This window comes from Dermacentor silvarum, chromosome 8, assembly GCF_013339745.2.
Source record: "Dermacentor silvarum isolate Dsil-2018 chromosome 8, BIME_Dsil_1.4, whole genome shotgun sequence".
Taxonomy (NCBI): Eukaryota; Metazoa; Arthropoda; class Arachnida; order Ixodida; family Ixodidae; genus Dermacentor; species Dermacentor silvarum.
In genome coordinates, this window is record NC_051161.1 from 144,731,550 (window position 1) to 144,803,638 (window position 72,089).

General features: G+C 46.1%; 1 protein-coding gene across 1 annotated transcript; it reads right to left on the reverse strand.

Annotated features, from left to right (window-relative positions):
* Positions 1-29,804: 29,804 nt before the first annotated feature.
* Positions 29,805-38,411, reverse strand: LOC119462867 (thiol S-methyltransferase METTL7B). The gene is made up of 3 exons (XM_037724071.2): positions 37,707-38,411; positions 33,064-33,213; positions 29,805-30,038 (listed from the first exon to the last, which is right to left on the reverse strand). Exons 1-3 carry the CDS (start codon positions 38,145-38,147, stop codon positions 29,805-29,807), a joined length of 825 nt encoding a protein of 274 aa, XP_037579999.2. The 5' UTR covers positions 38,148-38,411.
* Positions 38,412-72,089: the final 33,678 nt, after the last annotated feature.

The following is a 72,089-nucleotide window of genomic DNA, read 5'->3' on the forward strand; positions in this document are numbered from 1 at the left end:
GACCGCATGCGCCAGCACACATTTCGGTGATAAAACCTGCATGCTTTGCCGCTTACTTCTTAGCACAGGTGATGGTCATCCTCTCGCCACTGCGAAAACCGTTTTCTTGGTTTAAGCAAGCTGTTCTTTATCTGCGTAGAAATGCCCCCTGTCTCGAGAACGCACATTGACTTTTCTAAACAGTTCTGCTATAAGTTATTTTGTAGGCGGTGCGCCATGATAGTAAAAGAAATTGTTTATCTGCCAGCGAAGAGTTAAGAGACGCTTTTCCTGCTATGCACTAGACATGCTGCCTTCCATGGCCATTATGTGTTCGGGTGAATAATATTTAGTAAATATTGCGTTTACACGAAGCAGATACTGTGAATCGCACATTTGAATTGATGATATATGCAAAATAAAAAATGTATTGGGCAGCTCACACACATTCTCATAAAAAGTACGGTTCGTGATCTTGTAAAAACTCCATCAACAATTTCTCTACCTAGCCAAGTTACACAGTGGCACGTCAAGCTGAAAGTGACGAACCGTACAAGAATTTAGCTGTTTCCGAGCCACTTAGAGCTCCAGAAGGACTTGGTGTTGAGCAAGTTGGTGTTTGCTTGCCAAACGACATATTGCAGCGCAAAGGCACAATTACAAAGAAGATGCACATATCCGATACATACAGACGAGATACACGGCGCCTGTGACGTGTATCTTTGTAACTTCTGTGTAATTGTGCCTTCGCGCAACAGTATGTCGTTCACTTAGAGCTGAAGTCGCAATAATGAAGCTGGTCAAAATGCAGATTTGAAAACTTAAAAGCAGTCAGCAGGTAGCAAAAATGTTCCTCGGCTGACTTTGTTCGTTAATCTACTCCAGCACATGAAAAATAGTCCTGTCTGATAATCTAACTCACACTTCCTCGGTGACATCAAAGAGCTAAAGTTTCGTATTGGTTACCCTTACCGACGACAAGGTACGGAGTGCGAAAAAAGACAAAGGCGCCTCTATATGACAAAATTTAAAACATGAAACAGAGCTATATCTTGTCAGTGGAAATGCCGCAAGATGCATAAATAGCATGCTTGAAAAGGTTGTGGCAGTTTGACTAGGTGAGGCAGCAAAGTGATCTTTCAGGCTCCTTCGGGCATTTAATGAAGAAGTCACTGTTGTCTTTCGCACAGTGGGGCTTCTGATTTGAAATATTCCTATTGCGATACGTTTCTGTGTTTGAATGAAGAGTACAAACGCTTTTTTCGCTCCTATTAATCTTTGGGATAACTTCACAAAAGGTGTGCTGCTGGCTTTCAAATAGAAGTACCAAACTGCAAACTTAGACCATACATGTACATTTAACTGTCACTCAAGAAAATTGTTGGTCTAATGTATCTCGCCTAGTTTATGGAAAAACAATTTCAAATTTGCTTAGGTATGTTTTTTGCACTATGAAGAACACATAAGCAATTAAATATTCCAGACCAAATATTTTGTATCTTACAAGTTTAAGGGTTAATATAAAGTCAACTGCTTCATTGCATTCATTTGTACAGAACGTTACAGAACGTACAAAAAAAGTTCGGCACATACACTTAAGACTGGTTACGTGTGAGAATACGAAAGCAATATAGTTCCTTTCATTCATTCACAAAACTTTATTAAAGTCCTGAAGCCCGGTCTTCTGTTAAATGTTTTTTTTTCACACGTTCCGTATCCACGCAAGCTCCCGCCCGCGTTCTAACGGCACCTCGGTGAGGCCAAATGAAAACGTGCCAAGCTTCTCAACGCACTCGCCTTCCCGCGTAGAGTTAATAACTCGAAGGACCGCTCAGCGGCGTTCAAATGAACAATAATACATTTCCTTTCATATAGTCATTTTATGCACTCATTACGTGGCGCCACCTCCTACCCATTGGCTGCGCCGTCATGTGCCTAACGACGCACGCACTAGGCCACACTTTCAATCAGCTTGATGACTTCGACGTGACGTGCACAATGACATACGCACTAGACGCACCTTTAGTCAGCCACAAGCATGAAGCCAACATGGCGTCGGGGAAGCGTGTTCGTCGCGTACCCCGGAGGCCCGGGTTCGACACCCACTCAGATCAAAATTTGCCTCACTTTCTTTGCAAAAGCTATAATTAACTTTGTTTACAGGAACCTCCCTGGGAAATTTGACGTCAATTCGAGCATTTTTTCTAACGAGTTTTTACTCTTTGCTGTCGCCCATTTTTGGTACCATCATTCGTTCACGACGCCGACTACTACGCCGGATTTTCGTGTAATGGGGCATATAATGCTTTCGCATTAAAAAAATCGCTGGTAGAACCATCAAGTCACCTTTCTTAAATTATTTTGTGTCCCCGTCTCTTGATCTTTTGTCATTTCTTTTATTTTTATTGATCTAACCTGCTGTTATCACCTCAATTTGAAGTAGTACCTTTTTGTAGAAGGCATAATGTGCTTTCTTTTACTGCAAATGGGGTATTGCAATGAAGTACATTTCTGCTGTGTAAGCATGAGACTGCAAAACATTTCGCTGCTGTTAACCTGCAGCACAGTGTAATTGGTTTTTGTTTATTACTGGACACTTCTGTTTTCTCGGTACCGTCTTACACTGTTTGCATAACGGTCATTTAATGTTCTTATATTGTTATTTGTAACAGTTATTTATTTGTTTAGTTTTTCTTAATTTTCTCCCTCCGTGTTCTGTTTACAATTCATGTCACTACCATAACTACTTGCCGCACTAATACTCTTATCTATGCGCGAATAATAGGCGACCCCCGGACAAATTAATTTTGGGAGCTCCCACCTGAGGCGCCCTATTATATTGTCACGGAGCGGCATATTTTCAAAAGGTTTTGACGCTGATTAGCGACACGCCGAATTACGGGCGTCAAAAACGTGGGGTCCTCATTGTGCAGCGTATAATTTCGAGACATCGACACGCCGAATTACGGGCGTCAAAAGCGTCGTGGCCTAATGGGGTGGCATCTCGATTCGAGACGCGACACGCCGATTACGGACCCAGAAGTGTGCGTGTACGTCCGCGTGGTAGTGCCGGGCTCGACCTTGGCCCTTGACCTTGGCAGTGAGGGGAATCTACCGTATTTCGTCCATGGTGAAAGGGGCGCGGCCAAGACCTTTGGGAGGAGTCGTGAATTAATTAGGTGAACTCTGCATACCGACAGTTCCCCTACATCGAGAACTATGGAAAGGAGAGGGTAAATTATTTAAGCGCAGGTTTTGGGCCCTGCTGATTAGTCTAGAAGCTGAACTTATGCGCTGCTGACAAGCCATCGGGGGGGCTAGTGCAGTCCAGTATGGCCTGGGCCACCTGGCCACGTCGGAACTCCGAGGAACTAGTTGACGTACGAGACGACAAACCAACGTCTGTCACGAAGCTCACGGTAGTTCGCCTGAAGTTAGCTCAACCTGCTTGAGAGAAGACGTCAAATCTCGACTCCCGGGAAACCCAGCCCAGCAATTCGCATCCACCTCAACAAGATCGGCCCGCCAGCATTCTTCTGGAAAGCTCCGCTCGTCGAATTCATGGTTTATGGACTTGCTGCTGCTGCCCGGCCACGCGTATGACATTGTTTGTTTTCTTTTGAACTTTGCTTTAGTGAAATACTGTTAAGTGTATTCTTGTGTATTTGAGCCTCGAACTGTTTCATTTTTATATCTACTGTTAATTGCTCGTATTTCTTTGTCTTCATCATTGTGTTATACTACGTTCAGGTGTGTGTAGTCTGTGTGCTGTTTTTTTATTATATTCTTTTATTAATTTGTGTATATTTATCAGCCGATAAATATCTTGTTTTTTTGTTTACTCCTGACTCTGACTCTTTTCACTGTGTTCGCTCGAGTACGGAACGACCAACCGGCTTGTCTACCCCGTCGATCGACTTCGCGCCGACGACGAATCGGGGACAGCTGTGACATATATGTATGCTCATTTCGCACGTGCGATAAACAACAATAAACAAGATTATTCTTTGCTGGGTTCCGATAGTATATTCCCCCATACAAAGCATTTTGAGTTCGATTTTGATTGTTCTTTTAGTTCGCACTACCATGGATACCTATACATGCAGTATAAAGAAATCAGGAAAAAGAGTGCATTGTGACACAGCTTGATCACCCCTGCCTTTGACGCAACATTGACATTGTGTTCAGCCAATAACATTCTTTTGCCCTAAGCCACAGATCAACAAAGTAAACACAACACGCTTAGAGGTACTCAAAAATCACGCACTTCGCTTAGCAGTCACTCAGATTCAAACTCACCGGCAATCGGACTCATCGGGGATAACTCAGACAAAGGCTCACCAATACCATTTCAAGCCTGGATCATTCGAATTGAGATTAACCAAAAATCATACCTATTCAGGGTCACTTGCACTCACACTGACGATAAGCAGGCTGAATAGACTCGTACTCATACGAGCTAGAATCATACTCGGGCAGGCTCACTTAATTGGACTCATGGGGTCACGGACTCATTCACTCTGACTCACTAAGATTCATGGAGTTACTCGCACTTGCGTAACCATGGGCTGATACTCAGTAATATTCACGGTATCGCGCTTTCAGGACTCACAGATTTAAACGTCACCCGGAGCTCGATTTAGTTTCAGCTCTGAATAGAGTTGTGTCGCAATCATCGGTTATATATCGATGCGCTGCGCGCGACAGACATGTTGTGCAAAGGTGCAGGTGGATAGAGAGAGAACAAGTGGAGATCGTGCTTTCTGTTATGTATTGTAAAAATCACATAACGTCTCGCTATGCTGCTCTGACGATACGCTCAGCGGCCTTGTTGTTGTTGTTTTTTTTTTTTGCTCGCATGGCATCGTTGACTCCTGTTCCGTTAAGAGTAATTCGGGCAGTAGACTAGGCATCATCATCCTCATTATCAACCTATATTTATGTCCACTGCAGGACGAAGGCCTCTCCCTGCGATCTCCAATTACACCTCTCTTGCGCCTGCAAATTTCTTAACTTCATCACCCCGCCTAGTTTTCTGCCGTCCTCGACTGTGCTTCCTTTCTCTGGTATCCATTATGTAACTCTGATGGTCCACCGGTTATCCATTCTACGCATTACATGGCCTGCCCAGCTCCATTTTATTGTGATAGCAATTATATGGACACTCCAAGCGCATTTTTGCCGTCGCCGTCGCCATCATCGTCGCCGTGAGGTTCCGTTAAAAGTCCAACGGCGATGATCCAACGACAACGGACCACGTCTATGTCATCGATCAGGTAATCAAGAAATCTGCGGAGTACAATCAAGGTCTCTATATGGTTTTCACAGATTACGAAAAGGCATATGATTCAGTAGAGATACCAGCAGTCATATACTCTAAGAAAAAAAGGACAAAATGGGGTATCGCGGTTAGCCCTTTTGGGGAGTAACTGACCTGCCACAACCATCCGTCCTTGTGGGGAGTAACTGCGAGGGGATGAACTATTACTCCCCATGCGATTACTCCATGAAGGACTAACAGTTGCTCTTTTCGTATGCTCGTCAAGGGAGTAACGGTCATTTTTTCCGATGCTCCACAAGGATGGAATTAATGAAATTAGCCATTTATACGCTGATGAAAAAAAGAACAATTGAGGAGATAAAAAAAGCGTTCGACAGTAGCATTCGAACTAATGCCCTCGCGCTCACAAGCCAGGTACCCTACCCACTACAGCACGGCAGCTTGCTGGACTGAATAGGATACTGAGACAAGGTTAAGCATCGAAACGCAGGTGCGGCAATGCAAGAGACTGCATTTTGTGTATGCTATGCGGAGTAAGTCTAACGCTGTGTGTACTTGCAACCATGCAACTGCAAAAAGAAAGTTTCCCGATTACGCGATGGGATGTTACAGCGACGTACGTACGTGTAGCGAGCGCATACGGGGCACGCAAGACGACAGAGAAGGCGAACTTATCTGGCGATTAGCGCGCCCCGTTTGAGCTACACATCGATTCACTTAAGTTTGCAATCTCCTTGGAACAGAAGGAACTTAGGCACTATTGACCCAGAACATGTGGCAGTCCATCAATGACTTGCGCATTCGATGTGCATCGTTCACTTATGGCTTGCACGTGACTTCCATGGTTCTTGCCCGCATTCCCCATTTTAATTTTCACGCAATTTCCTCACGAATAGACAAAGTGCTGCTTTGCATGGAGTTCAATAGATAGTGCACGAACTTCAAATTATTCACGATTCTAGACAACACCGTTTTCGGCTCACCACTCCACGACACGGACGAAAACCGCGAAGTGAATGGGGAGTAACTGTTGCCGTTCGTCCTGCCGTTCCTTCCTTTTCGACCAGGGACTAAACACTTACTCCCCAAAATTTGCACACGACACGAACATTCCTGCAGTTAGTCCTTTGAGGGACGAAATCGCCGCTTTTAGGACTAACAGCCCAGTTACTCCCGTTTTCTTCGGCATTTTTCTTAGTGTGTAGAGGCATTGCGTTATAAAGTAGTACAGGAGGCATACGTAACTATCTTGGCAAATATCTACAAGGATTACACAGCTACCTTGGTTCTCACAAGAAAAATAGAAAGTTACCTATCAAGAAAGGGGTCAGGCAAGGAGACACAATCTCTCCAGTGCTATTCACAACATGCGTAGAAGTATTCAAGCTCGTAGACTGGGAAGGCTTAGGGAGTGAGGATCAATGGCGAATATCTCAGCAACCTTTGGTTTGCAGATGACATTGTCCTATCCGGTAACAATGGGGACGAATTACAACAAATGATTGAGGACCTTAACCGAAAAAGTGTCAGAGTGGTGTTGAAAATGAAAATGCAGAAGACAAAGGTAATGCTCAACGGCCTGGCAAGGGAACAAGAATTCAGGATCGCAATCATATACGTAGGAATAACTAAGTACCCCTTGAATTTTTTCTTCATTTAAGATATTCGGGTATTTTGACGCACCATGCGTTGTAGACGAGAATGGGAACAGAAACTACGTACATGCTAATGACTACTGACGCCTCGCCAAAAACGCTCACATTTTCGAAACGCGCAAGCTGAGCTGTGTTGTGAAAACGTTGTTGGAGTGGTTACGCGGAATAAACATTTGTGTTAAACCTAGTAAAAATATTCGTTCGTCGGGTGAGGTGGCGCAAATAAAAGTTTGTTGCTGTGACTAGGAAAGCCGTAAAACATGCACGCCAGCAGAAAGGCTGAGCAGAAGAAAAGTGCACCTGAGAAATGAAAATGGAAAACTGATCAAGGCATACAAGTGCATGTCGTCACCATATAAATGAGCGGCAACAGTGGTGCTGAATGGCATGAGAGATCTGCTTTGACTCTAAGTCACGGGTGTAAGCATGCTTGGCGCCTCTGAGACGAGCACAACGCCAGTGGACTCGTGGAAAATATTCTTGAGGCAGAGTGCCAGTTCTTTCGCCATTTTCCGAGACCTTGAACCGGCGCGAGGCTCTGTCACACGTGAAGCTGCGTAAGTGAGATCGCACAACGCTGAGAACTTACTATACACGTTCATATAAGCCGTTCAGAAGTGTACCCAGTGTCTGCACCCGCTTATATTACCGTAAGCGCCGAAGTGGGCAACATATGAAATGTTCACCTCCTCTATTGCTGCAGAGCCCAAATATCTAGTTGCAGTGTCTGTAATATAGTGCCGGTTCGCGCTGCTTCGTAAATGGAAGATAATTTATGTCGCGGTTGGTTCGCTTGTCGTGCAGCTGCACATACCTGACGGAGAGGGAAATTTCAGAGCGTTTGCTTCTGTAAAGGTAAAGTGGCTCGGAAAATGTTCGTACATCTCAAGCGCAAATGTTGTATTTAATTACCTCATACGTAAAAATAAACAAAGAAATTTGAACATTTGGTAAGCCAATTATTTGGTAAGCTCCGCGATATAACGCGAGAGCTGAATCACTCATTCCTCACGTGGTTCCTCGCATTCTTTTTTTTAGTTATTCAAAGAAGCCTAAAATAGTGATATATACATGTCTGTATAAGTGGTGCGCGATCGTCGTGTATTCAATTCTGCGTGGGAGTGCACGGCCACTGTTTGTGTTGCTGGCATTGCCTATATTACATGCAGTCACCCTTCACACACACGCTCATAAGAACAGTGGTTCATGTTAACACACTTCTGGCTTTTATTTGCTGACTTGTAAGAAGTGCGGCGTCTGGCTTTAAGTTATTTACCTATTCCTATCGGAGCAGCTACGCCCCCGACATCCAGCAGCACAGCCGGCTGAAAACGAGGCAATCATCGCCTGGCGCGGCCACGCGAGAAACGTAATGGTTACATATGGTGACATCCTCATGCATTACCGTAAAGCAAGAATGAAGTACCCACCTCCTGACAAGTCACTCAATAACCACCAGTCGACAACACGGCGAATATTACAGACACGCACATTTCCCACACTCTGGCGGTACACTCAGTTCTAACCAGACGTTTACACACCAGAATGGAAAGTGTGCGGGGCGGCCCGCGCTGACCTCGACCACATTATCTGGGCATGTCCCGCGGCGACACGCGCCATTAGACACAGCACTAACCCTAAATCCAAAATCACCACGCCCGAGCAGTGGGAGGCTGTGCTGCCCAGCGCATGCCCGGAGGACTCTAGGGAGTCCGGCTGGCTGACGACGCCGCCAAGACTCAAGGTCTGGCCGCCGCCTGAGTGGGGGGGGGGGGGGGGGGGGGCTCCGATGGAGCTAGTCTCCCGGCACCCCGCCTCCCTTGACCCCAGCAAGGACTTTCAATAAGGTTTTGTCTCTCTCTCTAAACGCACTTTGTATTCTTATCGCGGAAGTAGATGATCATCGCAAAATATTCGTATCGCTTCGAACGGACGTGCACGAACGTTTGAAAATGTGCTAAATTAATTATTTGAGATGCAATAAATATAAGGGCACTTGAAATGCCGTTTGGCTATGCCGAAATCACTACCTTTCAACTTGACATCCCTAAAGCTACTAACACAGCTTTGTAAAGAAGGACTGAAATGAGTGAAGATGGTGTCTCGAACGAACTTCCGCTGATGCACCTTCGCATCCGCCGCTTCTGAGAAGGGCGACGAAGCACGAAATAAGACGTGAGCATGCATCGGATGGAGGCGTCACCGCTTTGTGTAAGATGGTTAGTATTAACACAACAGATGAGCTTTGTTTGCAGAAACTCAACGCAAGTGGGTCGAGTCAGTAGTCGAGCTGACCACGCTCGAACCAGCTGCGTTTGCATGCGTGTTGCCAAGTGGGTTGGGCGAGTTAACCCACCCCTCGCAGGTGGGTTGACTGAATTTTCCTCACTCACTCGGCCCGATCTGCTCGCGCTTATATGAACCCGACTACCTACCTTTGGCTCGACTAGCAGATTCGAACTAACTTTATCCGTTCATGTAAATGCAGCTCATAGAGAACAAGTGTCGTTCTCGTCACGGGGAAGTACCCCCCGGGGAGTCTCTAGATTTGTAGATGTATAGGCAGACAACACGAACGTAATCAAAGCAAAAAAAAGGTCACTGTGGCCTTGCATTATCAGAGCGCTAAGACCGGAAACGAAGCTACTGCTGACCAGACACCAAGGCACGAACAAGACCATGACCTGGACAGCGAGCAATTACTCGGAACAGCGTGCGCCGCAAGGTGAGAGAAAAATACCACGCGAATTCCGCGCAATGTGAGAATCTGTTTAAGCGAGGCCTCTTTCAATTCTCGTACTTATTGACGTTAAATATGTGCTGAATTTGACGTTGAATTTTCATGTACAGCATGTGGTGCAATACGACAGCGAGAAACTGCTATTTAACATTCTCTTAGGTGCAGCCTTGCACTTGCTGTGCTTAAGGAACGCAATAACAACTCAGACGTGTGTCCTTGCGGCACCATTGACCCCATCGCTCGTAGTCCGACACTTCACAGCATCACCGACTAAAATGGTGCATCGCATGGTGACAGAATTATTGACGCAACGGACGGGAGCTTGCCTAGTGTGACGTTGACGCGGAGGTGCGGGTATAGAATGGCGAGCTAGGGCACGTGAAGCCGGAAGTATGACACACACTGCTTAATGTTTACCTTCCTGGTGCCGCTGCGTAGTGCCATTTTGTGTTGGAGTTCACAAAACTAGCGCGGAATGCGGTGCCACCCAGAGAGCTCTAAGGAGCGAACAATAATAGGCGATGTTTGTATGAATGCACATCTCGCTTTACGCAAGTTAGCGCAGTGCGCTTTTTCTTTCTTGTTTATGGGGGGACCAGACGCTCCCTTTCCCTCTTCCTCTCCTCCACCGCCGCTTCACTCGCGCTCCCCTTCTCTCCCCTGAATGCGCATCATTGAGTGATTAGTGCTCTGCAGCCGCTTACTTTTGCCTTAATGTTTTTTCTGCCACGTGTGTGTTCAGAGCAAATGTATTTTTGTGATTTCAATAAACTTCAGTTCACAGTTAGCGCTGTGTTTCTCCTACATAATTTATTATTAAGTCCCATTTTCGCGCTGCTCGCCTCAAGAATGGATTACCTCCTCGTCCAACAGACCATCCTTCTCTCAGTCCCCATCTCCCGCACTCCTCCCAAGTAGATTCGATACGCCCTGAACTCGCACGCCCTTGCGTGTTAGACAGCAGCGGCAGTAGCAGCGGAAATTTCGAACGAAGAAACAAAGAAAGCTTTGCTTTAAAAAAGACAAAACACCATAGCAACGATCGCGAGTTGCTACAACATTGCCGATACCAGAGGTTCCGTAGTTCGTCTTATTTGGCCACGGGTCACACTTCGCGCAATTCTTACACTGCCCGCCGGGACTGTATACAATTGAACCCTTCTGTCGTGCCCCGGGCAGCAGCAGCTACGGCCGTAGGAAGCTGCCAGACAATATCCGTCGGTAAGCGGCCGAGGCTCCTGGAAAAGGCTCTCTTAAGATTTCCTGCCAACATCATGCCCAGGCTCCGGAAAGATGTCGCAATCACGGAAAGTTCACCCTGAGGGCTCTGTTATACTCCGACGTAACGTCGACGCGCGCACACGCTGGGCGCAGCGACGCTACGCTAGCAAAACGCGAGCGCTCTATAGTCTGACGCGTGGCGCGACCGACGCAACTAGCGTCCGTCGGCGCGGCCCGGCGGCAGCCGGCGCGAAATGCAGCATGCTGCATTTCGCGCTGACGACGTTACCCAGACTGCACCGCGTCCGTGTTTGAAGCGTACGCTGTTTATTCGTTTGTCAGCGATCACTCTTTTAACTGCGAAGCATTTCTTGGTGAACATTTGCTACTTTGACAGTATCTATCTATCTATCTATCTATCTATCTATCTATCTATCTATCTATCTATCTATCTATCTATCTATCTATCTATCTATCTATCTATCTATCTATCTATCTATCTATCTAGCCGCCTACGTCTTTGTGCTCTCATGGTCGTTTCGTTAACTTGGTATGTACTAAAATTGGCATACTATGACAAGAGTATGTGACGAACATAACTGACATGTCATGACATGAAGGTCATGACATGCGTGTCGTGTAGGTCACGAAACAGCCACCTACGTCTTGGTGCTCTCATGCATGGTCGTTTCGTTAACTTCGTTAACAAAATTGGCATAGTACGGCAGGAGTGTATGACGAACATAAGCGATAGGTCATGTAGGTCATGACAATGACGCAGCGAGAAATATTAACACTCAAAAACCACTGAAATGGGTTCAGACGTGGGTACGAAGTGAAGAAAACTGTAAAGGATGCTGTTAGAAGTCATAGTCATGAGCATGACTCAGCAAAAAATGACAATGACTCAGCGAAACAAGATTAACACTCAAAAGCCACTGAAATGCGTTGGGACGTGGGCACTAACTCAAGGAAACACTAAAAGATGATGGTAGAAATGATAGTTATGAGCATGACTCAGAATAAATGAAAATGACTCTGCAAAAAAAGATAAACAATCAGAAGCACTGAAATAGGTTCTGACGTGGGTACGAAGTGAAGGAAACAGTACAGGATGTGGTAGAAGTAATAGTCATGACCATGACTCAGCAAAAATGGTAATGACTCGGCAAAAAAAAGATTAACACTCAAAAGCCACTGAAATGGATTCTGGCGTGGGTACTAAGTGATGGAAATAGTAAAGAATGATGGTAGAAGTCGTAGTCATGAGCATTATTCAGCAAAAATGACAATGACACAGCGAAAAAAGATTAACACTCAAAAACAACTGGAATGGGTTCGGACGTGGGAACTAAGCGAAGGAAAACTAAAGGATTGTGGCAGAAGTCATAGACATGATCAGGACTCAGAAGAAATGAGAATGACTCAGCGAAAAAATATTAACATTCAAAAACCAATGGAATGAGTTCGGATGTGGTACTAAGTGAACAAAAAGGCTAAAGGCTGGTGGTCGAAGTCATTGTCATGAGAATGACTAAGGCTTTCGCCTTAAGGTCTCTTAGGTATAGCCAAAGGACTCCTGAGGGCTCATGACATGAATGTCATGACATGAATGTCATGTCATGCGTGTCATGTAGGTCGTGAAAGAGCCACCTACGTCTTGGTGCTCTCATTGTCGTTTCGCTAACTTGGTAGGCTCCCCGCACACTGCTTCGCACAACATCGATTCCCAGAGGGTGTGGGATCTGCCGGCTTTTTTTCGTTCCTCACAGCCCTCTGCCCTCGCAGTAACAAAGTAGCCAATACAGGTGGCCGAGCATGTTCCCTTCAAGCGTCCATGCAAATGCACGTAGGGAGCCTTTGAAAGCTTACGTAACAATGTTTACTGGTAATGTTGCACTGCTCTTAATGTCAACTAGAATATCATCTATATCCGTTAGCTCTCTGATCCACACCGCGCTTTTCCTGTCTCCTAAGGTTAGGCCTAACATGTTTCGATCCATCGCTCTTCTTGCGGTCTTTCATTTGTTCTCGAGATTCTTTGTCAACCTCCAAGTTTCGGCCCCATATGTTAGCATCGGTAGAATGCAATGATTGTACAATTTTCTTTTCAACGACAGTGGTAAGCGCCCAGTCAGGATTTGGCAATGCCTGCCGTATACACTGGAACCCAATCTTATTAGCATTGTCATATGTTGGGCGTGTTGGTAAACTGAAAGCATTTTTAGCGCCAGCGGACAAGGACAGGAGGGAACCGTATGGGATAAATAGGCAGCTGTTTCATGGAAATAAAGTTGCGGAAGTTAGCCCATTGTATTGTCGTCTCGCTCATATCCTTGTCCGCTGGCGCTAAATATGCTTCCAATTTTATTCGTCTGTAAATTTCCTTGTCATAATCAGGATCCCCTGTGAGTTATTGACCTAGATAAACGAACTGCATTACAGATTCTAGAAGCTGACTGGTCATACATAGTTCTTCCCTTGCCCGGCTATTGAACATTATATTTGTCTTCCGCATATTAATCTTCATCTCCACTCTTATATTTTCTCAGTTAAGGTCCTTAGTCAGTTGTTGTAATTCGTCTCCATTGTTGCTGAATAGCACAATGTCATCTGGAAACCGAAGGTTGCTGAGATATTCGCCGTTTATCCTCACTCCTAAGCCTTCCCAGTCGAAGAGCTTGAATACTTCTTCCAAGTATGCAGTGGAGAGATTGTGTCGCCTTGCCTGACCCCTTTCTTGATAGGTAACTTTCTACTTTTCTTGGAGAGAACCAAGGTAGCTGTGGAATATTTGTATATATTTGCCAAGATATTAACGTATGCCTCCTTTACTCCTTGATTACGCAATGCCTCTATGACTACTATATAATGATTAGAAAAAGGAGCTGGACAAGCCATGTCATGCGTAGGATGGATTACTGATGGACTATTAGAGTTACAGAATGGGTGCCAAAGGAAGGCAAGTGCCGTCGGGGATGGCAGAAAGCTAGGTGGGGTGATGAATTTAGGAAGTGCGCAGGCACAGGTTGGAATCAGGTAGCGCAAGACAGGGATAATTGGAGATCGCAGGGAGAGGCGGGCGTCCTGCAGTGAACACAAATAAAGGCTGATGATGATGATGATGAATATTGCGTTGCGCACGTAACGCCCGATGTGTGTAGAAAAGTCCAAGTGTATGGAGTAGTTAGGCGCCCTTCTACCAAAAACATTGGAAATATGCGTTGTAGCTAATGCATTTATTAAACTGTGTACCTCGCAAACAATAGGACGTGTGAAAGCAAAATTGGTTGTGACTAAGGTTTGCGTCTTGGTGAACATTGTGGGGGAATATTATTGTTGCAGGTGGCTTGCGGCCGATGTAAGAACTTGTCAAACTTGTGCTATGTTCTCCATAGCATAAAAAGTTATGTTCTCCATGCTTACTAATTGAATAGGACCATTGATGTTTGCGTACTCCTGAGTGTTTCCAATTGAACTTATACAGCAACAATTAAAGGGCATGAGCAGGAATTTTTTTTTCAAAGGAAAAAAAAAAAGATTCGACAATTTTTACATCACCGTCAAAGAAATCTTCACTGAAAGAGCCAATCCTCTTCTTTTCTTTGTTGTTACTTAGCTCTAGGATAATTTTATAAGTGTTATGGAATCCTTTCTTTGTTGCCCTTCATTATTCTACAGATATGCGGGTCTGCATGAGTTGGAAACATGCTGCAAATGATGTACATGACCGCACTGAAGAGAAGAAAAATGGGGTTCAAGAACAAAGTTGTCCACATTTTTTACGAATCTACCCTAGGCTTTAGCCTAGCTAGTTGGTCTGCATATGTTTATATGTCCCAAGCAGTGTGTGCTACAGATCGGTAGGGCAGGCTCTGCGCATTCTTTTAGCCCGCTACTCCGGTGGCCGCATGGTGCATAAAGCTGAATACTAAGCAGAGCGGATAACCTCATTTTTTCACCTTACCGACACGGTGGCAGTTACAGGCAGATTTTACGGCGATAGCTGTAAGGGCCCCGTGTCGCAGAAAACCCATTGTTGGTGCAGGCGCCCTAGCCGGTGTTAGCATCCCGTGAGCAAAAATTGCCGTGCGGGATACGCCAAGGTGACCAGCAGTTGGTTCATCGTGAAGCTCATGCAGGACCGTTGAACGCAGATGTTTAGGCACAATTAGCAATAATTTGTACGGCACTAAATTTCTTCTTCTATCAATAAAATTGCTCAGACTTTGTCTTACATTTTACAGCAAAGCTGTTTCTGCAGACCCGATGCCGTCGTCAGTTCGCTAAAGATCACGTGACCTAGCGGGAGAGGAGAGGAAAAGAAGAGCTCAACCCTGTGAAAATGCTGTGAGAGAGTGCCGTTGAAAAGGAGAACGGGAAGTGTGGTTGAGGTAAGTCGCGCCGCCCAATACTCGCGTTGGAGGGTGATGATAAAGATGATTTAATGGCCTCCCCTTTGAAACGGGGCGGTGATAAATAGTCACCTCGCCTGCGTGAATTAATCCGGCCGGCTATGCATGTTTTTTATCTAGCATTTTTGTATACATTTCATTATTCTTTTTTTTCCTCAATATTTACCTTGTAACTCTACCTATGATTAAGAGATTTCATTTCAGTTTCATTTCGTTTTTGTTTGGGCCCATTTACAAGCAAATGAAGGGGGCCAAGGTAAAAGCTGCTTATTGGCACCTTGAGTGGTCCCTGGCCCCCTTCTAGATATTGGCAGACCGGTGACAAAGAACACTTTCAGAAATAAAAAAACAACAACAATGGCTTACATCGTTAAAAGGAGTAATTACACTTTGACACTGTGAATACATGTGGTTTCACTGTATCATGGGGATTTAAATCATAGTTTTCGCAAGACAGATTAGCTCCTACTGTGTCAAGGTATGGATGTCAATGCCCGCTACTAGATAAGAATTTAGTAGCCGTGGTAAGGTGTTTGCGACCATTTGATGGCCGTAATTTGTTCTCGAAAAAGGGATCAGCCATTTTTCATGGCCACACTTAGCCAACAATTGCAAAAGCTGTCATTGTACACCTGTCTATTCTGATACCATGATTTTGTTTACTCATAGAAACAAACTAACACGTGAAATAACCGATGCCTTGCATATCAAAAAGCGTGCTCATATGTGCGTAAGTGAGCCATCTATAGACCTAACAGACAAAGAATTTGCCTTTTTGAGCGCCACCTGAGTTAAGATACGTGGAAGCTATATATATATATATATATATATATATATATATATATACCAAATATCTTATTTTTATTCCGCATGCTCTTGCATATGCTCACTTTAGTCCGCCTGGGTATATGTATATATATATATATATATATATATATATGTGTTTGTGTGTGTGTGTGTGTGTTTAACTTCCATCCAAAAATAACCTGAGTGGCGAGTCAGCGTCTGTGTGTTACCTTTGCCTTGTGTCCTCCTTTCTTGTGCGTGCACTGCAGTTTCAAGAAGACTAGCTATCAACTCGCCCAACTTTCAGTACTTTTGCTCTTCCTCCATTCTGTGTCCACGCTTTTAAGATACAGATACTTGTGCACTTTAGCCGCCCACTTATTTTCATCTATGTTTCTGAGTCATTCTTCAAAACTAATTTTGCACTCAACGTGCTTCGCTGACTTCAAAAGAGGCCCAACCCATGTCACCTTGCACTGCCTCATTTGTGGTTTTACCGTAGGCCCCAAAGCCAACCGGCCTACTGATCTTTGGTAAACTTCCAACCCCAACAAGATGTCCGATTTTAAGCATAGAATGGCATTTATGAACGTTAGCGCTGGCACCATTACTCCTTTCTAGAGCACTGCACGGGCTCGGGCTTACCCGAAAGCCCGGGCCGGGTAGAGCAGTTTTTTCACGGGCTCGGGCCGGGCTCGGGCACGGCGTGTGCTTTTTGACCCGGGCCCGGGCCGAGCTCGGCTTTATTGACGCGGGCCCGGGCCGGGCTCGGGCTTTCTGCGAGTTATTCTCGGGCTTCTCAACTCTGAAAAACATGTATTTTTCGGTCTCGGGCCGGGTTCGGGCCGGTTTCGAGTCGGGCTCGGGCCGGGCTCGGGCTTAAGGTAAAGGGGTGGCGGACCGGGCCGGGCGGGTAACGTAGATTATTTCCGGGCCCGGGCCGGGCCCGGCTCTCACCATAAAAGTTTTGATCGGGCTCGGGCGGGCCGCCCAATGTAAAAACGAGCCCGGGCCGGGCCCGGGCCGCAAAAATCGGCCCGTGCAGTGCTCTACTCCTTTCCCCATTCCAAGTACCACCTCATACTTATTGTGACCCCGCAGTGCTCTGTTTAATTATTGCTGCATTCCGCTTCCCCTTTATTTTCAGATTATTTTGGTGGGTGCTTGATTAAGGCGTTCCTCCCTTTATGTATACGCTGAGGTACTCTAATTTCTTGAGTATGGGTATGACCAGTTGTTAAATTTACACCACCTAATTACTCGTCTGTTCATTAAAGATTATAATTCCTGATTTCTCTGTGCTAATCTTGGGGCCTAGATTTGTCGCTGCGTCGCCTCAGATATTCGAAAGTATCTGTACATTTATTTTAATGTCCGCTAGTAGCACAATGTCGTCTGCGTACATCTGTCCAGGGACATTCTGTTTTACCATTTGTCCATTACGCATGTAGGATAAATCAAACCCTAATTCGCTGTTTTCCAGTCATATTTCTATACCCTTAACGTAAAGCGTGAACAACAATGGAGACAGAGAACATCCTTGCTTCAATCCTTGGTGAATTCCCACCATTTCATTACCTTTTCGACCTTCCCATACAAATTCTACTTCGTTGTCTCTATATATCTGCCTCAGCAGCTCCACGAAATCGGCATCTATGCCTTCGTGTTTAAGAATATCCCATAACAGTTCTCTGTTTAAGTTGTCATAGGCTCTTTTAATATCTAGAAATGATATCGATAAAGGCCTATTCTGAGCTACTCATTTTTATATGCACTGAGTTAGTACAAACAGGTTATTCTCTAAGCGTCTGCGTGGCCTGAATCAATTCTGTAGTTCCCCAGTACCTCATTTTTTTCCCACCCACTTCGACAGTTCCAATTTTATGGCTTGCATTGCCATTCTATATATCACCGACGTTACTGTAACTGGCCTGTACGAGCTTGTCTTATCCCTATCTCCTTTCCCTTTGTAGATGAGGTTCACCTTGCTTTCGCACCATCCAACTGGAATTTCCTTCGTTCTGATCACTTGCTCTATGGCATTAGTCCGCAGTGCCTTGCTTTTCGAACCCAGGTTTTTGATTAGCTGTATTGGGAGTTCATCGGGTCGTGCTGCCGTGTTATTCGGGAAATTTTCTGCTACCTTTTTCAAATAAAAGCTTTCTACGCTAAATTTTGATCTCTCAGGCTTCTATGTTGTTGCTGGATCTGTTGTCTGAACTATTATTTCTTTCGTGCCAAAGTTATCCCTAATAACGTCTGTGATGTACCGCAGCGCATCGTCTCCTTCGTATATGTTACCGTCTTTATCCATTATAGCCGGTTGCAGTTTTTAGTTCGAGCTCCGAGTGCTTTTATACGGTTCCAGATTCTTTTTGGGGCGCCTTTGTTTTTTTTTAATGTTATGCACCCAACGTTCACTTGCGCATTTAATTTCCTCCTGCACGAGCTCACTCACTACCCTTTTCTTTTGTCGGTATTTGTTCCATCTAAGGAGCACCTCTTCTTCTTGTAATACCAACTTTTTGGCTCCTCGGTGATCCCTAGGTGCCTGCTTACGCTCTTCTACAGCTTGGTTTATTTCCTTGTTCCCCACTTACGTGGTTTCCTATTTCCAATCCAACAATATTTTTTCGTGTCTGCCTTATTTCGTGCTGCATAACGTCTAACAGTTCCTCATATTCCCAGCCTGCTGTTGGAAAAGCCTCAATTTTCTTGTCTATGTTTCTTGCGATATCTGTCATTTGCTCTTCATTCATGTTTAGAAATTTTAATGCTATTGGTTCTTGTTTTGCGTTAGTATCTCTGCCTAACTTTAATGTTAAACGTCTATGATCGCTACCCAGGCCTTTTTTTAATTTTCATGTAATATTATATGGTCTAGTTGTTCGTAGACCATTTCTGAGCATTTCTGAGACTAAGTCGCAGTCGATAAATGACTGCCTATTTCCGCATTGCCACGTTACCTGATCATGACACTTATTCTCCCTGTTGACGACTATAAGGTTCTGTTCATCACACAGATACTGCACTAGAGAACCGTGGTAATTACTATATTCGTCTAAATCGTCCATGTGCGCGTTCATATCTCCCACTAATATCACCTGGCCCGGTTTCTTTAACTCATTAATATCGCTGCTAATGCAATCAACCAATTCCTTATTTTTTTTTCTGCTATCGCTACCTGTCCATAGGTAAGCTACTCCCAGCCACGTCTTTTTACCTTGCCATGTACCGCTAATCCATAAATGCTCTTTACATGTCTCCTTTACCCTTCGCCACTTCAGACCTCGCCTAATTAGTACGCCTACGCCCCCGCCCTTCCTTGACCCAATCACTCTTTGCACTCTCCCCATACAAAATTGTCAATAGCAGGCGGCTGCTCCAAATCTGCTAGATGCGTTTTTCTTCGTCATTCAGCTGCGATCACTTCGTCATTCAGGGGTAGAGCGTGAGGCGCGCCAATCAATGGCGGTGTCCAAAAAAAAAAGTCGCAGTTTTGCCCGAATGGCGAAGCATCGATTGCGATAGCAAATTAGTAGACAAGATATGCGAAGTAAGGATAGAAGATTTATCGGGCGTATAAAGTTGTAAATATTCGCTTACTAACTAAATAAACAAGCACGGCGTCAACACGCGCACACGTAAACATGAACACATCTCGCTCGATGACCCCGGAAACTCGTCAAAACGCTGAAGTGAGAAAGCGCGCCAGCGGAAGCGAGCAAATTGACCTTCGCGCTGGCTTTCGCTTCAACGCGAACTAAAAGTCGAAAGCACAGCGCATACGAAGCTACCGGCACTAGGCGCATGCACTTTGTACCTATCGCAGATCGCTTTCAAGATAGGAACCCACGCGGCAGCTCCGTGAGAAGCAGCCGCGAAAGCAAACCGCCCCCCCCCCCCCCCCCCCGTCACCGTCGCCTACTCCCCGTGCCTCGCGCGCGCGAGATTAGGCTGCGCTTGCCAGCTAACCCTCGCATGCTTTGACTTCCACACAAGCGTACTGCGCGCGGCGACAGTTTTAACGCCGTTGGACTTTATAAGGAATCCGGCGACGGCGACGGAAAATGCGATTGGAGTGCCCATATAATTGATATCGCAATAAAACTTGTGGGGTCTCACACATGCTCTTGGGACAAAGGAACGACAACACAGTAGTGCAAACAAACACAAGGGCATTTATTGCGCCTTTCATACACTGATTCACGCTAGCCGAAATACTATGCATAGAACATTGACATATGGGCCTGCGGTAAATCAAGGAAGTCCGACTCACCGCGACCGGATAGCGAGCGAACATGTTCGCCCCATGCTATGACACCATCGCCTAGTCATTCACGTGTACGGTCACGCCAACGGTGGCGCGTTCGAACGATCCGTGTTCGTCCATACCGGTGTCCTGCTCTTAGCCTCGCGAGACGGTCCCGCAAAGCGGGCCGGCGCACGCGTGAACCGTTCGTGCGTGTTGGTCGCCGATCCCAAGCCAAAGAGGAAGCGCCTTTGACCTTTTTCTCCCAAGTCACCCCGCCGTTCGGTGGCGTTAGCATCGCGACACTCGCGCCATCTCTCGCAAATCGCTGCAATCACCACGACCGCTGCCAGCGCTTAGCCACGCGGTGAAGCCGGATTACAGGAGACGCGTGAGAGTCGCGCATCCCCACAAACTAGGTCAATGGAGTAGTGGGGTGTGAGAGGCACTGGAATTAGCGTTGGTTGTATATACGGAGGACTCTTGTCCTGCATGAGAAACATGTTGATAGAACTCTTGTCAAGGACTCTTGCCTGGGAACGTCGTAGAAAAAAAATGTGTGTGGAACGCGCTTGTATCGCCGTCGCCTGTGGACACCGACGCGTCCCGTCCAGCGTAGAGGCCGCGAATGCACAGCTTCGCTGTTCGACCATCTTCACGAAGTGGAAGGGGTGGCGATATTTTAGGAAGTTATTCCTCTGAATTTTAAGAATGATTTAAGAATGACAGCCCACAAACTAATGTCAGGAAACAAAACACCGACAGCGCATGCCTTTAAGGTTAAATCTTCTCAGGCTGAGATATTAAAAGTGCGAACCAATAACAGAAGGTCGGCCCACGCAGGAGGCCATGTTTCTACCAGAAAGCTCGTCTTCATGTATGGCGTTCGCCGCCAGCGTTTCCCGGTAAACATTACGGTTACATAAGCTGCAGTTGCCGGGAAGCGTGAGAAGCAGTCAGGGATCTTTGAATACTATCGCCTTCCACTTTTAAAGGCGAAGCTTGAGCGTCCTCCATTTTTTCCCACTCTTCGTCTTCTCCTGGTACTTATACATGGTATGTCAGGACTATGAATTTTTAGATTAACAAAGTGATTTGTTACACTAATAGTATTGTAGCACATAGGTTTCGCAGCCACCCAGAGGTACGTGCAATTATGCACTGAAATGAGCACTACTTCCGTACTCCATATACGCGGTGGGGGACGCAAACCATTTGTAAGTACGAATTCAGCGCTTTGTATTCTGCTAGCTGCATCTTCTTGTGCAAAGTGTTTCAATAACATTTCAAAAGCAGTGATAGTAGATGTTCATGACTTGCTTACGCTGAAGAAAGAGCCAGAATATTGCTTTCATCAGGCCGGTTATAGAGCACTTACCACAAGGACCTCAAAAGGACACATTAAACACAAACGACCCATTCCAAAAACATTTTCTTCCATGCCCAAGCTTAACTGAAGTAGCTTTCGCCGACTGCGTCACAAACCACGCGCACATCTCTAATCAATAACAACAGCACAAGTAAACATCATAAAAACTTGTTTAATCAGAGATACCGAACAAATTGTAATGTTTTGTGAAGCTTGCATAAGCAAACCTCACCTTAACCCTGCCTGATAAAGAACTGAAATTCCTACGCATGCAGCTATGTTAGTGGTGCATCTGAGTAGTTTGTTTGCTCTATTAGGCTGCTGTGCTTTTCTTGTGCATTTTCCTGTGTATGTTAGTATTAAATATGGATGTGCACGTGTGAGACTGTCAGAAAAGGCTTTTTAAATTCAGGCATGTTAAGGAAATAAAGTGTGCTGTCGGAAGTAGCGCCGCATGTGTCTAAAGTGTGTTCCGTCTTCGCGGCTTTTGTGCTCTAACGCGCCTTGGCATGATGAACCATTAGGGCTACATCGCAGCCCTGTTTTTAAAGAGTTCGTCTCCGTCAGTCACACCATTCCCTTGAAATGAATGTCTATGGAACTAGTGGACCGGCGCTGGATTTGTTTAGTACTTGTCTCTGTAGCAGTCTTCACCGAGCTAATGTCAATGGATTTTTCGGTGATCCCGGACACGCTGTCGTTGGATGTTGCCCAGGAATTCATTGTAGGCCCAGTCATGTGTTAACCTTATTAGCGCAGTTTTATATACTTTCCACATCAATGAAATAATTTACGCAGACTGTGTGAACGTCGTCATTGACTCATAAAATATTGCTAAAGCTTGACAAAAATATTCTCTCACTGCGGCTGGTGTCTACAAAGGCTCCATGGGATCATTACGAAATCGAGACATCTTATGTTTAGGACCAATAACAAGACTGTGAATGGCACTGCACTCATTAAAGAAGGTGGAATGAAATTGAAGTTGCAGTAATTGGCGGACATTTATAGTGGTCTGGTCATAGTCGGTATGTACGTAAAAAAATTATTGCTCAGGAGGTATAACGGCCAAGTTATCCATTGTGGTGGCAGCGTGGCTGTGGCGGTCGGCTGCTAAGAACAAAGTCGCAGGTTCGGCTGCCAGCCGCGGCAGCCAAATTTCGACGGAAGCAGAATGCAAGAACGCTCCTGCATCGGTGCTTTTATCGCGCATGTTAAACAGCGCAAGGGGGTAGACATTCTTTCGGAGCCTTGAACTCTGGCGCACCTCACAGCCCGCTTATCATTTGGGGACGTTAAATCCTACAACTTGTTCATTAAGGCGGCGGTCCCACTCCGGCGCCACGAGCCCCCCGTTTTCAGTACTTTTGGAGCAACCGTGGCGGCTCTTCTACTTAAGATATGAAGTTGTCGTATAAACCATAAAAAGCTTAGTTCTTGTAGATTCCAACTATATATAATATAAAGAAATTGATTGGTGTGATTTAGAAATATATGTTCAAGAACAAGCATGAGATACATGGTTTTTGCGAACTGTGTCTCAGTTGTGACCATATTTAGAAGAAACTACCGCACTTACTGCATTGCGGCTTGCTCTGTAGCTTTAGGACATATTTATCTAGTTCCTAGACGTAGCAAATTAATTTTTAGTTTTTACTTTTTGGATAATTTGCTTTTGAAAATTGCCAAATATTGCAATCTTCTGTTGTAAACAGCCCGGCAACTACATGCTCAAGGAAGCTAAATTTTGGGTAAAGTAGAGTTCAAGGAATTTCCATTTAGGACACAAAATTTCATTCATGTAACTTTATTAGTTTTAAAGCGCAGCTTCGCAGCTTTATTACCTTCCCGCAAAACTGGGCAAAAATAAAACCAAAATTCTAAATATTGCTTACTTTCGGCCGCATGATCAGGAAAACTAATAAAGTTACACGAATGAAATTTTGCCTCCTAAATGTAAATACTTTGATCTCTATTTCACCTAAAACTTAGCTTCCTTGAGCATGTAGTTGTCGGGCTGTTTACAACAGAAGATTGCAATATTTAGCAATTTTCAAAAGCAAATTATCCAAAAAGTAAAAATGAAAAATTAATTTGCTACTGTCTACGGAACTAGATAAATATGTCCTAAAGCTACAGAGCAAGCCGCAATGCAGTAAGTGCGGTAGTTTCTTCTAAATATGGTCATAACTGAGACACAGTTCGCAATAACCATGTATCTCATGCTTGTTCTTGAACATTTATTTCTAAATCACACCAATAAATTTCTTTATATTATATATAGTTGGAATCTACAAGAACTAAGCTTTTTATGGTTTATACGACAACTTCATATCTTAAGTAGAAGAGCCGCCACGGTTGCTCCAAAAGTACTGAAAACGGGGGGGCTCGTGCCGCCGGAGTGGGACCGCCGCCTTAACGAGTTGAGACGTTGCACGACTAGCATAGTGAAATGGAGGGTATACCACATTATACGTTCATTGTTGTCGCATGCCGTGTATATATATATATATATATATATATATATTGTGAGCAAAATATTAATCCTTCATCTTCTTCACCTGTACATAATCATCATCACTGTGCGCGTCGTCTTCGTTCAGCGCGTGGCTCAGCCGAATAAAGGCGACGAGACAACTGTGCTGCTGCCTTACAAAGTGGTGGAGATTGCTTTCGATCCCCTAGACCTCTACGCCGTCGAGTTCCACTGGAGCTTCGTTCGGGTCGCCGTTTGCTCCGCCTGTCCACTACCATGACCCAAGTACCGCAACCCGGAGCCTCCGGCATCACCCCCGCTGCCCCCCAAGCAGCCTCCTCCGTATGGACCGTTACCGCCCCGCAGCGTGACCCCACTATATTCTCTGGTCTCCCGCGCGACGACGTCGAGGACTGGCTGGAGAACTATGACCGGGTGAGTGAGTACAACCACTGGGACGACACTCAGAAACTTCGCCACGTCGCCTTCTACCTGTCCCATGTCGCGAAGACGTGGTTCTTTAACCACGAGAGGGCCTTGCCCGATTGGACCACCTTCCAGCACCAAGTCCGGAAGATTTTCGGAACGCCATCCATCCGTTCTGAAGTTTCAAAGCGGCAGCTCGATGCGCGCATGCAACAACCAGGGGAGACGTACACTTCGTACATTGAAGACGTCCTTTCCCTTTGCCGCCGCGTCGACTCGGCAATGAGCGAGACCGATCGCGTTCGACACATTTTAAAAGGCATTGGACACGTTGCGTTTAACGCACTAGCAGTTAAAAACCCCGCCACCGTAGACGACGTCATCGCGACCTGCCAGCATCTGGATACCCTGCAAGCCATCCGGTTACAACCAGACGTCTGTGACACGCGACCTTCTTCGGATGCCGATTTGCGCACGTTGATTCGGGCTCTGATCCGCGAAGAGCTTCAAGCACAAGGCCTGTCGTGCTCTGCTGCTCCTCCAGCTCACTCTACGTCCACTGGGCTACGAGACATCATCAAGGACGAGCTGTCTTCCTTGGTTTCCGCTGTACGCCCTGACCCTCCAACACCACCAAATCCGCCACTCACGTACGCCCAAGTTGCTGCCATGAAGCCTTCCGTCGCTCAGCGTGCCCTTCCGGTTCCTCAGAACGACATCGCAGCCTTTACACCACGTGCACCTGTACCTGCATTTTACGCCCCCTGGCGCTCCTCCCGCCCAATATGTTATTATTGTGGCATTCGAGGCCACATCTCGCGGTTTTGTCGAAAGCGCCAGCAGGACGAACGCCGCGGCTACGATGCATACGAGAGGGATCTGGTCTCCTTTCCGAGCCAATACCAGCGCCGCCCTTCAACACGTTCCTTCTCCCCACCCGCTCCATCCGACGCTCCTCGAAACTACCGTCCAGGACGCCGCCGCTCTCCTTCCCCTCTCCGACGCTCAACATCGCCTCTCCAGCCAGTCACCCATACCGACTACCACTCGGAAAACTAGATGGTGCAGTTTTTGGAGGGGAAGCTGCATCGCTCGGACAAACAACACCTCCTGAGAGCCCGGCCAATTTGTTATTAGTGTATGCTGAAGGTGTGCCTGTTCGAGCATTAGTTGATACGGGAGCCGCTATTTCTATTATTCATGCCGATTTGTGCTCTCGTCTACGCAAGGTCACTACACCTTACCATGGCACTCCTTTACGTAGCGCGAATAACCTTACGATACTGCCATCGGCACAGTGTACCGTTCGAGTTTTTATTGATGGGATTCGCTACCATATTCCGTTCGCAGTGCTGCCTTCCTGCGCTTATATGCTCATTCTTGGTTGGGACTTTCTTTCTGCCGCTGCCGCTTTCATCTCTTGCCGACAGCGCCTTGTCCACATGCGCGCGACCGATGACACCGACAAGGGGCCTCAGTCGCGCCACCGTCTGCGAACCGTAGCCGATTGTGTGGTCCCACCTGGCCACGAGCAACTTCTTGTGATTGCTTCCGACGTAATTGACAATGGCGATGTTCTAGTCACCCCATCAGCCCGTTGCCTCTCCAAAGGAATTGCACTAGCGTCGAGTCTCGTTCGATTCATCAACGGCACGGCCCTTCTCACAGTATTCAACGTCACAAATGAGCCGATTTTGCTTCCCAAAGGTGCTGTCGTGGTTTGCGGTGTGGACACACAGCCTGTCTCGGTGATGGCTTCGAGTACTGGTACTGCAGTACTCGAATCCTTCATTATTAATATTCATCAATATTAATCCTTCAATATTAATCCTTCATCTTCTTCACCATATATATATATATATATATATATATATATATATATATATATATATGCAACGAACCACACAAGGGCGGTGCGGTGCATTAGTAGGAAAAGAGGAAGACGAAGAATGCAGGCAGTGTTCAGGCGACTATATTTTTCTCCGTCCGCAACTTCCTGCTCGCGTCACACAAGTCCACAGGATGAAGACCTGGCAGCCACCGCATCTGGCTCACACCATCATGCAAGTATTCAACACCCCGCCGTGAACCCCAATCGCAGAGATCCACCACCTACACCGACCAGCATCATGACCGCATCCCCGCAAGCCCTGGATATATACCCAAGTACACCGGATCAGTGGACGACGGCCCCGTGGAAGATTGGTTCCGCCTCTTGGAGTTCCACGCATCCGCTGCATAATGGTCGGAACGGGAGATGGTCGCCAACTCTAATGATTACGTCACCGGTGAGGAATTTCACTTTTACCTCACGCACATCTTCAAAAACAATGAATCGTGGAAGAAAATCAAAGAAGAGATGATCAGTCGATTTAACGTATACCCTACAGCTGGACAAATCGCAACTGGGTCGCCGTAGTCACCCGCAGTCTCCACGTAGCAATCGTCATCAGTGCCAACCAAAGCCACCCACGACTCGATCATAGACATGTTTCTCATGCAGTGACCCTCCCGACGAGACAAAACAAAATGGCACGCCTACCAAGATTTCACCATTCACAATGGCCATAGTAAACCCTCCGTTCGCTGAGCGATATCCAAGTCGTTTCACTTCAAGACCAAACCTTCCACCAGGTTTCAGTGCCATGTAGGAATCGCGGATATATGCGTCTTCATCATGCTATCATACTCCTGCCATCGCGAATGCATCGTATGCGTTCCCTGCGTCTTATACGTGCGACCCGCTGCCTGGTTTCATGTCACGCCAGTCTTCTATGACGCTTATTCTGCAGCCCGTGCTTCACAGAATTGCTTCGTTCGCGCATGGTACCTCGAATTTTCCTGAGTGGGACCTATCACTGGAAGCGCGTGATGAAGTCACGTCTACAGCAACATCATCAATGATAGAGCCTTCAGATTCCCAAGCTGCATTAATTCAGACTATATTACCGTTCACACTAGTCAAGCAAAGAGCGGTTCTATTACTTCCAGCGGTGACATGAAGCAGACTGCCTTCCCGCCAAGAGTATAGAAGGAAACTACCACGAGCGTGTGCTCTTTTCACAAGAAAGACAATTCACTTTCGGCAGCAGCATATAAGCCACGCTCGTTAGGAGACCAAGCGACTTCGCAACACATAATCTTTCTTGTGCGCACAACACCACAAGAAGCCGTTGCCTCTGCAGAAGCGTCACAGGCACCTAGCGTCGCACCCTGCCGTATAACAGTAGCGCCCACTCATTACGGCGTCTCAGCAGCCTCAGAAGAACCTTCTGTGGTGCCTTGCACAATGCTTTTGCCACCAGTCAAGTCTCCCACAAGCGAGCACTGTACCAGCTACCGACAGGTTACCACGTCAATTTGCAAAACAAATCAAAGGCTAATTTTGATGGAAACACTATCTCAGCAACTCCCGCCGCAATGTGAGAAACATCATCAACTCCATCAACAACGTCCTCAACCACGACGACGACGTCGACACAAACGACGACAAAGAGCGTCGCCGGAAGAAGAAATTCATCATCAGAAAAGACATGAACCCACAAGGCGAACTCGACGAATGCTATGTTTTAAGAGAGAAACGTCGCCAGACACACACTCAGCACCACCTATCAGGACTGCTCCCACCCCAAGGATTCCTGTGAAAACGCTGTGCACATTGACGGAAGAAACACGGGCACTTTCCCGGCATACCACACCAATAGAGACGTCGCCGCAACGACGCAGTCCACCAAACGTTCGAGCAGGAGACACCGTGTGTCTGCAAGTCACACCGACATCTGAGTTCTCACGGCTGCCATGTGTCCAAATCTTTCTTCATCGGCGCATGCATATGTCGTCCGGAATGCAACAGCCAGCCTCGGCCACCTGAGCCCTTCTGGACGTCACCGGACTGCAATACTGACATTGTTCATGTGAGGAGATTAAGACGGTATCATCGGCCCCTGTACCTACGACTCTCTCGGGGGGAGGGGGAAGTGTCTAACGAACCACACAAGGACGGTGCGGTGCATTAGTGGGAAAAGAGGAAGATGAAGAATAAATGCAGTGTTCGGGCGACCATGTTTGTCTGCGGCCAACAATACCTTGATTCTGTCTAGATGCGTGGAATTTGCATATTTTTAATCCAGGCGCACAACAGTGGGGACATCCTGTGTGTGTGTGTATAAATATATATATATATATATATATATATATATATATACATATATACATATATATGAGAAGAAAGGGAACCGAGGGGCCCGATTATTATTCATCATAACATAAGAAGCCAAAAAACAATGGCACCAACGACAACATAGGGGAAATTACTTGTACTTACTAATTGAATTAAAGAAATGATAATTTAATGATATTGAAAATGAATGAAAAAACAACTGTCCGCAGGTGGAGAACGATCCCACGTCTTCGCCTTACGCGTGCAATGCTCTTACCATTGAGCTATCAGGGAGCCGTTTTCCCATCCACTTTGGTAAGAAGTGGATGGGATGAGCCACGCTGGTAAGAGCATCGCACGCGTAATGCGATGACGTAGGACCGTTCCCCACCTACGGAAAGTTATTTTTTAATTCATTTAAAATACCATTAAATTATCAGTGCTTTAATTCAATTAGTAAGTACAAGTAATTTCTCCTATGTTGTCCTTCGTGTCATTGTTTGTTGGGGTCTTCTGATATGACTATATATATATATATATATATATATATATATATATATATATATATATAAACACTTGGTGGTCCGAAATCGTACACGTGAAATAAACTAGGAATGTTTGGGGAAGCAAGATACAGCTTGAGCAAAATGCCTATAACCTTTGATACGCGTATCTTCTATCTGGCACAGCACGCAGATACCTTCCTATGCAAAAGCTCACATCTTAAAATGTCTCAGACGATATAGTCTGATTAAGGAATTCTAGCGCTGGATGAAAAAAATGATATCATGCTTCGCTTTTGGGTCTTGTTTGCATATGGTTCCTGTATTTGGTCTTGCATCAGTGTTCTATGCTACAGTTTAGCCAGGTATAATTTTGATAACGTGGCAGGGGACATCACTACATGCCCTTTCACCACGATTAACCTGACTTATATGTTACAGAGAAGAGCACACTTTAATGAGGCACTGGAGTGCATATTGCCTCATTTTCTTGGTTAATTATCAATGAACAAAAATATCCATAATATTTTAACACCCATATATTACGCTATTGCGGTGCCATAGATGGTGCGGCTGAGCACCACCGGTATGTCCAAGTCAATGTTATGAATGATCATGTTAGAGAATCCAGCTCTTGTGAGCAAAGTCTCGCTATCCCGATTCAGGTGGCAGCCACCAGCAAGATTCTTGGTGTACGGAGTCATGACGTCTTGAAGAAACCTAGAGAAGGATCCCTTCTTGTGACCGATGTGCTCGGCGAAGAGAAGACAGCCACCCTAGAAACAAAGGAAACAAGAAAAAAAAACAGTATACTACGGCAGCTAAAAGGTGCAGACTACAAATATTACAGCCACGCTTCTAGCCTCTAGCTGGTCGGGATTTCTCGCGGTATCGTCCTGACAGAAATAAATAAATAAATAAATAAATAAATAAATAAATAAATAAATAAATAAATAAATAAATAAATACGTTGAGGGATTGAAGCGAAAAGTGCCTACATTCTTTGGTATCACAGATGCAACATACAGCACAGAATTCGTTTCAATAAGAAACAAGCGCCAAACAAGCATCCACACCAAAGAATTGATGATAAGGCACTCATGCTAACAATTCGAAGCACGTAGCGCTCCCCGTATACGTTTCCCGGTATTAAATTATTGTTGCGCAAGCTGCCGCGGCGACGGCCGCTTTTGCATTTACCCCGTCAGAAATAATCTGCAGCACAAGTACATAAAAGCTTGGTTGAGAAGTGCAAACCGACATATATTTGCGCGGAATGCAACATATCAGGTGCGTAGCGAAGGGGCGGGGAGGGGGGGGGGTCACGATGGGCTCTTGCCGTCCTTCCCTCACTCCCCCCTCCCCCCCCCCCCCCATATTTCTGCGGATCAGGATACGTGACACAGAGCGACTTACGCTAACACTCCACCTGCCCTGCCAACCACCTCCCCTCCGCCTCCCCTGAAATAAGTTACTGGTATACTGCAAGGTATACTTACCCATTACGGGCAAAAGTGGCCGTTCTTTCGTATTTCATAAAGCCGAGCAAAGTGCGCCACATCCAAGTTTTTGAGCCAAGCTTACGTTCATTATTGAGGTGACAAAAACTTCGCCTATTCGAGCAAAAGACAATTGTCTGCACCTACACTCATCGTAGGTAGCTGGTGCACATGTTGCCCACGGTAATGGGCATTCTGTATCATGTGAAATTAGTACTTGAGAAAGCTCAATATATATATATATATATATATATATATATATATATATATGCTTTTTCTGGACCCACACTGACGCAAAACAAAAAGTAACCCCAGTTTGCGTTTCAATTAGTAGTGAGAGTGCAGCGTTCTCCCGTCAGCGTGTCACTTACGCAGTGAGCAGTTACATACATTACCATCGTCATCATCAGCCTATATTTATGTCTACTGCAAGACGAACGCCTCTGCCTGTGATCGCCAATTACCTCTGTCTTGCGCTAGCTGACAGGGGCCTGTGATATCCAATTATCCCTGTCTTGCGCTAGCTGACAGGGGTCCAAATTTCCTAACTTCATCACCCCACCTAGTTTTCTGCCGTCCTCGACTGAGCTGCCCTTCTCTTGGTATCCACTCTGTAACTCTACTGATCCACCGGTTATCCATCCTACGCATTACAAGGCCTGCCCAGCTCCATTTCTTCTGCTTAATGTCAACTAGGATATCGGATATCCCCGTTTGTTCTCTGATCCACACCGCTCTCTTCCTGTCTCTTAACGTTAGGCCTAACATTTTTCGTTCCATCGCTCTTTGTGCTGGCCTTAACTTGTTCTCGAGCTTTTTGTTAACGTCCAAGTTTCTGCCCCATATGTTAGCACCGGTAGAATGCAATGATTGTACAATTTTCTTTTCAACGACAGTGGTAATCTCCCAGTCAGGATTTGGTAATGCCTGCCGTATGTACTCCAGCCCAATTTTATTCTTCTATAAATATCTCTCTCATGATCAGGGTCCCCTGTGAGTAATTGACCTAGATAAACGCACTCCTTTACAGACTCTAGAGGCTCTAAAGGCTAATTCCTGTTCCCTTGCCAGGCTATTGAACATTATCTTTGTCTTCTGCATATTAATCTTCAACCACACCCTTACACCTTCCCGGTTAAAGTGTTCAATCATTTGCTGTAATTCGTCCCCATTGTTGCTGAATAGGACAATGTCCTTTGTAAACCGACGGTTGCTGAGGTATTCGCCGTTGATCCTCACCCCGAAGCCTTCCCAGTCTAAGAGCTTGAATACTTCTAAGCATGCAGTGAATAACATTAAAGAGATTGTGTCTCCTTGCCTGACCCCTTTTTTGATAGGTATCTTTCTACTTTTCATGTGGAGAACCAGGGTTGCTGTGCAATCCTTGTAGATATTGGCCAAGATATTCAGGTATGCCTCCTGTACTCCTTGATTAGGCAATGGCTTTATGACTGCTGATATCTCTATACTGAATCAGATGCTTTTTCATAATCTATGAAAGCCAAAATAGAGAGGTTGATTGTACTCCACAGATTTCTATATTACGTGATTTATGACATGCATATGATCCATCGTAGAATCCACATTGATTACAGATGACTCTAAGCTGCACGAAGATGCGCAGAAAGCTTCGCTTTTAATAGACGTCATCACACACAAAAATTTCAAATGCAGGGCCTGTCTCGCATGCACTGCTTGTACGCGCAAATATAGTCGGTGCTGTTCATCGCGGTCTTTACCGCAGGCGTGAAAGACGGCGCAAAGATGCCGTTGCGCTAGAATTAAGATGTTTCGGGGTGCGTCGGCCGGATTTCTTGTGAACAACACGGGTAAGTAATGCCTGCGAATGTACGTGTAAATAAAATACTTATGCAAGGAGATATCTCTGTGCCAAATGTGGGTGGAGATCAGTCAGCGCGTGAGCAAGAATTACCATGCACGCTGAGAGATCATAATTATGCTACCCTCAGTTCATGTTTCTCCAAGAAATATTTATAAATTAGGCAAATAAAAATGGTTGAACGCTAGATTTATCGTATACGTAATGCTGTACATTGGTTTTCGTGGCCATGGGAAAGGAAGTGGCCTGCGAAAATTTATTAGGCCACTCTTGAGAATAGGCGAACTCCTTGACTCGAAGTAAGGACGACGTGTATGCGCACATGATGGGTGAACACGCGATACATTCATTACAGTTCCTTGAAAAACATGGCGCCGCGCATGGATAAAAGTGCAAGTTTTGGATTGCATAACGTCAGCCAGCTTTTGTGCGTATAATTATGAATGACACTTTAGTGCGAACCTTTGCGAGGACACGTTTGCATTCGCTGAGTAGCTTCGAGCCATCCTTCGCCGTGCAGAGGACGTAGACGAGGAGAACAGCGTCGAAGTGTTCATCAGGCAACATTGCCATGTCCTCGCCGTATCCATGGATGACGCGCTTCATCTCGACCTGAGTGCAGGAGACAAGTTGTTGCACACGCATTACACACTGGAAAACTAAAAGCACCTATAGGCGTTTTGTCTAAACCTTTGGCACACAAGCGTTATTGGCCCCATATTCATTCGCAGGCTATCCGTAGATACACAACCTCAAATAGACAAGCATCTGATTACCATCATCATCAGCAACAGAATGACCATGGCAGAAGAGAATTACCGCGTATTAATTAGAAAAGATCAACCTTCTCGAGATCACAGATTTGCCTTTAGCAAAAAGTTCTGAAGTTATTTTAGAATTTGTGAAAGCTCACGCCGACGAAGGGTTGAAAGCATTCTCAGTCGACGTCAAGGATTTGTCCTATACCCTTCTACCGGGCGTGTATGCCAATTTCGACGCACTTTAGCAGGTAATGAGCGATCATTACCTGCTAAAGTTCGTCGAAATTGGCATACACGAGTTTGGAGTACTTAATTTTTCTGGTGAAGCTGGCATTTCTGCAGGCTAAATTTAGGTTTGCCTAAGTTGTACTAATCTTCAACTTTCATTCAGTAGAACAATGGTGAATTCCTGCAAAAAAATGGGAGATTGGATTGGGTGTTGCTTAGCTCCTCTGTTAAGCAATCTATATTTTGCTCATCTAGGCAGAGGCTTGTCAAATCGTCGAGAGGGATGAAATGTACGAAAAGTGTTTATGTATGAAGACGATTTTATAATGTTTATTTACTGCACGCTTTACCGATTCTGAAAGGAGAGGGCTGAATTTTTGAATATTTCTCGTGATGCTCTTCATCCCCTTGAAATCACAGTTGAATTCCTGGTAGAAGGGTTCATCGAATTTTCTTGAATAGAAGTTCCCAAGCTGTTTTTATCATCCTCGGACGTACAAGGCGCTTCCATTTCATTCCAGCCATTCGAAACTAGTCAAGAGAAGTGAACCTGAACCAGAGTTTTCAGCAATAGGCCTCACGCTTTAACGAAGCCGGTTATCCTAACCCACATATTGGTGTCAGCAGCATAAACAATGCCCAAGCAAATACGCTCTATATCGGGGCCAATCTGATATGCTAAACAAAGCAACCTTAGATAAAAAAGGTCACCAGCCCTTCGGCTGTAGACAAAATGGGAGTAAGCAATGGTTGTCGTTTGTGTATGTGACCTTCGTCAGGGTAACAGTAAAGTGCACGACATGTCACTGTAATAAAACATAAACGTTTATTAAAACGAAAGAAGAACGTACATTGAAGGAAGGAAAGGTACAACGCAATGGAAGGAAAGGTTGCACGAAAGTAAACAAAAGTACAAGGAAAGGGAACGAGAAGTAGTACGAAAGGAAGGGAAAGTGGTAGGACAAGCACACACGCAAGCTTCGCTTACAGCCAGTTTCTCTACAGGGGAAGGGCTCGTGATTTTCTTCCTTCCTCCTTCTCTCTCTTTCTGGCTCTCTCTCGTTCTCTCTTTAGTTCTCTCTTCCTTTCTTCCTTTCTCTCTGTCTTTCTTTGTCTTTCTTTCTTTTTCTTTCTCTCTTTCTCTCTCTGAATCTCTACCTTTCCCTCTCTCTCTTTCTATTTCTCCTTTCTTTCTTTCTCGCTCAATTTTTCTTTTTCTTTTTCGTCCCCTAGTATGTGCCAATGAGCTTGAACCCTTTCTGCACTATCACCATGATCGGCCAAGTTTTCAGCGTGACACCACCACCACCACTACCATCGGCACCTGTGAGCCTATAAACCTTCGCTTAAAAGACATTGCCGTAATCCCCTACGTCGATAAACTCCCGCATAACCTTAAGAAAGTAGTGCTCAATTATAACGCAGGGTTGTGTTTTCAGTGCCCTTCAAGCTAGAAAGCCATTGTAGGAAGACAGATGCAGCAAGGGCAGTAAAAGCCGAGCGTGCAAAAAAATGCGTAGGAAACAATTTGGTGATTTCAGGTCATTTGTAAATTACCGCATTCTGTTGTCCTTTGGAAAACATTATGCCGGCCACACTAGCAGATCTATAAACGAGCGTATGAAAGAACATAGCAATAAGGTGAAGAAGCTGCAACATGACGGTTTTCTTGCACTCTATTCTCAATATTGTGGTTGCAACCCAGTGTCATCAAACATTGGTTTGATGACACTGGCATTCTAGGTAGATATAAGTACGAGCTTACTCGTCTAATCATAGAGACTAAGCATGTCGGCTCACATCGTGAATCGTGCATAAGCGAGCCATCAGTAGCGTTGTCCGTTACGAGTTCCCTGCGCAAGCGCTTTACCCCATCTCTCAAGTTGGTTGCTGCACCAGTGGAAACGACACGACTTATTATCCAGTAGGAAGGCGTAATGCTCCTCAAGATGTGCTCATCCGCGCAGCGTCGTATGCTCAGCGTCTACTTGCCATCCTTTTAAATGTCCATGGTTGGTGGATTGACGCGAAAAAAAATTGTTTTGACGCCGTAACAATCAGCTGCGTTTGCATGCATATGAAAGCAGGGCTTCGCTTTACCTGTAGGCTTTTCCTGCAGTTACCTTGCAGCCTCCTTAGCAAGTACTACGGGCGAATGCCCTAACAGATGTTCCCCTTCACCACCGCGTCTGTTCGGCGTCTACTAGGCGTTTGCTCGCTACCGTCATCACATACCATGCTAGAGCGGGGTAGAAATTAGTGATGCAGTGAATAATTAGGCTTTTATAGCGTTCCAATATAAATCAAACCTGTTTTACGGCTTGGTACCGTGCTCATGATTTGACCTCAGTTTGACATGAGACTTAGCGATGGCGGATTTTGTCGCTTGTTTCTTGCTTACAGGGCGGAGAGCCAGTAACAAGCGCGAATTTGGATCGAAGCGTGTGGTCGGCGCTGTATGGGTGCTGCCATGTTTCCACGGTTAGGGTGGCTATTATGGTTACCGGCGATAACTGCCACGGTAATCCTCGGTTTACAACGTGCAAGCGCAAAGGTCCTAACATGTCGCGTATCGCTCTACCGTATCATGTAGCGAGCGAAAATCACACTCTTTAGTGTAGCCAATAATGAGCCAGTTACGGCCCGGAACTTAATATCGCTGGGCAAGCATATTGCTTGTGTACGCCTCGCACCTTCCATAGTGCTGCAACCAGCTTGTGAGATGAATTATAGTAATGCTGTTTTCTCGCTACGTTTTTAACGCGATAGCTTAAGGGCCCCACGTCACAGATATACCGGTGTCGGCGTTGGCGCAAAAGCTGGCGTTGACGTCCTGTGAGCGAAAATTGCCATATATATTCTATACGGCACTAAAGTTCTTGTTCTGTCCCTAATGTTGCTGATACTTTGTCTTACATTCTTGACAAAGTTATTCCTCGGAATTTCGAGATTAACAGCCCACAAACAAATGTCATCAAACAAAACACCGACAGCGCATGCCTGTTATAATAGATCTTCTCAGACTGAAATATTAAATGTGATAAACAATAACAGAAGATCGGCCCATGCAAGAGGCCGTGTTTCTACCAGAAAGCTCGCCTTAGTACAAAGCGATCGCCGCCAGCGTTTCCCGGTAAACATTCCGGTTGCATAAGCTGCAGCTGCCGGGATGCGTGAGAATCAGTCAGGAATGTTCTAATGCTATCGCGTGCCACTCTTAAAGGTGAAGCTTAAGTGTCCTCCAGTTTTTCTTTTTTCTCTTACCATTTTTCTTACAACTTGTTGCTTCCACGTGACCTGTATCGCGGTGCGCGTGAGGTTTATAGTATGGCTCAGTGTTGAAAATAAAGACCGTTGTTGCTAGTAGCGCCACGTGTGTGTATTCTGCGCCTCCTCGTGTCCTTCTCCCTGTCTGCTCTACAATTCGATCGTTTCAATAAAATATTTGAAAGGGTGCAAGATGATGCAGAAAATATACAAAAAACAAAAAAAAACATCAGTATTATGCAGGCGCCATCAAATTAGCCGAATAAGGTCCGAAACGATAGCTTCCAGACAAGCACGCCACGTAACATGGCATTCAGCGGGACGCAGACGTTGTGATATTTTTATTGAAACGCGTGTATCGTAGGTCTGTCTTGTTAAAGACAGAGCACGTTCCACGTCACCTAATCTTCCACGAGCGATAATTCTCTTTACCATGCAGCACTGGCCGCATTAATGACAAGTATTGGAGAGTCTTGCACCTCAAATAGAAGAAGGTTGTAAACCTGCAGAGGCAAACTAACTTCATCTTATCAACTTAGCTGCTTCCAAGCAGTGTGAAAAAAGTTTTCAGAGGCAGAGGAAGGATATGCGTGTCTTGTGCTTCTATAGTGTAGAGATAGCTGTCGCTTTATTTTATTCGTTTATTTTTTATTGTCCACCGCTCGGTGCCTTGCATGCTGTCAAAACAATTCCCAGTTCGTTTTAGTTTCGTTTTCTCTCTCTCTCATGCATTTTGATAGTAACTTCCGAAGTTTTCCGAAGCACCTCTAAGCAATGAAAAAAAAAAAAAGCGAAAAAAGTGACATGCGTTCCCAATAATACAGAATAAAAATAGTAAAAAGCACAAACGTTCGGGTTTTCTTTGAGGGTCCTCTGCAGAGCTGCTTCGAAGTTTGTGTTGGGCTCCAGCGTCCAATACTCGACGGGGCGGGCAATGAATTCCAGATTGGGTCCGTAAGCCGCCCCCACCTCCAGCAGACGAACGGCGCCGCGTGCCTTCAGGCATGCGTCATGCGACACCATATCGTCCAGCGGAGACACGACGGCACGTCGCAGCACGGCCATGTCTTTCTTCATGAAACGCTGAATAAGCGTGTAGATGAAAGCGAAGAAGACTTCACGAAAACGGTGACTGGCCAGGAGGGCTGGCAGGAAGAACATTCCGCCGACTCCAATAGCAGCGAGCAAAACGTGGTTGAGAAGCAAGCGCGTCCATCTCTGCAACCTGACTCCAAGTGGATGGTTAGAATGGCAGCCTGTTCTCATTCCGATGACCAACTCTTCAGGCATGTTGCTGCCACCGTAGCAATTTCGACGCGTTCGTTCGATGGTTGTTACGACCACTTTCAGCTGTATCTCAAGGTAAAACGGGTGTTTTCATACGTTGCGTGTTGCTTTCTGACCGCATATATGCGGCGCAGACATGTTCGACACTCTGCATGGGCAGCGCTGATAACTCCAAACCGTCACATCTCTTGGCATGTGGCGTCCCGTTTGTTCAGTCAACTGTGCGACAGTTGAATTGTAAGGTCCAACTTGCGGCGGGCACAAAACAACGGCTAAATTGGCCAAGCCTGTTGTTGTCTGCAATGCAGTAAAAAGAAGAGAAAAAAATTGCGTGAACACTGTTCCAGTTTCCACAAAGCGTTGACACGAAAATGACAAGAAGCATGCGCCTCAAGTTCTGCATCCTCAAATTGAGCTTCAAGCACTATTGCAAGCACGGGAAGTTTTGAAAATTGAGTTGTTTGGATGTGACAGCTAGCCGCGTGTAGAATGTCTTAGAGAAGAGTTCGCTTTATTAAGGCAGTATATATAGGACTAAAAATGGTTACCGGCCATAGGCATTGCAAAATGCATCGTATACTGGACGTCTAGTAACTACGGCTGCATAGCCATGTACTTCATAACGTTAATGTTTCCTCGTCACAAAATGTGAATTAGAGCTGGGGCCGCTATAACGTAAAGCTATTCCAAACTGTTTGTATTGCATTGTCCTGACGTCAAATTTACGTAACCACCGACGCAGACATCGGGCGGTGACCCGCAGCGTTGTCTGAACAACCCAATCAAATACTCTCCTCGTTTATAGGAGGTCACTTTTGTTCGCTTTCAAAACAAATACCATTGCCTGCACTGAGAGGTGTTTGTTATCTAATTGGCTGACAAATGGCGAGGAGCACGCTCTAGTGGAGAGGGTTTCGATGGGGCCGAGCCAGCACAGTGAAAATAGATAATCGCATGAAGAGGGTGGTGCCGACTTCTCAGATTGGTCCGCTTCGCCTTACTTAGCTTGCGGTGGCTGGTCGAAAATCGCGGCGGCGTGCAACGGAAGGATAAGAATGCCGCTAAAACGGATCTTCAGCAAGCAAGAGTTGCCAGAGCGATGTCGTATACGTGCCGAAAGGGCGCAATAACGTTTTACTGCCACGCAAAAAAGGCTTATCAATCGCAAATAAATACATGCTCACCGGCAGGTGCGAGTAGCAAGGGCCTGAGTGATCGGCGGGCAGCCATTTTCTATTCCTTTCGGAACGGAGCAGTCTCTGGCTATTCAGAAAAAATATCAGTTTTGTTCGGCATATTAATGCATTTTTTTCGCGTACACGTCACTTTGACGCGGTGAGTTTTCGCGGTATTGTGAGGGCGCGTGACAGACAGGCGAAGTGGGCGCAGCCTGACAACATTGGACCAATAGCAGAGGGCTAATGGTGAAAAGGCGTCAATATCAGGAATAAATATTTTTTTTTCTTTTGTGTGGTTTAATCATGCATAATAAGTGTGTACACGTTATATCAAATGGAGAGCTATCGCGGTTTTCGTCACGTCGCGTGACAGACTGGCGATGTTGGGAGTGGCCCGAAAATGTTTTGACCAATCGTGGTGGGCTGATTGCATAATTGGAATAGAAAAGTTTGGAATAGCTTAACGTTATAGCGCCCCTGGTCGTTTTTTAAATCACTAGACGTTTAAAATCAGGGTAACATTAATAGCGGTGAGGCAGGGGAAATTGAACGCCGCTTTGGCGACGCCTTCATCAACTATTAAAGATACTCAAGCACAAGATGTTAGTTACGTTTACTATGCGCTCACCATACCAGTGTCCGTACTACTATAGTATCTAGGTTAGTAACTTGATAAGCTATGCCTCCCATATGACGTCTACCTTTTTTGTCTCCTATTTTTATCATTTCATTTTTCTTGATTTTTTCCCTCTCCCGTCCCTGTCTTTCTCTTTATAAACATTTCAACCTTTGTTCACCTTCTTGACAATATGAAGTCTGTAGGAAATTACACAAACCGGTAGAAATTACTGCTTTTCATAAAAATAGGCTTCTTTCTGTCTCAATTATAAGAACAAATTCAATAAGGCACCTCTAACTATTACGTGCAGTCACGAGCAAAATTTGTTTGGAGACCATGGTGCGGCCAAAACAAATTTCTCTTCCCGGCGTGAGCATGCATGTGAAATCAAGCGGTACAGCCTATATGTGTGCTTGTTCGAGTAATACAATCAACTAGAGCGGAGCTGTCCTAGAAAAAGAAAGTTTTTGTTAGTGCCGTTGTCTTGAAACGTTCGCTAGCTATTCTACATATTTCCTTTATTGTGCCTCACGTGCCTCTCCTCACGCCATGTTATTGCGTCAATAAATTGTCAGTACTGTTTAAAATCGGTGCTTCTGTTCTATCTAACACAAAATACTTAGCAGCAGCTAGGCCCTCTAGGCAATAAAATTTCATGAACTTACCTTGGTGCCTTTTCCCCGCACTATTAACGTCAATTAGTTTCTTTGCAAGATTATTTAATTAACTATAAGCTGACACGTTCACTGAAACTGGAACAGCTTTAGATATGATTAACCATTATTAGGTGCCGATTTTCAAATGATTTGCATTCATTGTATTCGATGTGTTGGCTCAATGATTCCACTCTAATACTCAGGGGACACAGATTCCAAGTGACCGACGCAAACACTGATACATGACGCGGGACATTGGCGACAAGCAATCGCTGAACATACTCGGAAGTAGTAACTGCTTACTTAGTTTGCAAGATCGTATGATTCAATAGTCCAAGGCAGTAGGGACGCAGGTTTGGGTGGGCAGAATCTTTACACGTGGCCATCGCTTTGTCTCCTATGCACACTGCGGGCAAGATAATTTTTCCTCAGCTTTTAGTGTGTCAAAAAAGATAAACGCTTTATGTAAAAGTGTTTAGTTCCGAAAGAAAACGCGACCTGACACCTCGGTAGAATAGTGGCTGTGGCGTTGCCCTGCTGAGCTCGACGTCGTGGGTTCGATCCCTGCCGCGGCGGCCGCAATTCCACAAAGGTGACAAGCAAAAATGCTCGTGTACTTCGATTTAGGTGCATGTTTAATAACTCCAGTTCCTCGACATCATTGCGGACTCCACAACGACGGCGTGCTTCAGAATCCGATTGTTGTTTTAGCAAGTAAAATCCAAGAGTTTACTCGTTTTTACACCACCGCGCCGCGAATTACAGGCACTATACCCGATTCCAACCACGCTATCAGTATTACACATAACTGCTTCCAAGTATTTGCTTAGCGAATCGAGCTTGCGCATTAGAATTTTTTTTTCGTCCATGCGAAGCAGTGAGCCACAACACCACCGACGCCATTGATCACGTTCCCAGACGACTTCAAAGTCAGTTCTCGTTCTTGCACTTTCTCGTGAGAAATCAACCTGACCTGAGGATCCAGGGATTGTCGACAGCCGCCGCGCTCTTGCTTCTCTCAAGGATAGACCGACGAGCGATCGACGACAGACGCGTAGCATTTGAGGCCGCGCTGGCCCATTGTCAGTCAGTCGGTCCCATTCGGCACAATCGTGCCATTCGCTTCTTTGTGGATAAACCCCGCCTCTCTGTCGGTCCTCTGTGGCGGAAATCCGATCCCGAAGCGTCGGCACGCAATGAACTCGAATAACCTCGCCTCGCGATTGTGATTTCGCTACAACCGCTTTCATTCGTCATATGCCAACGCAATACGCACAATGAATTCCTTGATTACGTTATAAATTGATGTTTTCGAACTATGTTTTATGTTTGCCAAACACCTTGTTTTATGGTTGCTTCGCCTGTTCCAAAGCTGCCGACATCTGGAAGTGCTGCAGGCCGCTTCTTCGTGTACGGAATTGCTGCCCTAAGTGGAATTCGTTGCAAGGAGAACAGACCACAATGTGAATGCTTTCTCTGAGAAAAAAAGTTCACATTTCAGCAACTTCTGTGCCTCTGAACAAATTTAGTACCACAAATTGTAGTCTTTCGACTACCGCAAAGTTCCCAGCGTTGTTCAATATTACTGCAATATTGCACAATGTCCCTGAACGATATGAAGTCGTGACGATAGCTACTTGACGGCGGTGACGGTGATGATATCGGCAATAGAACGACGATGTCATAGCGAAAGAGACAACGAGACTATGAAAACAACTACGGTTTCAAGATGGCAACGGTGGCACGACAATGAAGACGGTGGTAAGCCAACGATCACAAAAGGACAATGGCGACGGAAGTAGGACGACGATGACATCACAAAAACGACGGCAGAGGCACAAGCACGATGGCGACATGGTAGAAGGATGACCGGCACGTGGTGACGGCAAAACTTCAGTGATGATGCCACTGTGCAACAGAACGCAAACAGTAAACCATTCTAGAAGCTTAAGCTTCATCGCATTAAAATACTGCATATGGTAGCCGCGTTCGCTACTAATTAAACAGTATATACAGTTCATACCAGGTGACTATGCCATTTTCTAATAGAACAGGTGGACCAACGAATAGAAACCTGATTAAGTTTTTAAGTGCTCTCGCAATAAAAGAACGCCAACCACTATACATGTATAATACGACAAACAGAAATTTATTCGTCTTATGTACCCTGGAATAATAATGTTGCGCGAATTAAGCACTAATTACGCAGAATGCTATTTACCTATAAAGGAACGTATAATGGTGCGCACAGTGTTCGTGATTTTCCCATTCTTCTATTTTATCGCCTTTTTTCTGACCACCGTCTAAGGTATTTGAAGCGGACGCTCGTCTGCGCTGACCTCCGTACTGCTCTATTCTTGCTTTCTCTCTCTCTGAATAGAGTGGTAATATCAAATATGTTGCTACAATGGATATTTAAATCCGCCTATTTATATTGCCTGGTAAACTATGCACTGAATAACTGCCTCGTCTAGCAATCACTTTCCCCCACCATTGTACTTAATAAACCTGCCAGGACGATGTGCAGAGGAGCCCAGCAATAGTTACACCAACGTGGTATACCGGGTGCTCAAAATTAGGCTGTATGGTTTTCTTAAAATTAGGCACTGGGAGGCACGCCAAGACCACCTGTGCAAATAAGTAAGTGTGTATGTTTGTATTCAAAAGTTAGAGGCAGTCGTGTTTCCACGGAGTTTCACTTGGAAGAATTCTTCTAGCATGTCGGCGCTCCGTGATATCTGACTCCAAATTTTAATTGTCGTTCGCGTGATTACGCATGCAAAGAGTGAGGATCGGCGCAAAGTTCCTCCCTGATGTGACGCGGCTGTAAAGTGCGGCGTTTAGTCTGACAACAATGCGGAGGCCCAGGCATGATGATGGCTTTCCCCCTTCCCCTCTCGGCTGGCGAAATCAAGATATGACGGCGAGGTGTCACCATTACGCACGCGCCCTGCCCTCCGTCTTCTCCGCTCGCGCCAAAATCTCGGCATGGCAGCTGCCGCCATCGCTACAGGCTGCGCGGTCGCGTGTTACGGCAACAGTTCCGGGTTCTTGTTTTGTTTTTCGCCAGCCGAGAGGGGAAGGGGGAGAGTTACCTTTGCCTATGCCTCCACCCCATTGTCAGACTAAACACCGCATACAACGTCCTCACTCTCTTGCATGCGTAATCAAGCGAACGATAATTAATGTTTGGAGTCGGATATCTCGGAGCACAGACATGCTAGAAGAATTCTTCCAAGTGAAACTGTGTAGAAACACGACTGCCTATAAATTTTGAATACAAACATACACACTTACTGCAGGCATTAAAAAGTTAATTATTCAATTTTAGTTAATTCAGCTGCTGACAGCGACAATTATCATGTCACTTTGTGTCCTCCTGGCCACATAACTTATTTGCACAGGTGGTCTTCGCGTGCCTCCCAGTGCCTAATTTTAAGAAAACCGCGAAGCTTAATTTTGAACACACTGCAGAAATGACGCAGTTCGTTTCGCTATGCACCACGTTGGCTCAATTGTTATGTCGTGACGATCGTGAGCACGAGGACCCAGGTTCAATTCCCGGCAGCAGTGGCCACATTGCGATTGTGGCGGAATGTAACAACGATCGAGTACCTCGCTTTCGCGCTGCAAGTTAAAGGCGGTTAAAATTAATCCGGAGCCTTGCTTCTACTTCTAAGTCCCCCATATTGCAACGCATCGTTTTGAGACGGTATAGCCCTCCACCCACCGCACCCAGTAAAGTCTTTTTGAGCTTTTATTCTCTCCCTCCCAATCACTACAAATGAAAAATAAAAGCAATATTATTATAATTCCTTTTGCTATGTCGCTCCCTAGAGGGCCCGATGATCTATTGAGTCGTTCCACAGAAACATACAGTTAGTATATTAATGCACGTGTAGAGTCTTTTTGAGACATCATATTTATAGACATTACCTTTGGCTGTAAACTGCCGGTATTTTCCTATGATGCGCGAGGAAACAGCCCGATGTGTCGACAGCGCTTCCGGTATTCACAGTAATGCCACCACGAAGATGCAGCAAGCGGGAAAACTTCCACAATGAAAGCCGGAAAACGAGTGCGCCGCGTCGCTACTAATCCTCTTGCAAGTAGTCGCGCTGGTGGCGTCGTTACGATGACGTTAGCCGGTGGTCTGTTCTGAGGGCTTGGCCGTACATGATTTTGCAATGTAAATTACAAGAACCCGGAAGCAAAATCTAGTAGAGGAAAAGCGATGCTGCATTCATTATTCCATTGAGGTAAGCCCAATCATTACGCAATGTAAAGATAACTAACTTGAACACGCGCAGTCATTTCTCTATTTCCCCCGCTTATGGTCTCTTTTTGCGGCTATTAATTTACGAAGCAATGAAATAAATCAATGCTTCTTCACGACTAAGACGTCTGTCTGGTTCAAATTTATTTATTTGCTGTTTGCACGCAGTATGAAAGCGCCATTAAGCAGCACTTAAGAGCGAGTCCTTCAATTATTCCATTTCAAAATTTTAATTAAAAAAATTGAGTCATAACATTACCCTGGTGAAATGTAGGATCCTGCTGCTTAATATGAGCACACGTCGTGAAAAATAGCTAACGCGAAGTGAAATTGGTTATGTTGTTTATCTGAGCTATGAACTGACAATACGTGTCTTAGTTAAATGTAACAAGTTCGCATTGCGTTGAACATTGTACCACTTCTCTGATGCCTCGCATTTAAAGTCTTCCAACCAAATATCAACTGAAAGTTATCACATTTTCCATATCGCGCATTTCAAACCGCGCAATTACGCTTTCAAATACGGCCTTTTCCACGCATGATTAAGCATTGGAATTCATTCCGTGGCAAAGTTCGCTATTACTTCAGTCCATAGAAGAGATAGGTGGCGCACAGGCAGTTTTTTTAATCGAAGTGTCTGAAGCTACGTCAATCGTAGGTGCCAACAGTCTAGTTTGTCACCATAACGATGCGTTGGAATGGCGGATCTACAAGGAGAGTGCTGTTCGAAAATCGCATAGCGCGTAGCTTTGCCCTACATTCGGAGTACAGTGGTTAACATACGTACAGAGCTGCCTATCATACACGCATACCTACCCGCCATCACGGCTCGCTATTCTAACTAGCGAGGGGTATAGAAGTGGCTCCAGCGTTTCATACGTTGTAAGACAAGAGGTTAAAGCAGAATCTACATTAATCGCACAAGACTCGACCTTCGAAACACTCTAATCAGCAAAACTAATGCAGCAACAGCCTTAACAGTTTCAAGGCAATGCTTCTCATAATAACTGGAAAAAAGTGCTGGCTCTCCAGTAATCGAGAGTAGATGTAGGCATGAAATGGCTACCATATGGCGTCTTTTTCTGTCTGTGCTGGCGCCGCCTTCAAACGCTTCTCTTCGTCCAACAGGGCAGCGCGCTCAGTGTCTGTCGCTACTTCTTGTCGCGTCGAAGTGGTAGGCTGCAAATGTGCGGCCTTAGGTAGTGTCCGCGGCGCGCCGGATGCTGCCGGCTTTGTCACGCAGCGTGGCGCCATCTCTGGAGACGTCACAATACCTCGGACGCGGAACTCACCGACCACTGGCGTTGAAAAGAGCACCGGAAAACCTGTCTCAGCGCCAAAAGATAACAATCAAGTGTAGGGTGCCCTGTATCTGCCTTTTGAACGTCGCTATGACCAAACTTTAGCGTAATAGAAGTTACAGCTTGAGTGATATTGTGAACAAGCATTCGGATTAAGTCAGAAGCAACAGTTCTAACTTTTATTGGCAATAACTAGTGCATGTATTGTGGTCGTGTACAAAGTGTTGGGGGCCAGAGACAGTATTTTCTTGACTTTTGACTGGTTGCCAGGATGATCGCGTTTTCTTCTCGCAACGATGCCCGGATGTTCTCGTTTGAGTGCCCGGATAATGGCTCCGGATTTTGGCTCAAGGTCCTTTAAAGGTCGCCGACAACGGGAGCTAAAAGCATTTCATGCTTACAATGGATCGGCAAGCCTCAGCGGGAGTTTAGGTAACGTATCTGCTTGTCACGCTTAGCGTCCAGGGATCGATTCTACGTAAGAGCTTGATTCCTTTTCATGGCTTCTTGTGATTTTTGTTTCATTTTAGACCATGTCTCTGACGAGGAGAAAGCATTTGCACCACTTTCATTTGAGAATGGCAAGTCACAGCAAGCAACCCGTCCTAACGGTCGCTCGACAACCAGATGCAACAACAGAGTAGAACAGACTGCCCAATTAACAACTCACCAGCACCGACTCAATTGAGCATATATGCAATTGAATTGGCTGAGTTATTCATGTTCAATTAACCTGCTCTTGACCCTGCTGCTTCAGGAACCTGTTGTTGCTATTGTTGGGGGTGTTTTTTAGTTCAATATGACCTCTGCTCTTGCGCTACTGACGGTCTCTCGCGTAAAATGATTTCGTTGTATTGTTTGTTTAATGTAGGATTTTCTTCTAACCTGCTTGTCAAAATAATTGGGTTGTACTTCGATTCTACAAGTATTTCTTTAGTGTGTATGTTCTTCACCTCTCCTGCTTGGGCACTCCAAGGCCTGCAGTTTTTCATGAATAAAAACAAAACAAAAATAATGCATGGTTGGGTCATGCAAATAAGTCCGTTTTTTGCGCTGTTTCTACAATATAGAATACGTTTATTCTGCTGTTTTGCATGGTGTCGGTAGTGCATGTAAGAACGCCGCAGAAAATGCGTGACCCAACGGTCTGATGCATGTGGCAGTCAGTCAGCAGTGATGACATCTTACCTTGTGGGATGTAAATGGAGAAAACGCTTTTGCCATGGCAGACAAACTGCCAAGGCCAAAAAAGAAAACCTAATAGCAAGAACACTTGTGAACTGGTATCAAACCCAGGTTTCCAGAATAGCAATCAGAGATTGTACAGCAACACTAAAAACGAGCCGACTTGATAGTTTCTGTACTTCTAATATTGACCACTGACTACAAACTGTTCAGCTTTCCGCAGCATGATGTTCGTTTATTTCAATATTGCTAAAATACAGATGTTCTGCCCTTTACGTATTTTACACTCTAACATTTATTCTATAAAGTGTTGAAAACAAACGGCCACTGCATGTTTCGTTAGAAAAGCGAGCTCTCAGCCGCGTTGGCAGTGATCACCATCAAAGTAATTCATCAACGTGTATTCTGGATCTCGTTTGCGCAGAGTCTCATATATACAGTCCTGACTACTTTAACGATACAGCATCAAAGTAGAAGTGTGTGTATTCTACTGAAAACGAACGGAAATGCTTTTAAATGTATGCAGAACGACGACGTCATATAAAAGTCTGTAACTGGCGCTTCCAATCTTTAAGTATACGCGTATGAAGTGGTTTTCCTAGGCATATGAGTCTCCCGAAGAAGTGTCAAGGAAGAACTGCTTTGAGTAACAAAGCGGATATTACGATAACGGATATGCGCGAAGTAAAGTATGGGCGACTTCAGTGGTAAGGGTACCTAACTGTACGGAGAAGAGTTGCGCTTCTCTGCTTTCGTTATTTAATTAGATTCTGTTATTCTGTGGATTCCAATTTTGACCTCGGCGTTTTTCTAATTGCGAAAAGTTGCAACACGAACGGATTTCTAACAAACGCTTAGTGGATCGGTAGCGAAGCGTAATTGCAGCATTGCTCAATTTGCGATAAGCACACACTGTCATAGTATCGCGGCGAGTGGCACCGAATGGAATGCGTTCTCCTTGCTCTGAAAGCGCGCATCAATGGTCTAAACATTTGATGCGCGCAGTTGTTACGACAATGTTGAGCGGCAATGAACGGCAATGAACGGCGTGGGCTGCGCTGAAACAGACTCGCTACACCAGAGCACACAAAACATAAACGCGGATGCCAGGGAAACACGTATTTAGCTGTTCAGATTATCATGCCCGACGCATCTAAACGGGAAAACAACTTCTTCTTGGGTGAGTTGGTGTCTGCTTAACACGACCTTAGTAGCGCAAGAACTCGAAAATGAAAGATAACAGACAGAGTAAACAGAAAAAAGCAAACACGAACGCTTGCAGATCTCGTCTTTCCTTCTTTCTCGTTCCTCTTACTGTTTCATTTTCGAGATTTTGCGGTACTAAGATCGTGTTATCCAAACGGAGAACATGGCTAAACGAACAAGAAACGTCGTACGTACGTCCACAAAGACACTGCCTGATCCATCTAACGTACCTGGAAAGAAGGAGGCTGATGTCGGAAGTACCTTTCGCTTCAGCCTTAATCAATGCATTATAGCATTAGGAATGTCAAAGTGGACAATATGTGTCTCAAAAGTGTCGGAAGCTGGTCAAAATGACAGCGGCGCGCAAGATTCGGTGGCAATAGCAGCAGCCGACAGCCGCGCTTAGTGCTGGTCACGTGGTAGAGGTAGGGTGGAGACTGAAGAGTTCAGAACTGTGTGTGTATGTATCCTCCTGAGTTCCCGCCATGGGACATTTGTCCAATATACTGGACATCGTTAACTCCGCGCTGTGCAGCCATCAGCGTATTTTCTTCATCAAAACCCAGTTGACCTATACTTTCGACGTGTGTTTGCAAAATGTATGATGGTTAGTCGAAACTGCATTAGCTTTTTTCGCCGCCAGGGGAGTTCAACATGGCGGCTTTCAGTGGTACGCCTTTCTACGGTGATGACCGGAAAATTAAGTGTTGTCTTCGGTAATTTTTGAGCATTTCTCATCATACCTGTCATTTAAGATAAAGATAAAGAGAACATGGAGAAATAAAAAGTTTTCTGCTACTCATTTGATTTTAAATGTCCAACATGTGGGACGCTGGCACTCAACGCGCTCTGTATTAACTTACCGATGTGATCGCCAGTGAAATGAATTGAGTCTGCGTCCTTTTGTTACTGGGTCCTTTTCGTGCATTTGGCATTGTATTGCGCGTTCTGGTCATTTTACAGCGATGCTCTATAGCTCTAACCCCGGTGGGTCTGTTATGTGCATGGGCAAAAACTCAACCAATCAGCGGGAGGCGCGCGGCTGGCTTCTTTGGAGAACCACCAGGAGGCGCTCGCTTTCGCGCATCCGCCGATGCGGCGGCGCCGGCCGTGAGGGTAGGAGGAAGAGGAACAAACGTTTATTGGGCGAAACAGCGAGAAAGTGTTATTTTTTTTGCCCTAGGCGGGCGGCTCTCAGTCCGGAAAACCGTTGGCTAATGCCGCGACCCGGGCCCGGTCCACCAGACTTCGCTGATCCTCCAGGCTCTGTGCCGTTAACCTTGCCTCCCATGTTTCTTCGATGGCTTGAAGCGGTTCTGAAGCTTCATCTTGATTGTTTTCTCGTGGTATGGGAACACCGACACATTGTGGTGGAGCGTGTCCGGCATATCACAAAATCGGCATAGGTATGAGAATTGTGGGGTTGCATCTGCTGCATTCTATGGACATATGTATTCGTTTTATTCTGCGGAGGGCGGTCGTTCTTTCTTGCTTAATTTTGTATGTGGTTGTGGATATTGTCTTCTTTCCAGTCGGTAGTGTTGCAATACTGCCACGTAGTTCATTATAATGTCCTCCACCCTCGCCACTTTCCGAGCAAGGGTGGCAGGAAATCTCGGCTGGTATGCTCTCGGGCAACAGCTTGTGCTGCTCTGTTTGCTGTCAGGTGTTCGTGGCCTGGGGTCCATGCGACGTCGGTCTCGGGGAGTTGATGTCGCATTGTTATTTATTTTAGATCCTTCACTGCTGCGGTGGAGATTCGGCCTTTCCGTAAGTTTGCACACGCTATTTGTAAGTCGTTCAAGATGATGGGTGGGTCCTTGCATGCGGCGATGCCGAAGACGATGGACACTTCCTCCGCCGTTTCTGAATTTCTGGCCGGTATGGAGGCAGTAATTAGCTCATTCCCTTGGTTGTTGGTCGCGCTAATTACCTATGCTCTTCTACCTGGGTACATTGCCGCATCTGTATATGTCGTGTTGGGGTTCTTTGAGTAGTTCTTGCTTCGCGATCGCAGCCTTTTTTGTATACTGTCTTTGTAATGTGTTGTATCCATGTTGCAAGGTACTGGAGCGAAAGAAATAAGGTCTCGGAGAAGTGGCTGCAATCGGGCTTTCGCGTCTGAGTCCGCTGTGAAGTTTTCGCTGTACGCGAGCTTGCGAAGTACTGCTCTGCCTGTTGGAGCCGTGTGGGGGAAAGAAAAAAAAACGAGAAGGCTCGGCTTCGCGTATCGCGTTCGCCGCAAGCGTTCCTGGTAATGATTACGGTTGCATAAGCTGCAGTTACCGGGAAGCGGCAACTGTGGCATACGAAGCAAGGGGTGGCGTAACTACTTGTTCGTATGTAAAAGAAGAACCCATTTACGAACTGGTTTCTGTTGCGACAGTGCTATGGTAAGGCCACGTATAGTGAGGACTCCGTACACACAGGCGGAGCGGCGAAAGCGTGGTTAAATGCATTTCTCTTCTCTGTTGTCCACCATTTGTAGGTGCCCGAAGTAGCGGCGCAAGCCGTTGAAACGTCTTAGGCTAATAATTAGGTAAATTTCATGTGAATGTCACCATGTGAAAAATTTCACGCTACGTCACATGAGTAATTGTTCTAGTTGTCGTTTGGGGTTCTTTAACGTGCGCCTAAATCTAAGTACACGGGTGTTTTAGATTTAGGTGCACGTTATAGCATCGATATCCAACCACCTTCACAGCATGAATTGGAGACCAATTTCTTTTTATTTCGTTCATCAAAAGTTATTTTCTTTTTCGTTCAGGAAGCCGCCTTCGAGTGTCAGATGACACGGCGGATAAGATTCTGCTACGAATAGCCACAGGGAACTCATCGGATATTGACCAATTCGATAGTGATAAAGACACTGTAGTCGACGCTAGCTTTTCAGATCTTCTGGAAGATCCTACCTCTGAAGAGGAGACCAGTGAGGACGAGACTGCAAGGGTGTAGCATGAAGACAAATTTTGTTTTTTGCACCACCAGTTTGCATCAATTGTTCCACCAATTGCAACAGATTGCCGCAAGTGAAATCTATTCTTTTGCATCACACAGGATAGGCAATGCTTCGAAATAGTACACAAGGTAAGCGCAGGAGTGGAAAAAATTTTGTTGATCAAGTGAAAACGCACTTTTCTTTTTGGTATGCGTGATACCTTTGAGTGTGCGATTAATAAACAATTTCATGCAGTTTTGTAACCATTTTTATATTGTAACGTGGCGAAGTGGAGGAGGCCAGGAATGCTCGAAGTTACGACGTTCGGTGCCATAGGACATTGGATGTGACTCGTACTTTCGTACCTTCGGACTCGCACCTCGGTGCCCAACGACGTTGCGGCAGAATCGAGAGATGCGTCCTGTGACACCGAAGCTATTACACACGGCAGGCTCGCGGCTAACGTTTTGGTAGGATGGGTAGGTCCGTGGCTCCGAGTAAGCTGTTGCTGAACAACGGGCATATCCCCCAGCAAGCTCGTTGCCGGTTTCCCGGTGGTAGTTCTGTTGCGTTCTCATTGGCCTTCTCGAGCTGTACTCCCCGACAGTCGTTGCAGTGATGGAAAGTGGAGCTGGTGGAGGATTGCACGGTTGTTGACCATCACTGAACTCAGTGTTCAATTCCTTGCAACGACATAGCTCCTCTCTAACAATCTGCCTAATTGTAGTCGCGAGATCGACTCATGGGATGTCGTCTTCAAAGCTTGCAACAGTAGGTGCGTTTGCTAGCCGGCCAAACTTCGGGGTTATGAGGCCCAATTAGAGAGCCTCAAAGGTACGGCAATGACGTATTACGTCGGCGACTGAGCTAAGGTTCTTTTTACCAATGTGGAAGTTGTAAACGTCCTGCGCGATTGCGTTCAACAAATGTCCAAATTTGTCCTCCTCTGACATACAACGAAGATTGGCCGTTCTGCATAGCTGGAGTACGTTTTCGGCGTAGGTTGTGCTTGTCTCGCCCGGAACTTGAGCCCCTTTGAAGGAGTGTTTGCTCTGCCTGTTTCCTTGCGACAGAATCGCCGAAATGCTCCTTGGTTTCCGACGTGAAACGATCCCACGTTGTCAGAGTTTCCTCGAGGTTATCGAACCACCCGAGCGCCGTGTCCATCAGAAAGAAAACTACGTTTGAGAGTCGCGTTACGGTGTCCTAACAATAGTGCTTGCTCACCTTTTCGTACTGGTGAAGCCATTCTTCGACATCCTCGCCGGGCTTCCCTGCGAATGTCCGAGGCTCTACCAGGTCTTGTCGCTGCCACGAACAAGCCATCGTTTGAGTCGAAGATTCCATGGGTTCGGTGCGAGTCTTGGCTTCGGTGTGGGACATCTCAAACACCGGAAGTAATGGGGGTTCATAAGTGATCGCGGTCGTCAATTCGTGACCGACGCTGTTGGAGAGCTACTTCGGCTATGTGGAACACAATTTCGTAACTCAACGCCGTACCGTCTGCAAACCAACGGTCTTGTTAAACGCACAAATGGAATCTTGACGAACATTCTATCCATGTATGTGTCCTCTAACCACAAGAACTGGGATGATGTGTTGCCATTCATAACATACGCCTGCAACACTGCGAAGCATGAGACACCAAATTACAGCCCTTTGTATCTGCTTTATGCTCGATCGCCACGGAGCTTTCTCGACACGGTTCTGCCGTTTTCTCTGGACGCTGAGGATTCCGCCGCCAAGACACTTTGTTTCGCCGAGGAAGCCCACCGGATAACACGCGTCCACACATTGGCATCGCAAAACCGCCCTAAGGATCGTTGCGATAGTTCCCATCAGGCCATTTATTTTGAAAAAAGGTGACCTAGTGCTGCTATGGACCCCACAACGCAAGTGTGGCTTTTGCAGCAAGCTCGTGTCACATTATGCGGGCCCGTTCGTTGTTTTAGATCGTCGGAGTGACCTAATTTACGTGGTTGCACAGGATATGTCTACAGAAAGGCGTTCCATGAAAACCCAGCTTGCTCATGTTGCATGCCTTCAGCGCTACTACCCCGTCACCGAACAGCGACTCTCCCAGTGGGCTTCGTGTGCGATAGGGGGACTGTAAATGGCGAAGAGGAGGAGATAGAAGAAGAGGAGAACGACGAGCTCAGTAGCAGCCAAGGCAACATTTCGGTGGCGACATCGTGGCGACTCCTCATCCATCCTGGTTCTTCATCTGTAAATAAACATCGATCATCCGTACCAATATTAAATTTGCCCTGCGTTACTGCAAGACTGGATAGAGTTCTAGTGTCCAATGTATGGGACATAAAGCTCTGCATCGGTTAACCCAAATGCACCCAGGAAGTCAGGAGGCTATATATATATATATATATATACGAAGTGAGCTTGGCCTCAGGCGCTCGCACGGCGAGTGCTATGGAAGATAAGACTATGAACGACACGTGAACAAGGCGTTCTGGCATATGGTCGCGGCTGTCTGTTTTTTTTTACAGTAGCGCAGTCGACGAAAACGCAGCCTAGGACATCCCAGCCTTAAGGACAGTGAAGAGAGGCCGTCCACGCTTCCCTTGCCATGAATCTCTTCCGACGGACAACATCGACCTCTCAATCACCAAGGGTGATGCCGATCACGCTCCCCTGAGCATGCTTCCGGCTGCAGTAAGTACCGCGGCCGCCACCACCCCTGGTTTAACGGATGCCGTTCACGCTCCCTTGGTTATGTATCCGACTGGCGTGACTACTGCGGCCATTGCCGCCGCAACATTGTGCGTGGATTCCGCCCTGGCTCAACGGGTGGCTCAGCCGGCAGCTTGACGGACGTCGTGCGAGTCATCGTGCTGCTGTCGCAACATCCGGACTACATCGTTTTGGCCACATGCGATTTCCCGCCAGCAACCTTACCATGACTGGCTGCCTCAGAACTACTGGATTTCCATGGATTTCAGAATGAGCTCATTCTGTGGGTGCAAGCAGCCAACGCACTCGGCGCTCGCCATGCCTGACCAGACCGCACGATACGGCTGGTTGCAGCGGCGCGGTTTCGAGATGGCACCAAGGCATGGGAAAGCTACGAAGGGCACAAGTACAGCTCTTGGGCAGAATGTAGCGCAGTTTTAAGGGCTGTTTTCCGCCCTCTCACGTGTGTCTCCGACAAATCAGAACAGCACTGCTCCGCGGACGGGGCTGGTGATATAACCCGCTTTGACGCGCCAGTCGTGTCCAGCAGCACCTCCACAGAGAGACTTGCTGTTCGCCCTGCCATAGACGCCGGTTCCATGAGTGTCGTCGTAGCCTCACCCCAGGCGGGAAGCGTACGGCGACTACCGTTCCCGCTTCGGGCCACGCACATGGAGGCATCGGCACCTTTAGCGCCCTTAGCGCTAGCACTCCTTGAACCCGATATGCCCAGGGATCACAGCAGGCAGATACGTTCTGGCCTGTCAGATGCTATGATTTCAATGCAGTCAATGGCCGAATGCGTAGCTGTTCGCATGGCGCAAAATGGGGCCTCGCTGAAGAAAACGAAGGCGAGTAACACGGCTGAGGTCACCCTCATCGAAGACCTAAAACTACGCGAAATACCCGCAACACGTGTAAGAGTCCTCAAGGCGCTCAAGAAATCATCGCAAGATGCCATCGCACGATACCACGCGAGGCGCACAAGAAACAAGATGCATAAGTAATCACCGATTTGAAAGCCGACAACCCTTGCTCCACCTCCGGACAAGTCATATCGGCGATACTTGATAAGTCGGTGACAGCTGAGCAGAGCAGCTGTTCATTGTACAGGATCTGTTCCCGTAGGTGCCCATCTGCGACGGGATAATCGTCGGTGAGACCTGCGACCAGCGCTCAACAGTCAGTGCCGCCCGCCAGAGAAGCTGGTTGCCCACTGGATGACTCCCTGTCTTGTATGCGTGATAGGCAGCCTGCTCCGTGCCGGCTCAGAACTGTAGCTTATACGCATTGCTGACTGAGGGACCGCACTTGCCCTCTGTTGGTGCTTACAGTATAAATACATTTTGCTCGATAAAGCTGGGTTTCTTATCCTCTTGGAATTCGTTACATGGTGTCAGAAGGGGCCAACGTTGACGCCCACTTCTCGAAATTTCTGGACAGATTAAAGAAACAAGTCGTGTAATGGATTTCGTTCCACCATTGCAATCACAAACCTAAAAGGGGACATTGCAAGGAACTGGAAATTGTTCAAACAGAGCTTAGAACTATTCCTGACGGCGACGGAACCATAAAAGCCTCGACTAGAGTAAACGAATACTGCGCTGCTCCTGACTACTGCTGGTGAAGAAGCCCTTGAGGCATATAACACCTTCACCTACTCCGAGGCCGAAAGCAACAGCGTCTACGCGACAGTAGTCAAAAGCTTGACAAATACTGCAAGGCCAAAAGTAATAAAGTATACGAGCGCTACGTGTTCAGGAGGCAAATGCACGAGCAAGGCGAGTCATTCGAGCACCTTTGACGGGATTTGAGAACTCAAGCTGGCTCTGCAACTTCGGAGAGTTACTCCATTCAATGGTCAGGGACCAAATTTTTTTGGTACAAATGATGACAAAATACGAGAAAAGTTACTAAGACATAATAATCTGGCTCTTCAGGCGGCAAAAAGATCTGCAAGGCTGCCGATGCAACATCGGCGCACCATGAATTGTTGGAACGGAACCATAAGCAAGCGGACCTGGTCCAGAAGATGCACTCGGGTCCTCGTAGAAAACAACAGGCATACGACTGCCAAAGGTGTGCACGAACACACCCACCGCGGAACTGCCCTGTATTTGGGCGCACCTGTCGCATGCGCCTGCAAAGGAACCACTTTGCTGTCTGCTGTAAAAGAAACCAACAAATCAGTGAGCTCACTCGCACCGAAGAGGAATTCGATATACTAAACGTCGCTCTGAGGAACACGGTCATTGAACGTGACTGGCTTGTTCAAGCAAAAGTTGGCAACTCCTTAGTGCGCCTTAGTTGACACCGCTTCTCAAGCCAACATTCTTCCACTAAGTGTCTTGAACAAGATGCAGGCAAGGCCATCACTCAAGCCTGGCGGCGCGACGTTGCGATGCTTCGGAGTGAGCGAAATTCAGCATTTTGGCACCGTTACGCCGGAAGTGAAGCTCAACAGTCACAACGCTATCCTGCAAGTTTTCAGCGTGAGGAATGGCATAGCACTACTAGGAATTCAAGGATGTCCTAAGATGCACAGCGTGTCGCAAGATGCAACAGAAAGAGTAGCAGATGAATTCTGTCATCTATTCAGCGGCACAGGTTGCGTGGAGCATCGCTACCACATGGTTCTCCGTGATGATACCCTGCCGGTCGTGCAACTAGCGCGACGGATACCGCTAGCTCTTCGGGAGCCACAGCGTGATTAGCTGCAGCGCATGGATCAAGGCGGGATCATTGAAAAGGTGACAGAGACCACAGACTGGGTAAGCCCACTTGTAATAGTGCGTAAAAAGGATGGGCGGCTTAGGTGTATGCATGGACCCGAGAAAGATTAACGATTGCATCAAAAGGGAGCGCTACTAGATGCCGACGCGAGAAGACATAGAGGCAGAACTGGCCGGAGCAACGCTTTTCACGTGCATCGATGCAAACGCGGGCTTCCACCAGATACCGTTGGACGAGACAACCTCGAAAGTAGGCACGTTTGTAACGCCTATGGGGCGGCACCGTTTCCTCAGACTGTGTATGTTTCGGAATTTTGTCGGTGCCAGAAGTCTTTTAGAAAATTCTAAATGAAATCTTCGAGGGTCTCCCAGGCATGAGGGCTTATGTCGACGACATATTAGTCAGGTGCACGTCGACGAAAGAGCATGACGAACGCCTACAATTAGTGCTAAAAGTTGCGATAAGAGTGGGGTGGACGTTGAACGCAAACAAATGCACAATTGGCGCAAGCAAGATAGAATTCCTTGGCGACGTAACCAGCAGTGAGGGTGTACGGCGGAGTTCCTCCCTAATAAAATGCATAATGCACATGCCAGAGCCTAACGACAATCAGTGCAAAGAATGCTCGGTGTGGCAAACGATTTCACCAAATTTTTGCCAACGTTGACACACAGGGCCACACTGATGCGAAGCTTACTGAAGCAGGTCACAGTGTTTCAATGGACGGTGAACCACGCCAAAGAGTGGAAACAGCTATTCGAGAGCATGAGCGAACAGCCACTACTGTCGCTTTTTGAGCCTGCGAAGGAAACTAAGATATCGTGCGATGATCACAGAACGGATTGGGTGCGGTCTACTACAGCCTCATGATGCCGAATTGAAACCGGTCGCTTACGCGTCTAAAGCTCTTTCGGCAATCCAGCAGCGATATACGCAGATAGAAAAAGAAGCGATGGCTATTGTGTCTGGCCGTGAAGATTCAATCACTTCACTTATGGACGAAAAGTTATGGAAAGTGATCACCGACCATTGATTACGATATCCCAGAAAGCAATCGGTGATATGCCACCCAGGCTACAACGTCTTTTTTGCGACTACTTTGTTACGACATTAGAATTGTTTTTGTTCCAGGGAAACTTATCTTCGTGGCCGACCTGCTGTCCTGGCCCTCAGTCAACGGCGAGAACGTAGGCATAGACACCGACACTGAGGATGTAGAAGTATACGCCGTGAGTATGGTTTCGTCTCGTGTGAGTCGTAGAACTTTAACGAGACGGATCGCTGAGACAAGTAAAAATCAGTACCTGAGCCGCGTGCTAGAACGTCTGGGCAGAGGCGAACAGATCGAAGGACACCTAAAGCCATTTGCTGGCGAGTTCTCATAAGTCCTGGGAGTTCTGCTAAAGGGATGCCAGGTTGTGATCCCGCCAGCATAAGGCGTGAAACACTGGACAAAATTCACCACTTGGGTGTAACCAAATGCAAGTCACGAGCCCGAAAAGCGGTCTTCTGGCAGCCGCCGTGGTTTCTCAGTGGCTATGGTGTTGGGCTGCTGAGCAAGAGGTCGCGGAACACCCGTGTACTTAGATTTAGGTGCACGTTAAAGAACCCCAGGCAGTCCAGATTTCTGGAGTCCCCCACTAAGGCGTGCCTCATAATCAGATCGTGGTTTTGGCACGTAAAACCCCATAATTTTTAAGCGATCTTCTGGCCAGGTATGAATAGCGACATTGAAGCCTTTGTGCAGAAGTGCGCAGTGTGCAGGAAATACTCATACAGTCAGCCATGCGAGCCTCTGAAGATGCGCCCAGTGCCTGAGCAACCATGGCATCGAGTTGGCATTGATATTTTTTTTACTACGGTAGCTGACCTTTGCGTTTACGTCGCGCTCTCTAACTTTACAGAGGTGGAAGTACCTAAATATACCTTGACTAGCATCGGCATTGAAGTAACTAGCTCTATTTTCGCGCGATACGGCATTCCTATGGAGGTGTGCTCACACAACGGACCCCCTTTCTCAAGCAACCAGTTCGCGGCAATTTCAAGGGAATATGATTTTCACCACATCACCTCCAGTCCTACATATCCATAGTCAAATGGCCTTAGGGAGAAAGGGGTGCAAGTGGTCAAACGGAAAATTAAGAAAACCACTGAAACTAATCAAGAGTTTTGGCTTGGTTTGTTAGCTTACAGGACAAACCCCTGGGGTTGTCCTGTAAGATCCTTCAGTACAGAAAGCTACGAACAACGCTGCCAGAAATTCAAGATGGCCCTGGTCTACATGTTGTCAAGCATCGTTAGGCAAGAAGTAACCGGCAACCGCTGCCACCTCTGAGCCAAGGTGACATTGTGCGTGTGAAGAACTCTCTCTGGGATGAAAAAGCAAACAGAGTTCTGGGTTGTGCTCAACCCAGATCCTGCAACGTAGTCACCGAAGATGGGAGACTTCGGTGTCGCAACCGAAGGCATTTGCTGCCTACGAAGGACACATTTACGAGTTTACTTGATGACGACAGCGAGGGCACTTCCGGGAACAGTGCATCGCCATCCCAGCAGCAACAGCAGCAGCGACCGTTGACGCTTGATAGGCGTGTAGTGTCAGGCACCCCCGGGAAGAGCACATCGCAGTCGCAACAGCGACCAGTGACGCCTGATGGTGGTACGGTGCTAAGCGCAACGGTGTGTAGGCGATCATAGAGACAACGTGTACCCCCGCGACGTCTGGCATATGGCAGGAACTTTGAGCAAATGTCTTAAGTTGTTTGTGTGTGTACATTGACCGGTTGTTACGCTTAACTCCCCTTTGTTTATGCTTTGTTCATGCCTTCATTCTGTCATGTTGCAAGAAAGGAGATGTATTGTATGCGCGATAGGCAGCCTGCGCCGTGCCGGCTCAGAACTGTAGCTGATACGCATCGGTGTCACCGCACTTGCCCTCGGTTGGTGCTTACAGTATAAATGCCTGTTGCTGGACAAAGCTGGGTTTCTTATCCCCTTGGCATTCGGTGTACTATGACTACGTTGTGTTCAATTGCTGGACAATATATAGTATGTAGTACTTATATGTATATTGTAGCGACAAACATGGTCGCAGCAAAGGACGTAGGCGAAGAGTGTTGGTGCTTGCTCTGCTTTGCCGTTGACCGGACCACTCTCGTGTCGCTTGATTATTCTGATAAAGCACTCCTTGACTTGAACGTGTGCTTGCACTTGTTGCAAGCACACAAATCTCAACCCAGAATGACGTCGTGTGAGCATGGTAACGAGACGACAAATTCAATGACACATAAACATGCTGAATGAAAAGCTGAGCCGTGCACGACACGGAAGGCTGGACGTGGTGCGCGGTTGCCATACGTAGGGAGACGTCAGAAAGCGGAATCGTAATCTTTCTCAACTTGCGGCATAGTTCACTAATGAGCACAGAGACAGCAGCTCTGACATCAACAAGCGCTTGAACAGTGACACCTTCAATACACACGTTGATCTCGCTAGCTGGAAAACACCGAGGCCTTGGAGTTTTCGATACGAGACCCCTTCTATATATATATGAGAAGAAATATTGTCCAGTACATAACGAGGGCTGGAATCCCGCAACATTTATGCCTTCATGCAGGTAGATTAAGTGGCTTTATTGACCAGTTGCCTTCACCCAAAAAGATCACGTACTCGTGACGCCTGCGGCAGAACGGATGTTCCACATCCGCCGCCTACGTTTGTGAGTGGTGACGCTGGCTAACAGTCCCAGGGCTAATTCTAGTTGTAAGACATAAATACCCCACAAAGTTGATGGGAAAACGGTGCCGCGGTAACTAAATGGTGAGAGCATCGCACGTGTAATGCGAAGACGTGGGTTCGTTCCCCACCTGCGGCCAGTTGTTTTTTATCCATTTTCATTTTCATTACTTTATCATTTCTGTAATTCAATTAGTAAGTACTAGTAATTTCCCCTATGTTGTCCTTGGTGTCACTGTTTCTTGGCTTTTTCTCTATACAGGGTGTCCCAGCTATCACACAGCACGATTTAAAAAAAGAAAAACGGCGTTACGCGAAGCCAACCTAGTGCGTATTGTTACCAGTACAGTGGAGTAGCCGCCAGCAATTTGTGCGTTACTGAGATTTAATTAATTATTTGTAATTAATTATCTAACTCGAGAAGTACTGTCTTATGTATGGAAGTGTCAATGTGAAAGTTGTAGAGCAACATCAAAAACTCCCGATACAGCTTTCTGTTGTTCGATACGTGCTACATAAATCTTTTTTTTTTCCGAGTGTGAAAGAAGCCCGCGAATACACGCAGAATTCACGCACGACTGGCTGCTCGAGGCACTTTGCGTGTATTCGCGGGCTTCTTTCATGCTCGGAAAAGCACTTTATGTAGCACATAATAAGCAACGGAAAGCTGTATCGGGAGTTTTTCATGTTGCTCTACAACATTCTCATTGACACTTATAATTAGGACAGTACTTCTCGAGTTAGATAATTAATTACAATTAAATATATAAATCTCAGTGACGAAAAAATACTGGCGGCTACTCCACTGTACTGGAAACAATATGCACTAGGTTTCCATAGCGTAACGCCATTCCTCTTTTTTTTAAATCGGGCTGCGTGATAGTTGGGACACCCAGTATATATAGAAGTCACCACACATATATATATATATATATATATATATATATATATATATATATATATAAATGAGAAGGGAAAACATAGGGGCTCACTTTTTGTTAATCACTTGCTTATAAAGCCAGCAGGCAGTGAAGCCAAGGAATGCATAGGCGTAATTTGCTCTGCTTGCAATTGAACAGTTTAAACTAGTCAGAAAAAGGGAAATGAAAGTGCACGAGACGATTACTTGTCGCCGGTGGGGACAATATATATATATATATATATATATATATATTGTACATTAATCACCTGGACCGTCACGTCTGTCGACGTGCGGTGCGGTGAGGCAGGACTCGAAGACGATAATCAGACAGGTAGAACAGGCGGACATGTCATTACAACTGCACTGTTACACATATACAAACAAGTTTCCCTAGTACAGACTAAGATTAGCTGCTAACGTGCGAAGTCCTGCGACGCGGCATACCACACAGTTCCAGTCACTCGCCCACAAACGCGTGAGGTCCAGGAGGCGCCGCCTACGGCTCAACTGAGTTCGCTGTTGTAATCGGCTTGGAATTCGACCGCTGAAATTGTGGCATACATCCCCGCGCGCTTTCCCATGACGAGGGGCTGTTATCATCTTCCTGAAACTTGGATACCTCAGGTGTGGGAATCATGCCTGCGCGTTTTCCCATGGCGAGATAATCGCCTTCATACCCGAGAAAGCGTCACCCCTCTACGCTCTGTGCTGGCGCAACGGCGAGCACCCAAAGGAGAAAGCACAAGGGAAAGTTGTCCACTTGACAACCTGACAAAGGCGCGGACACTTCCACAAGTCCCCGAGGGAGACATCGGCTACCACAAGACCGCAAGGGTTTATTGAAGGCCGTCCTTGCCCCCGTGTTAGGCAGATCCGCTGGAGGCTCGGATAGAGTCACAACCATGCACGAATGAAGTGAATACAGTCTTTGCTATTTTTATTGCGATAGCAATTATATGGACACTCCAAAGCGAATTTCTGCCATCGGCGTCGTCGTCGCCGTCGCCGTCGCTGTGAGGTTCCGTATGACGTCAACGGCGATGAAATCGTCGCCGTACTCCGGACGCTGTATGTGCGAGTGAAAGGGCACGAGGGACGCGCGCTTTCACGGGGAGCGAACGCACGTCGGAGAGCAAACGCGCGTTCTACGCCGTGCTCCTTGAAGGGCTGCAGAATTAAGAGTCTCTTTCTTCCTTTCCATATATAGAGACCAAACGCGACCTGTTCCGTCGCGCGAAAGGATGTGGGGGGGCGGGAGGGAAGGAGGGGAGGCGACGTTTGGCGGCGGCACCAAATGCGTTATTTATATAAAAATGTCACAGTTTCGCCCTAAGGGCGAAGCAATGAATGCGATAGCAACACAGCAATGTCATACGAAGTAAGGTGAGCGGCTTTGGTAGCAACAACACGCAGAACTGTTGTCGACGCCATCGGCGTTTTGCCCGCGTTCGCTCAAAATGCGTGCGGCGTTGGTGACTGTTGCCGGAGCCTCTGATATAAATAGGCACTGCGTGCCGCAGCTAAACGTCGCCTCCCTTCCCTCCCCCTCCCCCACGGCCTCTCGCTCGTTGGAAGAAGGCGCGTTTGCTCTACATACATGGTGATTGTGAAGGAGAACAGAGACGCCTACTTCTGCAGCCCTTAAGCGAGCACGGCGCAGAACGCGCGTTTGTTCTCCGCCGTGCGTTCACTCCCCGTGAAAGACGCGCCCCTCGCGCCCTTTCACTCGCACATACAGCGTTCGGCGCGCGGCGACGATTTCTTCTCCAAATGACGTCATACGGAACCTCACGGCGACGGCGACGGCGACGGCGACGGCGACGGCAGAAATCTGCTTTTGAGTGTCCATATAATTGCTATCGCAATAAAACGCCGCGCGCGTTCGGTGCGAATGCGGGCAAAATACCGACAGCGTCGGCAACAGTTCTGCGCGTTGCTGGTGCTGCTGCATGTCCAAGTTTATACAGCTGATAAAACTACTATCCTTACTCCGTATAGCTCTCTACTAATTTGCTATCGCAATTGATGCTTCGCCTTTCGGGTGAAACTGCGACAATTTTTTTCCTCATAACTATCCCGCCTTCGTCGCCGTCTCCCGATTCTTCTGGTAATGACCAACTCACCCGGTCGAGATCGTATCATCGCTCACGTGTGGTAGCAACCTTCGTTGGCTGAGGCACGACGTACGTGGCACAGGAGGCTTGGGCATCAGCCGGGCCAGCGGCGGCAGCTACGCCGCGACAAGCAGCTCGGGTGGTGGCTCAGCATAACTAGTAAGAAGGACTCCAATAGGACCGGAGCAGACCACGGGCAGGACCTTGGCTCGAAGGCTCGCGACCCGTCACGAGGCTACACCCGGGTAGCCCTCTTGAGACTGTTCCACGAACCCCACTCGGCTCCTTCTATCGGCCTTCGTGGCCGCATGCTTGCATGCTTGCTTGCTTGCTTCCTACACCATGGCGCATACCCACCTACGGGTGATTGGCCAAGAAGCCGGCGGTTAAACGGGTGGGGCAGGGGGGAGAAAAATTGAGGGAAAACGTATTTTGAGGGAACAGTTGAAGTTATTCAATGAAATAACTGATGTTAAAGATATTTTTTATGGGGAAACGTGTGCTTTTTGAAAGAAGACCAAGCTAGAAGGTAATAAATTTTAATGAGATTAATTGGAATTTTTAAGTTATAAATAGCAATTCAGTTAATTAACGTAAATTTGAATGTTGTGAAATATAAAATCAGTAAATTAACTAGGTATTCTCCTTGTGTCACCAACGAACTAGCAAACGGCCCTGCAAACGGCCCTGCATATTTCTTGTGGTTAAAACCAATGTAGGTGCCACAAAGGAGAGAATGTTTTTAATGTTTATAGGAATGCCTAATTTTCGGAATAGAATTTCGAAGTATTTCTTTCTCTGGATTAGCAATCGGTGACAGGTTAAGAAAACATAATCAACGGTTTCAGGTTCTTTGCAGAAATGACACAAAGGGGACTTCGCCAGACCAGACATTTGTAGATAAAAATTTAGGGGTGTAATAAGGCATCGTAATTTTGTGAGGGAGATTCCCAATTTCCGTGTGGCACACCATTGATTGTCCCAAGAATAAAACAAATGGTTTAAGTCTGTTATTGGGAATGTCTGTTCTGCAGAGTATATCAAAAGAAATAGTTTTCTAAACTTAAGCGGGGTGATATAAGCTGAAGTCGGCAGAACATACATGATTGGTCCATGTAGGGAAGTACGTGCAAGTGTGTCAGCCATTTCATTTAAAAGCAAACCACGCTAATCTGGTACCCATATCAAGCTGCACCGAACGTAAGGTCGAAGGGATAATGTTTCTAGTTCATTCAAAATTGTACTGTCTGAGAATGAGGTGAGTGCTGTGCACAGTGACAAGGCATAGGTAACCAATAGGTGGGCTGCATGACTGCACCTCAACGCAGCCATCTAACCCGCTAATCTTTGCGATGCAGGCGATAATTCATGTGTTCGCCAGCCTGCTACTATTGACCTCGGAGCACATCCCTACCGGTGCGTCATCGGAGTTCGCACTGCCGTGCTCTGAAGCGGCGTCGGGATGCTGCCAGCTATTGCTCGTCGACTATCGGCCTGAGATGACCGCGCCACCAGGGGAACCGCGGTTATCGGAAGCAACAGCATCATGGACGGCCACACCATCATCGACATCCACAGTCTCATCGGCTATAAAAGCGCACCCATCCACTGGCACCGCCCCGTGGGCTCTATGACTGCCCCTCAACGCAGCCATCTAACCCGCTAATCTTTGCGATGCAGGTTAGTAAATCTTATACCCTGTTTGCCAAAAAATCAAGAAATTAAGTTTTGGTGCAGCTACCGAGCTCACGGTGCTCTGTTGCCATTGCTGCTGACTGTACTTGTGTTATTCATTCTTTGCTCATGTTATCGGGAGACATTGAAACTAACCCTGGTCCTCACGCAAAGGATGCTGTGCTGGCGGAGCTTCAGAAAATAGCCGTAGGCCAAAGCAAGTTCATTTCCGAAGTACAGGAGCTTCAAATACAAGTGAGGTACTACTAATAAAACAATAACTGACTTATGCAAACGAATGACCGATCTCGAAATGCACTACCAAGCACTTCTTCCCCTCCGAAACGACATTGAAAAGATACGGGCAGACACAAGCAGCATGTCTCGCACGATTGAGGAACTAGAAAACCGCCTAGACGATGCCCAAAACAGATCACATCGAAATAACCTCATCTTCTATGGTATCTCTGACCCTACTAACAGCGAAACATGGTCCGAATCTGAGAAATTAATCACCGACTTCTGCCGTAATAATCTCGGCATAACTGTGGAACCTCACGACTTAGGAAGAGCTCATCGCCTCGGTCGCCATTCAGTTGGTGAAAAACGTCCCATAGTCGTGAAATTCACGTGTTCGAAAACCAAAGACTCAATCCTATCAAATGGCCGTAAACTAAAGAATACTGACTTTGGCATTGGCGAGGACTTCTCTCACCCCGTTCGATACGCGCGGAAACAACTAGTTGCTTTTGCGAAAGGTAGATCTGCAAAGTTTTCCCTGCGATTGACAACCCTGCACATCGGCACGAAACGTTACGCTTCTGATACTTCATCCAACACCATTAAAGAAATTGCATAGGAATCACACAGTCATCATGCTCCAACTAAACGCCAACGCGCGGCACTTTCCAATCTCCTCTCGTTTTCTGTGATATTCACTAACATCCGAAGTTTCCTTCCAAAGCGTCAACTCATATCGAACATAACGTCATGGTCAAGGAGCAACGTACTGATACTAACTGAAACTTGGTTGAACAATAACATTTCAGATGCTGAAATTCTATCTGATTTACCCGAATACCACGTGTACCGTAACGACCGAAGACGGTGGCGGGGGGGGGGGGGGGGGCGGTGTGCTTGTCGCAATTCACCGAGGTATACCATGCTCTGTTGTACGCGTCAGAACCGACATTGAGTCATTACGGCTGATCTGTCCCACTCCCCGCGTAACAGTGGTCCTTGGCGTTTGCTATAAACCACCACAGACTAATACAGATTACGGTCGCCATATGCACAATTACTAAAAGCAACTTGTTGCCACTTACCCAAATGCACACACTCTCCTTTTCGGTGTCTTTAATTATCCGGACATTCATCGGCAGAACCTAGGTCCTTCATCATTAACATGTTAGTTAGAGGCCAAGAACTTCATTGATGTTTGCCTTTAACCTCAGTCAATTGGTCTCAGAACCAACTCGCATTACGCAAGAAACCGCCAACAGCCTATACCTAATATTAACTAATACCCCTGAGACCCTATCATCCATCAGTTACCTCCCAGAAATAAGTGACCATGAAATCACACATGCTGTATTCTCGTTTAATTCCGCCCCAAATCACACATCCGCGAAAACAATGTCTTTACGATAAAGGGAACTACAATGCAATAACGGAAGATCTTAACACCTTTTTTTCCAAGTACAAATCCCTGTATCACACTCGCACAATTCATGAAAACTGGTCGATATTCAAAAATAAGTTATATCTGCTCAAGGGTCATCCCAAGGTTTATCCCAAGGGTCACCTTTTATACTAATCATAATAAGCCATGGCTTACTCAACATCTAAAACGACTAGAAAACTAAAAGAAACGCTTGTTCCGTTCATTCAAACGCAGCGGTACTCAGACCGGTAGGGCAAAATACCTCGAAGCTGAAAAATTATACTTACTTGCGATCCAGAACGCCAAGCACTCATTTTATCACAATGACCTACCAAAGCTACTAATCCGCAATCCCAGACAATTTTGGCAAGTTTTAAATGCTAGACACACTCATGATATTACACTTACTAATGACTCGCACGACAATGTCACTGACCATGAGTATGTGGAAATATTTAATTATGCATTTGCGTCTGTGTTTACTAAAAACTTGACGCGCTTTTACGGTTACCATTAGTTAACATAGAAGCATTTATGCCAGCTCTTACATTTTGAAAGGAAGGCATTGCATCCATAATTAATCGCATGAAACTTTCTTCACCAGCCGGTTCGGACTCGATTCATTCAAAACTTCTGAAAAACGTTACGTTAATTTGTGCCGCATATTTACCCTTAACATTTCAGTCACTCTCCTCAGGAATCACTCCTCCCGCCGGGGTGGCTCAGTCAGCTAAGGCGTTGCGCTGCTGAGCACGAGGTTGCGGGATCGAATCCCGACCCCGGCGGCGGCATTTCGATCGAGGCGAAATGCAAAAACGCCCGTGTGCTTGCGTTGTAGTGCACGTTAAAGAACCCCAGGTGGTCAAAATTAATCCGGAGCCCTCCACTACAGCGTGCTTCATAATCAGAACTGGTTTTGGCACGTAAAATCCCAGAAAGAAGAAGAAGAAGGAATCATTCCAGATGACTGGAAAATGGGGAAGGTCATTCCCGTGTTTAAATCAGGTAAGAGACTCACCCCTGAATAACCATCCCATTTCATTAACTATTGTGCCCTGGAGAATCATGGAACACGTCACCTACTCTCACAATATAAGCTTCTTGGACTCATGCCATTTCTTCCATCCTTCACAACACGGGTTTCGTAAAGGCCTCTCCTGTGAAATACAGTTAGCACTCTTCCTTCACGACCTACACATGCAGACTGATGTCATCTTTCTAGACTTGGCGAAAGCTTTTGATAAAGTTGCTCACCACAGACTTTTACTAAAGCTTTCACAACTGAATCTACATCCTAATATTCTTCAATCAATTGAACGGTTTTTAACTAATCGTTCTTAGTCAGTCTTTGTTAATGGTCACCTGCCTAAAACTCTCCCAGTCACATCAGGCTTTCCGCAAGGATCTGTACTCGGCCCTCTTCTATTCCTAATATATATTAACGATTTACTCGAGCATGTTTCCTGCAGCCTTCGAATGTTCGCCGACGACTGTGTCATTTACCACACCATCAATAACGTTCATGATCAACTTGACCTTCAAGTAAATCTTAACAACGTGCTGAATTGGTAAAACAACTGGCTAATGTCCCTCAACCCTACTAAATGCAAACTCGTCTCATTCTCGCGTCGCCACAGTCCACATCGTTTCCAATATTTTATCGTTAACTCCCTAATTAAATTTGTACCGTCTTATAAATATCTAGGATTAAGCTTGTCTTACTATTTATCATGGCAAACCCACATTGGTAACATAATTTCAGCATCAAATAAAACACTCGGTTTTCTCAAGCGCCATATACGTTTGCCCCCCCCCCCCTCATGTAAAATTACTCGCATATAAATCACTTATTACACCAAAATTAGCACATGCATCTGCCATAAAATGGATGGTAATCTGAAAAAGGATGGTAATAAACTAGAAATGGTCCAAAGGAGAGCAGTAAGATTCATCTATGACGCCTATCACAATCTTGATTCACCTTCATCACTGATGGTCACTAACAACATTCAACTCTTGAAACAGCGCAGAGCTATCGCCAGGCTCAAGTTTCTTTTCCTGCTACGAAATCGGCAGTTTAGCACCGAGCCCGGTCAATTCATTTCCCCCTCTTCTTCCCGGCAAATCAGACATTGCCACAATCAAGATCTGACACCATACTTTGCACATACTAACCTTTTCAAACACTCGTTTTTTTTTGCAAATCATTAACGAATGGAATGCACTGCCTTCAAATGTTTTTCCAGAACGTGGCTTTCCTGGCTTCGAAAAACACATGCATCTTGTCGTGTAAACAACATTGCTGTTATTGCCATACTACATTATGACAACCCATTATCTAAGTTGTGTTTGCTTTACCCTTGTGTACATAAAACTGTTGATACACAGTTATGCATCTTTTTCTACACATGTATATTTAATCATCTTTGTTAGTGTATGCTTCTCTTTCAGCAGCAATGTTTATTATAACCTGCTGCATAACTTGTTCATTTCTTTCACTATGTTCCCTTTTTTTGCCCCTCCTGCTTGGTCTTCGGACTGCATTATGTAATAAATAAATAAATAAAAATAAATAATATGGAGCCCGCACCAAGCGTATTTAATCAATGCATTATAAGCCATCCAAAATCGTGCCGCTAGAACACTCACTCTTCCTACTCATACGACGTCAACATTTCATCCCTGAAAGCGAAATCCGGCCTACCGGCCCTTTCTTTTCGTCACCAAATTGCAAGTCTCGTCCCTTATCATAAATTCTTTCATTCTTCTCTGAATAAGCCACGTTATATAAGAGCCGCAGAACGCATATCTCACCGCACCAGTCATCCACTTCAGGTTGCCCGCCCACCATCGCGCACTACTATTTTTGCTGCCTGATTCTTTTTTCGAGCAGCTACAGACTGGAACGGCCTGCCCCGGGACATCGTCGCCATCGCTTCATCGTCTACTTTTCAAGACTGTATTAGTGTTCACCTACAATACTAGAACCATTTTCACTGCTTGTTTGTGATTATAAATAAAATCCCTACCCTTATGTAATACCCCCCCCCCCGCCCCAAAAAAGGGACCTTTAAGGAATAAAACGGAACTATCTCAGCTGTCAAAGAATTGACAGGAAGTTTTCGAAGAGTAAAGTAATTGCTAATAATTCTGCTTGAAATATAGGTGTAAAATCGGGAAGTCTCATTGAATACGACCAGGATAGTGGCTCAGAAAAATTGCATACACCCGCTTTCTCTTCACACACTGATGTATCCGTCGCTATTACATTACTGATTGTCAACTGCGCTAAATGATCGTGCAATAATCCTCTTAGGCCGCAGCTGCCCGTTCGATCTTGTGTTCAGCTTCTTCTTTTGCCAACCCTCGGTGCCGCATGTCTAGCTGTCGTAGTCATCCTTCTCAATATATATATATATATATATATATATATGCGGCTTTGAGTTGCACTGGCTAACACTCCCAAGGCTTGATATAGCAACGATAAAGACCAAAGTTAGTAGACGAACTGGTGCCCGTCGCCGTAGCACAATCGGTAGTGCAACGCACGCATGTTGCATAGGTTGTGGGTTCGTGTCCCACCGGCGACAAGTTATCTATTCGCGCACTTTCATTTTCCTTTTCTCTATTTTCTGCATTTCCATTTCAACCACAGCTAGTTTCCCCGATGCTTTCCTTGGCTTCATTGTCTGTTGGCTGTGTATGATCACTAACGAAAATCGAGCCCCTCAGATTCCCTTCTTCTCTAGTTAATATATTTATATAGTGCTACTTACGGTGGTCGCCTCCGGACCACCGTCAGTAGTACTTCCCTCCTCGAAGAAGCAGGATGTGTGTCGAGTGAGCTCCTACACAACCATTGGCAATGTGTTCAACATGGTTGAAACCATGGATTCGGGGCCTCAAAGAGGTGCGTCGTATTGGTGAAGTATTTCTCTTGCATTTAAGGCTGAAGCTCCATTGAATTTTCGTTTTGTTGTTGTCGTTTTTCTTCATGTTGGTTATTATATTATTGCATACGTGGCTATTGTATCCACTCGAGATTTCATTTGCAACACACTCTTGCTGTAACTGTAATGCCGCTGCAGTATGTGCAAATGAAGAAAATTTATCGATATACTTAGGTACAGCGCAGGGTTTGAAGATGTGTCACATTCTTTCACTTCTGCCTTTGTCAGATCGTATTGTAAAGTGCACTGTTCACAGACATGTGCACAACCTCTTTGATGATTGGGATGCTGCTTCATAAATAGGAATTGCTCAAACCAATATGTTGCAAAGTGTATTAACTACACTTACCAAATTCTTGTACTGCTACTACTTGGTTAGCCTGTTACTAGAATTTGCGGAGCGAGGGGGCTGTTCCTGGGGTTTTTCTTTTCATTGATGCGGAGGCTCATGAACTCATCGACACATTGAATGCATGCTAATAGAAGCTTCTTTTGTGAGCAGAAAGGTTTATTAGCGTGCATTCCTATGCTAGCCAATCTTATGGATTCAGTAAGTGATAATCATGAACAATGTCTGGAATTTCCCAAGTCCCCGAAGCCGTGAATTACTCACGGTGTCCATACAACCTATGCTCACTGCTCAGCCAAAGTAAATTCAGTGAAGGTCATTGCAGAATGCACCAGATGGCGTGAAGCGAAGTGAAGGCAAAGCGTTCTTTGCCTCTTATCAAGCACCATTGCTGTAGAACTCATCTACGATAAATGTCCAGGTAAGGCAGATAGCATTCTTTAAAGAGGGAAATCTCTCAGAGAAACTCGGGAAGCCGTAAAGGCACAAAATGCTGTTGGACGGGTACAACGTCCGCGGCAAACCAAAGGCGGTCGCAAACGCTGCTAGGCATGCCGAACGGCAGCTCGCCGTTCACCTTCAGCAACCAGGTTTTGCTCAATCCGTGCGGGGCGGGTTTCCGCCGTCTTATCAACATAGCAGCCTCGGCGCTTGCCGCTCACGCTCGTCTTCTTCGTGGGTGACACCCCTTCTACGCGTACTATAATCTACACTTGGTTCAATGTGTGTCTCTATAAATCCGCACACGTCCAGGGAGG

Bases quoted from the DNA above. Each gene is read 5' to 3' on its own strand.
- LOC119462867 (XM_037724071.2), bottom strand. From the start codon at position 38,147: ATGCCTGAAGAGTTGGTCATCGGAATGAGAACAGGCTGCCATTCTAAC. The intron at 33,214-37,706 runs GTTTGTGCTTTT...TCCTGCACTCAG, and splicing joins CCCTCAAAGAAAACCCGAAC to GTCGAGATGAAGCGCGTCAT. The intron at 30,039-33,063 runs GTTCGCACTAAA...CTTTGTTTCTAG, and splicing joins GCAAACGTGTCCTCGCAAAG to GGTGGCTGTCTTCTCTTCGC.